Below are 70,503 nucleotides of genomic sequence, written 5' to 3' on the forward strand. Positions count from 1 at the left end.
AAAGAGTGGTCAGGACAGGCTTCTCCCAGGGAGGGGACATCTGAGCAGAGACACGAAGAAAGAGATGAAGCAAGCGGGCAGCTAGCTGGGGAGAGCAGGTTCTAGGCACAGGGAACAGCAAGTGCAAAGGCCCTGAGGTGGGCACCTGCTGGGCATATTCCTGGAATAGGGAGAAGATGAGTATGGCTGGAGTGGAGTGAGCTGGGGGAGGGGGTAGGCAAGGTCAGAAATGGGGAGTAGGTGAGATCATAGGGGGCCTTGTGGGTCACGTTGAGAACTTGGGGGTTTATTCCAAGAGATGAGAGGCAAGGCTGTTGGGGGTTTTGACTGAAAGAAGGAAGAGATGGGAAGTCCAGTGAGGAGACAGGAAACCAGTGAGGAGATGGAAGTGGGTGGGACCCGAGGGTGATACAGGTGGTAAGAAGTGGTCAGATTCTGGGTCTTTTTTGAAGGTAGAGCCAAGAGGATTGGCAGGCAGGACTGTGAGTGGGGTAGGGGAGAGAAAGAGAGGGTTCAAAGAAGACACGAAGGTTTCATCTAAGCAACTACAGGAATGGACAGACATGAAGACCGGACAGAGACAGGTGCCAAACGGGTTTCTCACTGCCATTTGAACTCTCCCCCTCTCTCTCTTTCTCTCTCTCCCTCCCTCACTCCCTTTATATCCATTAATCCTGCCCTCAACCTGTTTCCAGATGAGGAAATGGGGGTTGAGACCCACCCAAGATCACACAGCTAGTGAGGGGCAGGGCCTGGAGTTGAAAGCACGTCTCTCAGCCACTGAACTGTACTGTCCCATCACAACTGGAAAGAGTCAGACTCATCTGCTAATTCGTTATTTCACTCACCAGATACTTTTACACCTATAACACGTCAGCAGGCCAAGTACTCAGCACCACAGAGGGGCCTGGACATCAGCAAGCCCCTCGGTGGTGATGGAGACCCACGGGGTGTGCTGTGGGGCCTCCAGGCTCATAGCAAAGTAGAAGTCAGAATGTGCAGAGGTTAGGAGCAGGGGCTGGGGAATAAGAACTCCTGGATTTAAAGCCTAACTCTGCAACTCACAAGCTGCGCACTCTTGCAGAAGCCCCTTAACCACTCTGTGCCTCGATTATCTCATCTGTGAAATGGGGATAAGAATTGTGTCCATATAAGAGAGTCAGAGTGAGGAGCATGAAAGAATCCACTGAAATCCTTCAGGCTTGGGGCTTAGTAAGCAGTCTTACATTTTAGCTATGATTAGTATTATCATCAGGCAGAGTCAGCACTTGAACTCAGGTCCCCCAATGCACGCTGAGCCCATCAACTCTGTCCCGATGCCACCCTTGCATCTGTACCCTGCAGGGGACCCCCCACCCAGAGGCTCTGCACAGCTGGGCTCAGCTCCAGGCAGAGCCAGATCCCCAGAGCATGAGAACAGTGTTTAGAGCCTGACAGTGCGGTCCCACCCCTGACGAGCTCAGGCGAGCTGCCTGCTTGCCTGCCTGCCTGCCAAGTCGTTTAGTCGCTGACTTCCCCTGGAAAGCAGTAATTACAGCACGGCTCCCCCAGGCCCCGGCTCCGTGATCTTTCACAGCCCCAGAGCTCTGGGGCACTAGCTGCGGTCTCTGAACCAGTACTGTTTCCCCCTCTGCTTTCCCCTGGGCAGGAAGGACAGGAAACAGAGGGACAGACAGACTACAGAGCAGCCCACAGGAAAGCTGAGACTGGGCTCACGAAACAGGTCCACCCGTCCGTTCAGACCACTAGACCACCAGCAGTAGCAGCACCTGGGACTTTGTTAGAGCTGCAAATTCTCAGATCTTACCTGAGACCTACTGAATCAGAAACTCTGGGGTTAGGGCCCTGGGATCTGTGTTTTAACAATCCTTCCAGGTGAGGATGCTACCTGCTCAGGTCTGATTCCTGTGCCGCTGTGGTGGGAAGGTGGGGCTGTGGAGAGGTAACTGTAAAGTAGGGTGCATTGAAGCACAGGCTCAGAGAAACCCGCCTCCAAACCCAGACTCTGTGATGTCTTAGATGTCTTACCCAGTGATCTTGAGAGGGTCACTTTTGTAATTGAATAGATATTTGTTGATAACCTACTGTTCACTGTTAAGGCCCTGGGGCCGCAGTGCTGGGAGCAAACAATGGCAACAGCCAACATCTTTTCCCAGATTAACCCATTTCCCTTACAAGAGACCTTTTAGGTCTGGTTCCATCAATGCCTGAATCTGGGGTAAGTGAGGCACAGATGCGCAGAGTAACTTGCCCCAGGGCTGGTCTGAGGCAGCACTGGGGTCTGAGCTATAGGATGTGCTCTCAAGGCTGGGCACTGGACCCCGGGCAAGGCTGACCTGTGGCTAGTTAAGGAGATGGACAACATGTAGTGCAGGTGCACACTGCCAGCAGGTCGTGATGCACGTGATGAGGACAAAAGGAAGTAGGAAATGAGGGCAGAGGGAGGTGACTTTTAAAAGGATGGTCTGGCAAGGTGACCTGTGAGCAGAGACCCCTCTAAGGCAGCTTAGAGGAATTATTAATACCCGGGTATGGTTTGAATATGTCACAAAAACATGCCCGTAAAGCATCATAGATGCTGAACAAATGGGAACTGTTATTATTTGGAGAACTGAGTTCGAATCCTAACTGGCTCGGTCACTCACTAGCTGTGTGTCCCATGTCCCGAGCGAGTCACTCCATCCCTCTGAACTGCAGTTTCCGCAGCTGTAACATGGCTGCGTGACCCCTGGAAATGACCCACTTGCAGGTCAGAGAACAGAGCCGGGTGCGGTGAGGACACTCCCTCCTCCCGCCCCCACCGGCTTCTCTCCAAACCCTCAGCCGCTCCATTCTGGGGCGGTTGGTTCCCTGGTCCAGGCTGCCCAGGAGTCCTTGCTGTTTTTATTTTTATTGTTCTGGCTCCACAGCTGAGGCCTCTACTCCAAATGGCTCCTCTTGCCCAGAAAAATAGGTCGTTGGCAGCTCCGGCCTCCTGACAGTCCCCACACAAAGGCGGCTGGCGGGCCCGCCTGCTGACGCCAGCCCAGGGTGACGGGAAGCGGAGCCCGTCAAGGAGCAAAGCCCGCAGGGCTGGTGCCCGACAGAGCTCAGTCTCTGCAGGTTCCTGAGTGCCCTGGCAGGGTGACCCTGGTCCAGTCGCTTTCCATCCCTGGGCTTGTTTCCTCACTTCTGGGGACACAGTGGAGTTAATGAGGCTTCAGCAACATCAAAGGGCCTAGTACACATAGGATGCCAGCAACCCACCTGCGGAGGCAAACTCCAGATATGCTCCCACCACGGCTGCTTTCACATTTGTGCCACCATCGACCCCTTGATGAGGGGTAGACCTTGTTATTCCTATTTCACAGATGAAGAGACTGAGGCTCATAAAAAAATGTTCCCCCAAGTCCCATGAGTCAAATAGGCAGAGTCTTGGCGTGAAGCCCCTGACCCTCCCCTCCTCCCACTCATTCGAATCTTCTTGCCACTGATGCGGGACAACAGGGGAGGGACGTGGCCTGACCTCTGGATGCTGCGTGGGGAACAGACAATGGCGGGAAGAGGGATCCCAAGTGGGCGATGGTGGAGACTCAGGCCCGGGCTGTAGCAGGGAGGGGTGAGGAGTGCTTTGGTTCTGGACGTGGAGGAAAGGTCCAGCCAGGGGTTGTGCTGACACATTACACCAGGGAGGGACAGCGAGTCGGGGACCAATGCCCGGATGGAGCCGCCTCTGGCTCCAGCTCCCATTTTTCAGGTCTTTGCCCAGATATTAGCTCTTCTGAGGCCTCCCCTGATGCCCACCCCTCTCCTTAGCCCTGGGCCCCTCCCTGCTTTATTAACCCGTAGCCTATTCCCATCCCACAGACTCGCTGTTTTACAGGCTGACTTGCTTGCCCTCACCAGAATGTCAGTTCCTTGGGGTGGGGTTTTTGTCTGTTTTTCCCAGCTGCTCTGTGTCCAGCGCCCAGCCCAGTGCCTAGCACACAGCAGACCCTTAATAGACATAGGTGAGTGCGTAATGGGATCGGTGCAAAGGCAGTTTGATTTTAATGTGGGGCAGCCCAGCATGCCTCCTGTGGAGGGGGCCGACTCACCTCAATTATCTGCCATAATCTGTCTGTGTGACCTCAGGCAAATTGTCCCCCATCTCAGTACATCCAGCTGCTCATCGGTTTCAATGACCTCCTGCCTTTTATGTGGATGCTGGGTCAGGAGAACAAGGCCCAGGGCCCCCACCTGGGGCAGAGGTGAGGGTGTTGGGAAGCCCTGCGGGGTGTCCTGGCCGCAAGTGCTATATATAAAGAGCAGCTGGTTCCATTATTATCCTTCCCTAATCCGCAGTTTCCTAATCCTGGGCAGGTTTGTGTGTGTGTACGGTGAACAGCAGAGACTTCTGGAAGCCCAGGCCAGAAGCTGCCTCATCGCTGACCTTCAGCAGCAGCGCCTGCCCCCACTCCCACCCAGATGGATTCGGGTGATGGATCTTCCCAGGAGCCCCACTGGTCACCTTCGCGGGCTCAGTCAGATGTGGCCTTGAACAGCTGAAGGCTCCCTATGCCCACCTCAGATACTAGGAGGACCCCAGAACAACCTCCTCACAGGTGCCCTGATTCCATGCTCCCCTCCCTCCAGCCCACCTTCCACTTGTAGCCAGAGCGGCCTTTGAAACACAGAAATCAGACCATGGTACTCCCCTGCTTAACAGCCGCCAGCGATTTCTTTCCTGCAGAATAAATGCAGGCGCTTTACCAAGACCTGCAAGGCCACACATCTGGACCACTCTCCCCCATCCTTCACTCGTTCCCCTCCAGCCACGCTGGCCCCTGGGCCTTTATACGTGCTGATCCCTCTTCCTGGAACAGCAAATCCCCACATCCTCACCTTGCTGCCCCTCTTTGTGATTCAGCTCCCAGCTTCTCAGAAGGCCTTACCCTTATTTAAACGAGCGCACCCTTCTCACTGTGTAAGAAGTGACCTTCTGTTGTTCATTAATTATTTCTGCTTGTCTACCTATCTATCTCCTCACTAGAATGTAAATTCCTCGCAGACAGGCACATAGCAAGGGTCATTCCTGTACCAAAGAAAAGAAAATCCCCTTGCACTTCAAATACTGCCCGGAACCCTGTGTGTGGGTTCCCAAGGACTGCTGTCAAATGCCTGACTTATTTATCAAATGCTATGTGGCACCTGGTACATGCCAGGCACTTTTTAAAGTGTTGTAGTACAAATATTAATTCATCTAATCCTCACACCAGCCTTTTTAGGTTGATACTCCTGTTGGCCTCATCTCAGATAAGGAAACTGAGCCACCAAAATGACAAGGTATTTCCTCAAGTCTACACAGCTCACAAGAGGTGGCTGGCAGGATTTGAACCTAGGTAGCACACTGCCTGCCTCCTTGTCTTAGCACCATACCAGGATCAGGCATTTGACAGGGAGGTGGGGGGGGGGGGTTGGGACTGAGGGGGCAGTGTCACTATACAAGATCTTTAGCCTGGGAATCAGAAATTCAAGTCTTGATTCAACCCCAGGCCTTGCTGTGTGGCCTTGGGCAAGTCCCCTCCCTCTCTGGGCCTCAATTCCCACTCAGTTTATAGGACTGGCCCTTCTCCCACCTTGCTTCATATCGTCCTACTGGCTTTTTGAAGCCAAACTGGTTATTGCTTATTTACAATTAGCAGAGGGTCTTGGTCTCCTTTTCCCCCCACAGTCCGGATCCTTCTTTGCCTGGGTGACCAGGGCATTCTCACCCACTATCCCTGTCGTGGCTGCTACTGGGAACACAGCTTTCCCTCAAAGAAGGAGAGAGAGAGACTGAGAGAGGGAGAACGGTTGCTTTTTCTCACCAGTAGGTTCTGTCCTGCCTCCAGGTCTCCCGCCCCTGCTCTCCTTGCATTCCCTCATCTTCCTCACTGCCTTCCATCTTCCTGAAGCCCAGGCATTCAAATTCCCCCGGCCCCGCACCCCTGCCTGGGCCTTCAGCACTCCTGCATCAGCCATCCTTGACAGAGAGGCACCTGGCAGAGAGACCCCACCTCCCCAGGGAGGCCCGGACCCTTCCCCTCCGGTTTCCTGGCCACAGCCCCCCTGCTGCTCCCTCTCCTCCCCGCGCGCTTTTCCAGGCGGTACTGCAGTCCTTCCTACACACACGCTATTTTTGTACCATCACTCTCTCCTTCCTCCCCCCTTCCCCCTACCTTCACTTACTTCCTGCTTTTCCTTCACCTCGGCCCAGCTCTGAAAGAATCGGGGCCCCTCTGGCCCTCACACCCCGAGAGGGGCCTTCGGCTCTGGGGAACTGGGGCCGGGCCCCTGGGGAGGGGCGGGAGGCAGACTCCCCCCCCCCTCCGCTCCCCCGCTCCATCGCCGCCTCCAGCCTCCCGCGGCGAGAAGCGGGGACTGGCTCCGGCCAGAGTCCGGAGGCGAGGGGAGGCCGGCCGCAACTTCCCCAGTCCACCTTAAGAGGACGATGTAGCTGGCTCGCGGCGCTGACCTTAGAAAAACAAGTTTGCGCAAAGTGGAGCGAGGGGCCCGGCCTCTGGGCAGCCCCGGCGGCACTTCCACCGTCTGGCAGCCCTCGCCGGCCCGGCAGCGCAGGTCCGAGCCCGGCTGGCCTAAGGAGGGGGGCGAGGGGGAGGCGGTTCGGGGCCGGGGGCCGCGGCGCGCGGGCTGCTGAACGGGCACATTGTCGGAGCCCGGGCTCGTCCAGTCCCGAGCCGAGCGGGGCGCCGGCGGCGGGGGCGGCGGCCGGGGCCGGGCGGGGGTGCGGGGGTGCAGGGGTGCCGGGGCCGCGCGCGCCGCCCTCCCTCGCTCCTTCTCTCCCTCCCCCGGGGCGCGCGGCCGGCGGGCGCTCGGCGGAGGTGCCGGCGGGGCCCGAGCCCCGCAGCCTCACGCGCGGACGGCGGGGGGAGGGGGAGGAGGGGGGAGGAGGGCGGGGGCCGCGGCCGGGACTGCGGGCCGGAGGAGGCGAGCCGCGGCGCCGCGAGGAGCCCGGGCGGGGCAGGTGGGCAGCGGCGGGGGCGGCCGGGCCGCGCGGCCCCTCGCCCTGCCAGCGCGGTCCTCCCTCTCCCGCGCTGTCTGTCTGGATCTGCGCGCCGCCTCGCTCACTCCGCGCCCGCTCGCTCGCTCTCCTTCTCCCCCTCTTTCGCCTCTCTGTGTCTCTGGCTCTCTGCCTGGCTCCCTTTGGGTCTGTTTCCCTCTCCTGCCGCCTGTCTCGGGCCGTCCCTGGCTTCGTTTCTCGCGCGCTTGGGGTCTCTCCCCCTCCGCCTCTCGATCTCTCCGGAGGTGGGGGGGGGGAGGGGGGTTCTCCGAAAATCGCCGCGCTGACGGCGGCTCCTAAGCCTCTCCAGGCAACCGTTCCGCGGGGGGGGGGGGGGGGGGGAGCCCGGCCGGGGGGGGGGGGGCTTAGTCATTTCCCCGCTCCAGCCCGCGCCCGCCCGAGCGCGCACTCACGGCCGCTCTCCCTCCTCGCTCCGCAGCCGCGGCCCATGGAGCCCGCCCGCCCGGCCCCCGGCCGCCTCGGGCCGCTGCTCTGCCTGCTGCTCGCCGCGTCCAGCGCCTGGACAGGTAAGCACCCCCACCCGCCACCGCTGCCGTCCCCAGATTGCGGGCTCAGGCCTCTCGGACCTCCACTCGGAGCCAATCGGCTAATGTTGAGCAGTAATAGGGGGAGAGGTGCCTGTAACCAGGGTTACAGATGCGGAAACTAAAGCCCAGAGAGGGAGAGCGATTTGCCCAAGGTCACACAGCCAAGGATGGGACCCAGTCTCTCTTGACTGTGCGGCAGTATGCTGGGCACCCGGACAGACCCAGACGAGTTGGTCCACCTGCCCCTGCCCAAACTGTTGGTGGAGGCAGGCTGTCAGCGGCCTTCAGAGCAAGGCACCCCTGACTTCTCAAGAAGCTGTCTCCCTGGACTTATGTTTTCCATATGTTTGACTTCAGGGTCTGAGAGAAGGGAGTGAGGGCAGAGGTCCTTCCAGTACTGACGGGGATGGAACAGAAGCAGGCTGTTGCAATTAGGGAAGAGTGAGCTCTTCCTCTTGTGCGTAGAGTAAAACAGTGTTAGTATGGGGGAGAGAGGAAAGGAGGCCAGGGTAACCCTGGGGTGAGCTGCCGTGATCCACAGATCCTGATGTGAAGCACGGCTGATTGTCCCCGTGGTTGCCAAAGCCTTCTCCCACTGGATGGTCGTGCTCCCTGCTGCTCTCCGGCCCCCTCCTTCCTCCTGCCTTCCCCGGGCTTCCAGGCAGCTCCCTGCAGCTCAGGTGCTCTGTGGGGCTGTTACCTGTGGCTCTGAGCATGTCTTTTTGTTGGCCTACATCAAACACCTGGCTGTCTCCAGCAGGCGGGCTCTGAAGGCTACCATGTGTTCGTCAAGGGGTGAGGTCACCATTCAGGAGCCCTGCTTCTTAAAGGGGTTTTGCAGCACCCTGAGTCTCCTGGGAGGGTGTGGGGGGCAGAGAAACTGTGTTAAAGGAATTGTTGGGGGGAGAGTGGGGTTCTTGTTTTTTGGCTCCTTGAAGCTGTGTTGTCGGCAGAGGGGTCTCTGCACCTCCCTCCCTTGAGGAAGGAGGTAAAGATGAGCTCAGTATCCACCTCCTCCCCCCTTCTGCATTTGCCTAGAGACTGGTAACCATCTGATAGCAGTGAGAAAGGGAGAACTAGCAAAGAGTGGGTGGAGGCAGAAGTGGGGGTGGACAGCAGCTTCTTTCTTCCCCACAGTTTCGCCTGAGCCCCTTAAACCCATGCAGGCATCCCCCTATCTTTCAAATACAGTTGGGTCCTTGCTGGGCAGAAGGAAGCCCTGATAGATTTCATGTCTCTCTGGTGAGCCAGGTCTCCCATCTACTCCTTCCTGCCTGAGCCGGCCATTTACACCCAGCAAAAGTCCAAGACCCTGCCCTGCCCTGCCCTGCCTCCTGGCCTGGAAATGCACGAGGGTCTCTCACAAGTGGTCACTTTTCCCGAAGCAGGGAACTGGGCCCAAGTTAATTTCTAAATATCTATTCCAGACCCTTCTCTAACCAGGAGCCCGTGGTTCTGACCCTGGAAAAAGAGGGGTGACGCTAATAGGTAGCTGCCTTTCCCAGGGCTGCCTGGGAACACCAACACCCTTCTCGTGAGGAAATTCTCCCCCTTTTGCCTATAAAAACAATCTATAAAATGGTAAAGATTAGGTCGTAAAACTTCCGTTCCAATCCATTCAGCATCAATAGCCTGAAAAAGTGGGAGCAGCAGAGGGGCAAAGATTAACTTTGAAATAAATAAATCTTGGGAGGTAAGAATAAATTTCTTGGTTGAGGGTGGTGGGGAAGGGGTGTCACCGCCAGAGCTCAAGCATCCCAGTATCCTCCACTCGGTTTAATGCGGTCCTGGTCACCCTCGGCCGTGGCATGGAATTCACCTGGTTTGGCCGAAGGATGGAGCTTCAGACCCTTCTCTCGGGGCTCTGGGCACAGACGTTATGACATAGCAGAAGAGCGGCAGGACAGAAGAGCAGGAAGGTAGAAGGAGGCAGTTGTCCAATTTTCTAAGAAAATGGATTTGTTTGAGTGAGAAACTCAAATGTCAGGCTTAGGAAGGCAGCTTTGGATTGAATGACTACTAGTGTCTCCGGCAGAATTGCCAGCCTGGGGGGTGTCACATGATCGCTATGGCTTCACATGACCACTGTTTGGAGGGGGCTGGTCATGTGAATTATCTTGGTTGGGAGAGGCAGGGAAAGAAGTTTCTAAAGATTGCTTTCAGCACAAGTACTGCCAAAGGGAAACTCTGAAAAGAGGCTGGTGAAGTCACCAACCTGTGTTCTTGGAGCCAGCATGAGGCCTGTTTCCTCAAACAACTTCACCAAGGGAGATTCTGAGGCTGGGAGAAGGGCAGGGGGCCAGGGCTGGGGACACCTGGGCAGCCGGATTCTGCAGGAGCAGCAGCAGTGCCTGACACTGAGCCTGCAGCCTCCTCACTTGGCCCCACCTAGGTCTGGGGACCTCTGGCGCCCCTGCTGCGCAGACTTCAGATAAGCTCCCATTCACTACCGGCTCTGACCTGGAGAAGACCAGGCCAAAATGGGTCAGGCTTTGCAGGACAGCTGGGCCCTGTGCTGCACGTCTCACCCTTCGGAAGAGGGTAGCATGCTGGTGATTCCTCTGTACTTTCCTAAGTGGTGAAGTTCATCTCACTTCCTCTTTCACAAGAAGAGAAAGGGGGGGTGGGGTGCTTTGGCCAAGAAGAGATCAGTCTGTGGAAGGTCCTGTAAGGCCTTGGTGTTCTCTGGGTACTTTCTTGCCACTAATTATTCCTTTCCCAACCCCGTGGAGACTTGTGGTGTGATTCATTCCTTTACTTGCTATCATCCAGCACGAATGAATTCCTCACGGGAAGCATGTGTTGAGAGGAGGGAGGAGAACATTCCTTGAATTTTACCTGTATTCCACACTATGTGCCGAGTGCCTTATCGGTGTAACCCCATCAGTCAGTGAAGCAAAGCATGAGTTGCCTGTTATCCCCATTTTGCAGATGAGGAGAATAAAGTCAAGACTAGGGAAGTAACTTGCCAAGGAATAAGTGGTAGGGAGCCTCGATTTTGAATCTTCGCCTCATGACTGTAGCTTTTGAGGGAGACGTTCAGTGACTTAATCAGGGTTACGTCGTCCAAGTTGGAAGGAGTGAGAGCCCCCGCCCAGCCGCCCCCCAGCTCAGATGGAGGTTTGTGGAGGGGTTCCTTCTGGGGTAGAAGTTTTTAACTGAGCCACAGTCGTTTCTCTGAAAGCGCCCTGAGGATGGAAACACTGCAGCCCCTTGGCCCTCATAAATGACGGCTCCGGGAGCCGTGTGGCTCCCGTCAGAGCCCCCCATCTGGGCTGCTGAGCGCTGGAGCCCCCAGAGCTGGAATCTTCCTGCATCTTCCTGGTGCCCTTTGCGACAGATGGAGAGGGGGTGTGTGAGAGGAAGGCAGTCTAAAACTGTTGTGCGGATCCCACACACGCTCGCTCGCTGCTTCCAACGGCTCCGTGCGACAGATTATTTTCTTATTTGTAGTCCTGGACTGATGGAAGGTGCCCCCACCCCCCGCCTCTTTTTAATGCGCTCAGATTTCTGGCCTGTCAACACAGTTCTGATCATGTCACTCCCCTGCTCAAAACTGTTGAGTGGGTCCAAATTTTCTTTTTTTAAAAAAACAAACGTACAACAGGGCCTGGGCTCTCTCCCTGGCAGACCCTATTTCTCAGCCACATGTTTTCCAAAGAGCTGACCTGTTGAGTTGCTGCTAGATGACCAGGCTTCCTCCCTGCAGCCAAAGCTTTCCTGGCAGCTCCGGAAAGCATTGGCTCCTATGAGATCCTGAGAAGGCCTGCAGTTGTAGAAGCCCCAGTCGGACCCTGTTTACTCCAGGATTCCCCAAACATATGAACAAAAGGCACTGGGTTTGTTTAATGCCTGTTAATGTGCAATCTAACCCAGTTTGGTAAATGCCTTTGTACAAATCCATGCCCTCAGCTGAACTTTCTTATCTCTGTGCCTTCATTTATGCTGTTCCTGCCACCAGAGATGCCCTTCCGTGTATGTCTCTCTCGTCACATGTCCGAATCCTACTCAGCCTTCCATTTGTGCGGCCTTCTGTTCCATGGGCTCTCTTCCTCCTCTGAAGGCTCACCCCAGGTTTTATCTGAGGCTACTTATCACTTTCCCCTTGTTTTATCACATTTGAGTGCATGTTTAACTCTGGTTCACATAGTGATTCTGCATTGTAGCCTCTCCACATACAGACACAGCATACCTACTTGGACAGTTTATTGAGGTCTGTGTTTCAGGTTCTTCATCAGTAAAATGGAGATGACATCAACACCTGTATTTCAGGGGCCAAGTCAGCGAACCCACGTATAACGCTTGAAGCCGTGCCTGGCATGTAGTAAGCGCTCAGTACCAGCTTGCTGCGCATGACATTCAGCCAGTGTTGTAATCGTCGTCGTTTCCTTCTATTTCGGTTTCCTCAGCTGAGTGGGACTGATGTTGCTAAAGCACCCGGCACAGCTCCTTGCACACAGTGGGTGCTCACATAACAACAAGAGCTGTTGAGAGTGAACACGAGCTTGGTGTTTTTCGCTGTGGCTTTTGTGCCGTTGGGGAGGACGAGTTGAGCGGAGACTGGCTGGTGTGATTGAATAGTTACTGGAACTGAGTGCCCGCATGGGCACAGCCTGCCTCTAGGTGTCTCTGTCCGGATCCACAGGGCTGGAATCATGAATTCCCAGACCTGGAAAGCAGGAGGGGGCCTGAGAGAGCTGTCAGTCAGTGCCTCTTTGTGCAGCCTAGAGAACTGCAGCCCTGAGGGAGGACGGGATCGGCCAGGCTCACAGAGCAGAATCCTGGCAAAGCCTGGGGGGCACACCAAGCCCCCTGTCATCCAGGCCAAGTCTCTTTAAAACTGAGCTGTGCTGGAAGTTTCCATCGTTAAAGCTAGAACTCTGACAGGATCCCAAATTCCCTGGAAAATACCAAAGTAATAATAATGGGAAACATCGTTTCCGGCCACTTACTGGGCTCAGCACTTGGCACGTATGATCCCAGTGGTACTCACAGTTACCCTGGGTGATGTGCATGGTTACCATCCAAAGCATCTGACCAGTGAGGAAACTAGGCTCAGAGAGACAGAGCAACTTGCTCAAGGCCACACAGGAAGTGGCAGAGTCAGGATGACCACAGCACCCATGGTGTTTACTCACTAGGCATCACTTTGCCCTGACAGGCAGAGAAACTGAGGCCCAGGGGTACTGGCGTTCTGCCCTCTTGGTGCTCCTCGCATATTTCTGTCAATCCGTGTATCCTTCTGGGAGGCAGAGGCAGCAGGTGTTCCCAAGATGTGTTTCTGCCCCACACTGAAGAAGGAAGCATCTATTTTCACAGCTGAAACTGCTTTCCTGTTAATTTGGGTGTTCCTGGGATGGCTCTTCTGATGTAGTGGTCCCCAAGGTGGATTTTTCCCTGCCAGGTGTCCTGCCAGGCCGTCAGTCCAGAGAGATGCAAAACAGCCAAGGTGGAAGTCGGCGATTATACAGAACTGGTTCACTGTGTCTGTAAGGTTTCCTGGCGCATCTGTTTGGGGGTGCAGGGTGTGAGATGGCTGCAGATTAAGCCAGGAGCGGAGGGAGATCAGATGCGTGGATGGGGGGGAGATTGGCAGCCAGGAGTGAGGGACGAGCCTGCAGGCGGCAGGGCCAGAGCCAGAGTGTGTGGGTGACGATGCCAGGTGGGCTGTAGTGCCCCCATTCTTCAGAGCCCGCAGTGTCCTCCAGAAGTGGCAGTCCGTGTTGGAAGGGGTGCTAGGCACTAATTGAGCTGTCAGTCTGTGCTGCCTCTTCCTTATCTTTTTATTTTGGAAAACTTCAAACATTTGCGAGATGAGGAACCCCAGCTTCAACAGTCATCTGCCATTCGTGTTTCACCTGCCTCTCAGTTTTCTGGGGGTGGGGGGAGGGGGAGGATTGTAAAGCAAACACTAGACCCAGGCATGGTTTCATCCACTGATACTTGGATGTGTGCCATTGTATAATCCTTACACTGAGCCGAAAAGCATGGAGTCCTTCATCCCCATTTTACAGATAAGGAAGCCGAGGCTCCCAAAAGCTGAGTTGGGCTCCTCCCAAGGCCGCATAGCCAGTGAGAGTTAAATAAGGCTGGGTCCAAGCCTCAGTTTACCGTTAACCACTTTTCTGTCCTTATTATGGTCATTTTAATTATAAATATTCATTCAACAAATATTTTTGAGCATCTGTATGCCAGGGGTGGCTCTCGGTGCTAGGGATACATCCTCAGACAGACAAAAGCACCTGCTCCCGTGGAGCTGACATTCTAGTGAGGAAGGAAAAACAGACCCAGGTAAACATTATGTCAGGTGAAGACAAGTGCTGTGAAGAGAACTAGGGAATAGAAGGTTGAGTGGGGACAGAGGGAGGGCCTCTCTGAAGACCAGAGGCCTGGATAAAACTGAAGGAGCAACCATGAGAATGTCAGGGGAAGAGCAGACTGCACAAAAGGAGTAACCAGTGCAAAGGCCCTGAGACTGGGGTGGGTTAGCTGTGCTCAGGAACAGCCAGTCAGTCTGGACTTAAGGGAGACAGGCAGTGGAGGAGTTAGGAGAGGTCAGGGCCAGACCAAGTAGGAACTGGTTCACTGAGCACTTGACATTGAACATGTGAGGTCATGTGATAGGATGATTACTTTGTACATCATCTCATTTAATTCTCACCACAGTTATGTGAGATGGGAACTCTTATTATACCCATTGGACAGATAAAGAAACAGAGATTCAGAGAGGTGAAGTGACTTGCCTAAGATCACACAGCTTATAAGTACAGAGCTGGGATTTGAGCTCAGACCCCTAAATGCTGCAACGTCCTCATCACTCCTTTCCTGTTTCCACTCTTGCCGCCTCCAGTCTCTTTACCCATAGCACCTGGAGTGAATAAAATCCTCTCTGTCCTTCTCCACACTTTTCAGCGGTTCCCACTGCCCTTAAAACTAAATCAAACTCCTTACCATGATCCATGAGACGTGGCATTTTCTGGGCCACATCCATCCCTCCAGCCCCAACTAGTACCACACTTGCCTTCCTCCATGGGCTTCAGCCACAGCAATCTTCTTTCTGGCCCTCATATATACAGCTGCTTTCCTACCTCAGGGCCTTTGCACTTGCTATTCTCTGCTGCTAGATCGAATACCTTCCCTGGCCTTTGCTTCCTTCAGGTTTCAGCTGCAATCTCACCTTCTCAGAAATGCCTTTTCCAACTGCCCTATTCTGAAAATGGCTCTGCTTGTTATTCTCTATCGTGGCATCAAATTCATTTGCACTCCTAGCTGTTTCTATATTTGCGTCATTATTTCAGCCCTGTCTCTCCCACTAAAACATGAGCTACATGAGAGTAGGGACTATGTCTGTCGTATTCACTCCTGGGATCTTACACAGGGCCTGGTAATGGTAGGCAGATTAATACATATTGGTTGAATGAGGAAAGAGCTTCATTTTAAAAAGGGGGCTCAGAGCCATGAGGTCACACAGGCAGTAACCCTGGTTGGAAAGCAGACCTATGCCCTAACCACTACACAGTCCTACCTCTATAATGGGGGCCATGACCACACCACAAATCCCTGCCCATCGTGCAAAAACAGGTATCCCTAAAATATCAGGAAACACAAAATATCAGTGCCAGCTGGGGATGGAGGTAGAGGCCCAGAAACAGAATTAGTACGTAAATTCTGGCTTTGCAGAACAGCTTGCCCCAGTGTAGACACTGCGAACAAGCAGGCAAACCATGAAACATGATGCGATTCATGCTACACTCTCTTGGCTTTGATTCGGTTTGGAGGGCCTGACTCGGCACCAGCCTCCCCCAGAGGGTCCTTCATGGCACAAGGCCATGTGGTGCAATGGGTGAGGATGCGGGCGGAGTCAGACTTTGGCCAAGTGGCTGTACCTCCCTGAGCCTCAGTTGTGCCCTCTGTGGGGTGGGGGTGGTGACGGCCTGAGTTGGGAGTCCCTGCGGAGGTTGATGAGGCCTGTCATGCTCCTGGTAACACCCATGCTCGATGCTCATTAGCCATTGTTGCTACTACTGTTACCATCATGTGATCATCATTTTTTGGTTGGAGCTCTAAAGAGCAGGTGGAGGCCCTGCTCCATCACTTACCAGCCAGGACTTGAAACTCACTACACTGCCCCTCTGCACCTTAGTTTCCCCTTCTGTAAAGCAGAGGCTCAGCTTGGCTACTCTCCTGCTGGTTCCTTCCAGCTCGGATGCTCCAGTCAGGATACCTCTCTCACCCTTCATCTTGATGGTACCCCAGACCCCCTCTCTAGCAGGGGAGGCAGTGGAGAGGCACCCACTTTGGGACATGTTCCTGAGTGAATCCAGTACATGCTGCTTCTTGGCCATGTGCTCTGGTGTCTTTCCCTGCGCTGAGCCTCAGTTTCCTCATCTGTGAAATGGAAGCGCTACCACTCTTTCCTCCCACACAGAGACTGTTGAGGGTTAAGGGAATTAAGAGCTGTGGAAAGTGCTTTTGTGAACTGCAAAAAGCGCTATAAAAGGCATCAGCGAATAGTGTCAGCTTGGGGAAAATTCTCGTCCGGAGATTGTCTGCTGTCGGCAGCAGAGAGTGCTGAAACCTTCGCAAATATCATTTAATAAATGCGTATTGCTTTTAAGGGGGCCTTTATCTCAGCTGGGAAAATGCGTGTGCGTCCTTGGCAGCCTGAGAATCCAGAAGCCTGAGCTGGAGTGGACCTGGTGGCAGGGAGAAGAGATCCCACGTGACTGACATCTGTGTTTGGGTCCTGCCTCTGTCCCTTCCCTGCCTCTCAGGGTCTCAGCTTCCTCACCTGTAGGAAGAGGATAGTGACAACAGCACTTGCTTCACTAGGCTGTTGTGACAGTTAAAGAAATGAGGATTTCCTGTTATGTGACCTCATACCCATGAGAGCGTAGCCAGGCGGCACCAGGGCCTGTCCTAGAGGAACAGCTGGGCCTAGAGGTTGGAAGGACGCCACCTGGGTTCTCAGCCTCTCCAGGCATCACTTCCAGGCCTCAGTTTCTCCCTCTGCAAAATGGGGAGGTGGGAAGAAGTTCCTTAGGTTGTCAAGGAAGTGGATGGTGGGTGTTAGTGCCCCTGCATTCTCTCCCAGCCTCACCTGGCCCCCACCAGTCCTGGCAAATACAAAAGGTGCTTACAGCACACACAGAGTGATAGTTCTTTCCCTGCTGCTTTGCAAATGGGGCCACACTGTGAGCATTTCTTCATTACCTCCAGGTCCCGTCTAAACCCAGCAAATTCTCATCAGGGCCTCTGGCCCTCCCTGCCCCCTGGCCTCCCACCAACAGTGCACACAGCCTGCCCAGAGGTCCAGCTCCAAGTGGTCTTGTGCAGACGTTGAGGCAGAGCTGGTTCTGCCTCAGAGAGAATCCTTAGCTTCTCAGGCTTAACGCTGCGATCATCCGTCATCCTCTTCATCCTTAAATATCCACTGCGTGGTCACGCTGCCCTGCACTGAGCGCATCCTCTCTGCTAGGCGCGGCACTGAGTTCTGTACACACAGTAACCTGTTTCACCCTAGAATAACCCGAGTTTATCATCATCCTCGTCCTCGTCCTCATTCTACAGATGAGAAACCAGAGGTCCAAAAGGGTTGAGACACTTGCTGGGGTCTCATGTGTGGCAGAGTTAGAATCCAAACCAGGACATACGTTCAACAAATGCCAGGCACTGGTATAAACCTGGAGAATCCTGCAGGGAACAAAACTAAGTCCCTCTCAGAGGGCTTATAAGTAAGTCTAGGGTAGGGAGATAGATGCTAATGAAATTAACAAATGCTTATAATGCATTGGGTGGTGGGTAATATGCAGAAAAATAAAGCGGAGCAAGGGACATTGAGGAAAGTAGTGTTTTATACACAGTGCCAAGGAAAGCCTCTCAGGCCTGAAGGAGGTGAGGGACCCAACATGCAGATATATAGGGAGTGAGAGTGCCAGGCAGAGAGAATGGCAAGTGCTGAGGCCCTGACATGAGTAGAGAACCTGGCATGGTTGAGAGCACAGCTGCAGGGCCCTGGGGGCCACAGGAGGCTCCTGCGTCTCAGTCTGAGTGCAGTGAAGCCTGCAGGAGGGTTTTGCACAAAGGAAGGATGTTACCTTAGGTTTTAGAGGCTCCTCTGGCTGCAGGGGGGGTACATGTCACAGAGAGGTGAGGTGGAGCGGGAAGGCCGGTTTGGGAGCTGAGATAAGGATCTAGGTGAGGGACGGTGGTGCAGTAGAGGTGGGAAGAAGGGGTCAGAGTCTGGCCAGATCTTGGAAGTGAGCCAGCAAGCTCTGCTAATAGCTGGCTGTGGGACAGGAGAGAGAGAGGAGGCGAGGAAACGTACAGATCTCAGGCCAGCTCTTCTAACCACTGAACGTCTGGCTTTGCGGAGAGAGAGAGATGATGGTACCCCCTTGTTCACAGGTGAGAAAGTGGGAGTTTAGAAAAAAGTGACTGCCAGGTTACCCTGCTAGGGCTGAGATACACGGGTTTTCTGGCCCCAGAGCCCAAGCTATGGACCTTCTTGGCACCTTAGAAATTTACCTGCTATGTGGAGGGGGCTGCCAGGGTCTGCCCTTTCACTGCAAGGCTATGGACAGTGCTCAGTTCTCACAGTTGCCTGGAGTCGGGGTGGAGGAGAGAGTACCTCGGGCCCTCTGGGCCCTCCCCCACCTTATTCACAAGGCCTCGTGCATCCCCATTTGTGCTGGTTCCAGTGCAGGTGGTAGTTTCCACCGCAGCACCTGGGGCATCTCCACCCAGTGGGTTTATCCAGCGATACCAGTAGACTGCTCCCAGAGATGACCTGCTGTTCGGATGGCAACTGAAGCCACCTTTAGGGAGCTAGGCTAACCCAGTCCCAGGCTAGTCCTTCTCTATCTTGCTCACAGCCATTGAGCTTGTCCTAAGGACCCTGCCCTGGTCCTTGAATTGTGCCGAGCCCTTTTCTGTCCTCTGCACCTTTGTTCATGTGGTTCCCCCCTCTTGAATGGCTTCCCTCCTCCATAGCCTCTGTCAGCCTTCAAGACCCAGCTCAGGGACCACCACCTCCAGGATGTCTTCTCAGATCTTACACAAGACCCTGTCCCCAAGCCTCTTCCTGCTCACTGATCCACCTACACATGGTCATTGCCTGTGTCTGGAACTCTGCCGCACAGTTGCGGGGACCCATCTTACTTGGCTCTGTGACCTGTGGCATCTGGGACAGGGCCTGAGTGAGATTTGAAAGGGCATAAATGAATCAGTCTGACTCCAGAGGAAAATCAGCACCTAGCTGCAGCTGTCGGAGCCCTGATGCTCCTGCGTCAGAACCCCAAGGTCCCTGCTTGGGAACTGCAGAGTCTACACAGCCATCTGCCTGTGACCATGTGCCCCCCCACCCCGGGTCATGAGCTCCAGCAGAGCAGTTCCAGGGTGGCAGCTAGCACCCAGGAAGTAGGTGCTCAGGAGCAGTTTGAGCTTACCTTAAGGGTGGGACCCTGTGCCAGGGGCCGCGCAGGGCCTTGCCCACCAGGAGCCAGACTTGAGGGAAGCATCTCCCCCACCCTCCTTCCTCTCTCACCACCCTGTGTGTGCCAGGCGTGTTCACTGCTAAGCACACTCATGTACACGGTGCGTGGACACACACACAGTGTACACAGACAGCGGGCTCCACACACACTGTGGCCCCTGCTCCCCAGCACTTAGGTCAGCACACACACCCTCACGTTCACACTCGTGTGCACCATTCCCATCACACACGTGCCCTCCCCGCACACACCTTTACACACGTGCTCTCCCTACACACACACATGCACTCGTGCACACATCCATATGCACCCATGTGCTCACACCCCTCCCAGACATCTATCTCTTCACACCTCGGGTGCAGACACACCCTCTCATGCCACCGACAGTCTCACACCCATGTTCAGATACCCTCCTGTGCACAGTTCCCTCCCCACTCCTGCCCCTGGTCCCCTTCTGACACTCCTGAGCTGCACTGGGGCACACTCCTGCCCACACGCGCATATTGTGCACATGCCCCCGTGCGTATGCGCCCCGGGCCCATGTGTGTGAACGTTGGTGCGTGGCCCACTCGTGCACTTGTATGCACACTACCTCCTCTGCCCTCTTTCTCCTGCGTACATACCCTCATCCACACGCCCGCACTACACACTCTCATACTCAGACATCAAATCCTAACCCAGAAGATACCAAATGCAGCACCCAGGGAGGTGCTATTGTGTTGGGGGGTAGACCAGCATCCCCTCCAGGATGGCCAATAACGACCGAGGTCAGGGAAGGGGGATGCTGAGCTGCCCACCGTGGGGGCCGGGGTGGATGTCATCTTACGATGCTGAGCCCTGGGGAACTGCCAGAGCTCTGGCCACAGCCTTCCAGGCCCCAGGCCTCTTGAGTTTGTGGAAACCTGAAGGGTGGCCTCCAGCCTGTCCCTGAGGCCCCTGCTGTGGTGGCCCACTGCTTCCAGGAGCAGGCAGGCTCCCGTGCAAGTGGCAGTGAGAGCCCATCAGGAAAGGGCTGGCTCTTGGGAAATATTCGTTTCAGCTTTGTCTCTGTGTCCTGATGAGGCAGGAGGAATCACACCCAGAGATCACAGTGGCCCTGTTTCCCTCCTGGCAAGTTTCAGTTCTAAGTTGATTGGTTTTTTCCATTAGAAAAGCATCCATGCTTATTTTTTCACTTCTGATGAAATTGTTTTCATCTTAATCTCAAAAACTATACATGAATGTTGTAAAGAAAAAAAAAAGTCAGATATTTTTCCAAGTCCGATGGTCAGTTCTCAATCTCCATCTTATTTCATCTCTCACACCCTCTTTGGCCTATTCGTGGAAGACAAAGGAGACAGGAGGGGGAGGGGGAGCAGCAGGTCGTGGGGAGGGGGCAGGAGATGGGCTCAGAGATGCCAGCAGGAGTCCCTTGTGTAAAGGGTTGGGGGTCATTCCAAATGTAAGCATTGGAGTTGTTTCTTTAAAGTCTATCTTGTCTGCTTATGTACAAGCTCTGTGAGGCCAGGACACAGCCGTTCCGCAGCCCTGAGCTCAGGGCCTGGCGCACAGCAGATCCTGGTAATTCATCACTGTCCGCCCCTGTGCTGTGAGCTCCCCTGCTCAGTGTCCCTTTGGACAGAGTTCCTCTTGCAACAAGTACACAGAGCATTTCCACCCACTGTGCTGACTTCTTCCATTAGATAACTTACTCATGTGTTTTATTTCATTACTTAATATTTTTTCTTTTTTTATATAAATTTATTTATTTATTTATTTATTGGCTGTGTTGGGTCTTCATTGCTGCACACAGGCATTCTCTTGTTGCGGCAAGCGGGGGCTACTCTTCATGGTGGTACACGGGCTTCTCATTGTGGTGGCTTCTCTTATTGCAGAGCATGGGCTGTAGGTGCAAGGGCTTCAGTAGTTGCAGCACGTGAGCTCAGTAGCTGTGGCACGCAGGCTTAGTTGCTCCTCGGCATGTGGGATCTTCCCAGACCAGGGCTCGAACTTGTGTCCCCTGCATTAGCAGGTGGATTCTTTTTCTTTTTCTTTTTTTCTTTATAAATTTATTTATTTATTTATTGGATTTATTTATTTATTTTTTACTGGCTGTGTTGGGTCTTCATTGCTGCACACAGGCTTTCTCTAGTTGCTGAGAGCAGGGGCTACTCTTCATTGTGGTGCGTGCAGTCCTTATTGTGGTGGCTTCTCTTGTTGCAGAGCACGGGCTCTAGATGCATGGGCTTCAGTAGTTGTAGCACATGGGCTCAATAGTTGTGGCTCGCGAGCTCTAGAGCAAAGGCTCAATAGTTGTGGTGCACGGGCTTAGTTGCTCCGCGGCATATGGGATCTCCCTGGGGCAGGGCTCGAACCTGTGTCCCCTGCATTGGCAGGTGGATTCTTAACAACTGCACCACCAAGGAAGCCTCATTACTTAATGTTTTTTCAAAAGCAACATATCTTGCCTGCAAAAAAACAAGAGAGACTTCAACATATTATTTGCTATAAAATAGAAAACACGCCCATCCCCTGCCCACCCACTGCTGGTCCCATTTCCCAGCCGTTTAACTCACCTCAGCATCACGGTGTTTATCGTCCTAGGCCTTTTCTCTGGACAGTTTGATCAGTCAATCTGCAGATATTTATTGAGCATCTACTCTATGCCAAGCACTGTATCGGGAGTGGGGGAAAATAGCAGTGAACAAAACAGACAAAATTCTTAGCAGGGAGATTCATTCAAATGATAAACACCCATGTAACATACATATTACATGTATAGGTTTTTCTTATTACAAAATGGGTTCTGTAAATATTCTTTAATAGTCATCCAGTTTAGAAAATCTGAAAATGCCCAAAATAGAAGGAAGAGAAAAACCCATTAGATTCATGATCCAGAGAGCTGCATTTTATACCTTTGTATATAGTACCTTGCAGTTGTTTATTTATTTTAGTTTAGTTTCAGTTTATTTTACAAAGTCATGATCATACTGAAAGCAGTTTTCCTGTTTTTTTATTGCCCAAGTACTACAAACAGAAAACATAAAAGGAAAATCCCTTGGAAGTCACAGGTAATCACTCACAGGTAATCACTGCTAATCTTTAGTATCAGATACACATTTTTTTCAAAACTAGAAGTTTGGGATCACACTGAAAACGTCACTCAGTAACTGACTCTGATCTTGTAATCTATTTCTGTGTCCGTAATTATAATCCTTACATGTAGGCTTGGTCATCATGTGGTTCATCATCGTGGGACCAACAGTCTCCTTTCCTTGGAAATGAGAATATTTCCAATTGTTTGCTTTTATGAGAACACCGGAATGAATGGTGCAACATGTTTGCGCATATCCTTAGTAACCAGAGTATGATTTTACATTGTTTTTTATTCCCTCATTTTAACAACATCAAAATGTTGGTCACGGTTATCTTTGCTGGTATTCTATGAGATTATTTTTTTTTTTTATACTTTTTTGTTTTCTCTAAATGCTTTCCAATGAACAGGTTTTATTTACTAACCAAAATGTCATTTAAAAGTATGCCATGAACAAATTTCCAGATGACCACCGTTTCACAGTGATGGCTTTTTATAGCTGCCTATAATTCCATCTAGGGGACATGACACAGTCCACTTAACCATCCCCTGTCCTTGGCCTCTTGGGTGTTTTCCCAACTTTTTCAAGATCATCAAGTGGGAACCTCACTCATATTCGGGGCCACATCCTCGTGGAACAGCCCAGCCAAGGCTGGTGTCCAGCTTTCACGCCTGTGGCACCTACGGCCACACTGCTCTCCCGAAAGGATGTTCCACTCTGCGCTCCCACCAGCGTCACGTGAGGAGGCCCACCCAGCCGCCCGCCTCTCCTGGAGACGGTTCAGGCCACTGAACCATCGCTTTCTCTTGCCAGGAGGGCAGGAGAGAGCAGGAAATGGGCTTGTCAGCGATGCCAGCGTGATGACCCCAGGCCCAGAACCGCGGGAGTGATTTTTAACAAGCCCGGTTCCCAGAGCAGAACCTGCAGAGAAAAAAAAGCAAGCGAGCGAGGGAAAAGACTGCCGGGGGCAAAAAAAACATACACAGATTAAAATAATATTTGGCACTTACGTCGCACTTTTAAAATTCTTCAAACACTTTATAAACACTAGCTAATTAATTAAGACTCCTAAATCTGGCTGCGGTTGGTGGAGAGAGCTTGCGAGGAGCTTAGGAAAGGGGGAGGGGGGCCGCCCCACACAGCCCCAGGTTTTATTGCCGCCTCCCCGGGTGTGACTGCAGGCCTCCAGCTACAGCACAAGAATAGCCCTGCCCCAGCCGCACGCCTGACTCTGCGCCTCCTCTCCTGCTCACGGCTCCCTCACCAGCTGCTGACTCACAGCCCTGTGCGGTGGTATCAATAAGGATAATAATAACTGCCGTTTATGACGCGCATCTGTGGGCCTGGTGCTGTCCCGGGCTCCAGGCTCGCGCCATCTCCCAGACCTGCTTGTAGCAGCCCCTTTAGCAGATGAGGAAAGAGGCTTAGGGAGGGAATTTGCCCGGGAGCAAGGGAAATCCCTCCCTCCTTCACGAATACGTTCGTTCAGTGTGTATTATCGAGGGCTGGTGTGCGGCAGGCCGTGTTCTAGGCAGGGGGGTGGAAACACTTCCTTGTGGCTCCTGTGCCCTGCTTGAGGGGAACGTGGTCATTTAGAGAAAGTCAAGTAGATGATGTCTCTGTGATGATAATGGGAACAGAGACTGACGTTTAACCAGCACCTGTGCTGCAGGCACGTACAGCCGACTGTGTCCTCATGACTCTCCCGGGGGTGGGGGCCAGTAACCCCACTTTGTGGGTGATGCAGTGGAGGCCCGGGGAGGGCAGGTGCTGAGCTGGCTGAGGGAGGGCGGCGCTCTCGCCCAGGCTTGCTGGCCCTAGCGTCCGCCTGTGCTTCCTCCAAGTGGCATTTCCAGTTCGTTCAGTCTCCGGTGTGGAACGTGGACCCCATTGGACATGTTCCTGGCTGGATGCTGATGAGGCCTGGGATGTCTCGGGGGCGCCACCTGCCTCTGTGGGCCTCCTTCATGTGCTTCTCACACACCTGGCCACCAGCTCCACCCCAAGCCCCTGCACCAGATTTCTTCCCTGCACCATGAAGGTTGGGCCGTTTTGGGCTGCCCTCAGGCTGCCACTCTGCATCTCCGCTCACCTGCCACAAGAACCTGGCAATCCCTGCATGGAAGTCAGAGCTGGGATGATGGGTAGGGCAGTGAGAGGCCTGTCCTGAGGCCCTGGGCTTGCCTGCAGTGAAGGCAGACGGGAGTTTGTGGGCCTTCCCTCTCGGGCGCCCTGCCCCTGCCAGCTGGGTGGTTCCAGGCCACAGGCTGGTGGGCAAATTCACAAGGTCTCTTTTCTGCCAGTGGCGAGGGTGCTGCTCAGGGCATCAGCTGCAACCCTGTCTGATATATATACAAGGCAAAGGTGGCCTAGGTCAGGACAGGACAAGGTCACATTGAGGGTCAGTGGAGTGACCAGGCAGAGACCAGATGGCCTGTCAGCCTCTCCACTGGGCTCCCATCCTCTGTGTCTCTGTCTGTCTTATTCTTTTTCCTCCTCCATCTCAGTCTCTCACTCTGTCTGCCCCTCACTCTGCCTGTCTTTGTGGTTCTCTCTCCCTCTCCTTCTCTCCATCTCCATTTCTCCAGGGCCTCCATGATCTGCCCTTTCTGCCCACCCCTACCTTGTTCATAATCAAGGCCCAGCTGCACCTCACTCTGAGCATCCACGGCATTTTTCACAGCATCTTCACCTGGCCTGTCCATCGTCCCACTGTATCCTCCCCTCCCCGCCAACCTCCTCTACTGGGAGCCCCTGTTCATGAGCCCGAGTCCTCTCCAATTTGGAGCTGAGACCCCTCCTCTCCACTGACCTCTAGGACCCCTTCCAGTTGCCCAGCCCAGGAGCCTTTGAGATCTGGAGATCTGGGCCCCTGTGTGTCCCAGCATCCAGCATGGGCCTGGCCTGCAGGCGCATCAGCGAGGGCTGGTGGAGTGAAGGCTGAGCCGCACACCTTCCTCATTTATTCACTGTGTGATGAGAGTCGCTCCCCCTGCGCCCAGCTTGCTGCTAAGTGACCTCTGTGTGTGATCTAATTTTCTTTTCAGAACACGCAGAGAGCTGGGGGTGGTCTACCCATCCTGTAGATGAGGAAACTGAGACTCTGAGGCAATGGTTAAACTCTAGTCACATGAGAATAAAAGGTGAGCCAGGTCTCAAACCAGGTCGGATGACTCCAAAGACCAGACCCTTCTTTTTGACACTGTCCTGGCGTAGGCGTGTTTGTTCCCACCAGAGATCCATGGAGACGAGGCCATAGTAACTGACCGATGAGGAGACTGAGGCTCAGAGGGCAGTAAAGGGACCTGCCTAAGTTAAGGGCGGCACTCACACCATGCAGTGCCTGGCAGGACTTACACCCAAGTCCTCCTACTTCACTGTCCACAGCCTGGATGAGCCACAGCTGCTGAGTCCAGTGTCCCTGCCCAGGGCCTGCTTCCTGACCCAGACCTGACACAGAATCTACACTCCTAGCAGAGCCCCCCACATGCCGTGCTGCCACCCACATTTGCCCAGGCTGTTCCTTCTGTCAGAAACACTGTACCCTTACTGTCCGGTAACTTCAGAGTTGAATTCAGAGCCCAGCTCAGAGATGACACTTCCTGAAAGGGCTCAGGCACTCAAACCCTCTCCTGCTGTGTCGTTTAACCTCTCTGTGCCTCAGTTCCTCTCTGGTATTAGGGTCTCACATTACAGGCTTATTGTGCATGTTGCATGCAATGTACATGCAATGTGCTGAGTTCAAGGCTGGCTCACGGGCACTCAGTCAATGAAAGCTGTTGTTGATAAACACTTGAGAAAACCTACAGGATCACATAAGGATGAATGAATAACTGTTTTGTGTTTCCCTCCAGGAGTGGCAGGTGAGGACGAGCTTCAGGTGATTCAGCCTGAGAGGTCAGTGTCAGTTGCAGCAGGAGAGACGGCCACGCTGCGCTGCACCATTACCTCCCTGCTCCCCGTGGGGCCCGTCGCGTGGTTCAGGGGAACTGGGCCAGGACGGGAGTTAATCTACAATCAGAAAGGAGGCCCCTCCCCCCGAGCAGCAACTGTTTCAGATACTACAAGGAGAAACAACACAGACTTTTCCATCCGCATCAGTAACATCACCCCAGCAGACACTGGTGTCTACTACTGTGTGAAGTTCAAGAAAGGAGACCCTAACGACACGGAGGTTAAGTCTGGACCAGGCACTCACCTCACTGTGAGTGGTGAGTATGGCCTGTGTGTTCTTCGTCCCCTGGTCTCTGACAACAAGTCAACAAGAATGTCCTCTACTCTTTGAGCAAAAAAATAGCAATCAGGTGTAGCAGTGGGTGCTTATATCATGATGTGGACATGATCTGATATCACTCCCTTCTACAGATCAGGGAAATTGAGGCCTGTGGGGGTCATGCTATTTGCTCAAGGCCCCACAGCTGGTAAATGGTGGGGAAAGTCTAGAACTCCAGTCTGCCTGGCTCCTCATCCCTTGTCTTTTCAATCCTGTCCAGCCCTTTGGCTCCAGGGATGGGGGAGCTGAAAGTCTGAGTGCCTTGCCCTGTCACAGGCCAGACCTCACCTCCTGCTTCCAGATAGTGCTCTCCTCAATGTGGCTGGGACTTCTCTTTATTCAGCACCTACTGTATGCCAGGTCCTGCTCCAGATGCTGTGAAAGCAGCAGTGAACAAAGCAGACAAGGGCTTTTCCGCCACAAAGCTTATATTCTCGTCCCTTCCAAAGAGGAGAAGTCCATCCAGGCAGGGAGGGGAAAATGGGTTTCTTTATTTGCTCTTCAGAACCATTACACTGAGAAGAAATTCCTGGAGGCACAGGTTCAGCGTTTACTCTGATGGCCCTGGTTAGAAGAGATGCCCAGAGATTGGGTGTTTCCTAGGGGTCTGTCAGGAAAACTCTAGTATGATTCAGGGACCAACTCACACAATCACTGAAGGCTCCCAGCAGAGCTGGGGCATCTCAGAATGTCCCTCCCCAGGGAAGAGGTTCCCCATGTGGGCGACTTAGGGACGGCTCCATTGAGGTAGCAAAGGTGCTCATTTAGGGTTTTCTGCCAGAGACATGGGATCCTCTTTCTAACTCCTGAATCCTAAAATGTCAGCACAGGAAGGATTTTTAGACACCATCTAGCCCAACCCCCCGCGTATAGATGGGGGCCAGAGGCCAAGAGGTAACAGGGATCCACACCACAGTCACATGGTCAGTGAGGGGATCCTGCCAGAACCCAGTCTGATTCCAGGCCAGGCTCCTTCCTGCACCGGCACTGGAACTGGTTTCATGGAAGAACCTGGCACATAGAGGGCAGAAAATAAAAGCTCCTTGAATTGAACCATTGAACAGGAAGCCTTTTCGTAGATTTCCCAAAGGTTCAGAATTCCCCTTGCATTCAGGCCCTGAGGCCCAAGGTAACTAAGAACTTCTTCCTGCTTTTAGCCACAAATCCCTCATTCCAGATCAGCACCTGGAGCTGCCCAGTGTTTCAACAGCTGCAAAACACTCGGTGTATGGAGACAGCATCTATCCGTCTTTTGTTGATGAATATCGAGTTGTTCCCAAGCTTAGGCCATTGAAACAGCCAACCTTGTCCACACGTCACTGAACTCAAGTGGGAGATGCCCACTGGAAGTGACACTGCTAGGCCATAGAGTGTGTGTATTTTAATGTGTGTGGAAATTGCCAAATTTCCTTCCAAATGTGGTAGCAGTCGAATCTCCCCACAACCCCTGGTCGTAGGAAAGGAAGGTGGCTTTGTCCTGATTTTGCAGCTATTACTAAGCTTCCCAGATGGTGGGTCCCTTGCCCCGCCAATCACGGGTCGTAGGTGGCTCCCCCGCCACTCAGACCTGCTGCCTCCCTGGAGGCTGCTCACCCTCTTCCCCAGGCCGCCTGCCCTGATGATTCCCTGGAGGAGAAAGGAGGGAGGGGAGGGGCCAGGGAGCAGCAGCCTGTCGGATGCTGAATCTTCCTCATGGCGTTCACTCCTTATAACCAGGGCTCTGAGGGAGGGGATCCTCTGTTGCCTTTTTCAGATGAGGACACTGAGGCTCAGAGAGGGGGCCTGATTTGTGAGCAGGTAGGGGAGCCAAGATTTGAACCCCAAGCAGCCTGACTCACAGCGCTGCTCTCTGCACACCCTACTGTGCTTGTCAAAGTGTGGAGAAAACTCCAGCCCCCTCCTGTAAAATCCTGTATTGTTCTATTCTTAAGCAATAAGTATTAAAAAAGTCCTGTGTGAGAGGCAGGTCTACCTTTACAGCCAGTTCAGGCAGATACTACAGTGTCTCGTGATGTCCAGACGTGTTCCTGAAAGACACACGTAAAAGCACCAGGAATCTTTTCCCCCCATTGCTGTGATGTTGCTCCTTCACTGGGCCTCGCGTGGGAGCAGCTCCGGGAAGGGCAGTGCAGACAGAGCCAAGAGGGACTACTGCAATCCCAGCAGCACCGTGCACGCCCATCCCTGGCTCTGCAGACTGAGGATGAGGAGGGAGAGGTGTTCCCTAGAGCAGGGGTCCCCAACTCCTAGGCTGCGGACCGGTACCAGACCATGGCCTCTTAGAACCAGGCCGCCTAGCAGGAGGTGAGCGGCAGGCCAGCAAGCGAAGCCTCATCTGCCTCTCCCCATCACTCCCCATCACTCCCCATGGCTCCACCACCTGAACCACCCCTGCCACTCCCCATCTGTGGAAAATTGTCTTCCATGAAACCAGTCCCTGGTGCCAAAAATATTGGGGATCACTGCCCTAGAGGGTTCTGGGGCTATATGAGCAAGAGTTCATCTTCTAGGCTCAAGTGTCAGGAGCCCATGTCTTCCCCTTGTGGCTACAGCATCCCCAGGCCTGGGCACTCGGAGGCCGATCCTCCCTGTAGTTGCTTGAAGTCAAGAATCTCAGAGGTAAAAGGGGAGGGTGGTGGTCAGAGTAGGGGCTCCTGAAGGTGGGCACTTGCTCTGCTGATGGCCATGAAAGCTTGGAGATGACAGGAGGTACTGATGGGTGGGGGGTGAGGAGTCGGTCCCTTCACTTCTCTGAGCCTCAGTTTTTTCATCTGTAAAATGGTGTTAATCATGGTCTCCTTCCAGGAGACTTGGAAGGATTTGAGGCGCTCTGTCTAAATCACCAGCACAGAGTAGGGACCCCTAAATCTAGGTGTTATTTCAAGGCTGTGACCCAGTTCCCTGTGCTGGGCCCCATTTCCTCACCTGTAGGAAGTGGATAATCACACAGCCTTTGCAGGATGTCCTGAGGGTACAATGACCTGGTGACGGGACAGCCCTACAATGAGGGATGGTGCTGGCCTCCCGAGCTGTGTGGTCATGGGCACATCTCAGTTCCCTCTAGTCCTCCGTTTCCCCATCTGTGAAATGGTGGTAATCATGCTACCTTTCAGGGGTCTCTGATGACTGAAGAGGGTCTAGGAAGCCCTGGATGTGGTGGGTCAGGGTATCACTGAGCTCAGTGCGCAGCTGTTGACAGCCTGGGCCGAGCCCCCTACCTGGGCTCCCATCTCAGCTCTGCTGCGTCCCAGCTCTGGGACCTCTGAGGTGTCCCTCCCCACATTGGGGCTCAGAGTCCTCGTCCGTCAGTGACAGCACTGCCCTCACAGAGGAGCTGCAGGGACTGAATGAGGGACACACGTCAAGAGTTTAAAGCAGAGCCTGGCACGTGGTTCGTGTTCCACCAGCGTGAGCTCTGATGTGCCAGAGACAGAGGATGTCGGATGGGGTCACTCTTCCTCCAGGACGAAGTATAACTGGGGTTGGGGTGGAGCGGGGTGCCTTTCAACCTCAGCTGCTCATTGGAATCCCCTGGGAGATGGTGAAAAGCTCCCCAGACCCTGGTTCTACCCTAGAAATTCCAATTTAATTGGTCAGATGTGGGCCTGGGAAGCTGAGTGTTTTAACTCCTGCAGAGGGTGCTGGTGCCCAGCCAGGGCAGAGGAGCCCTGAACTATGTGTTCTCTGAGGTCACAGAGGGGTTTTTCCCTGACAAAGGTGGGTCCCCCGTGGTGCCTGCTTTGTAAGAACAGCTCCCCCAGGTGTGGGTGCTTCAGAATAGCCTGTGACAGTGACAGCTCTTCAGAGGCCCAAGAAAGTCACCTTGAGTGGAGTGCCAGGGAAACCCCTCGCCTGCCCACAGAGCTCACCTGGGCTGAGAGGGGCTTCCTCCCCAGTCAGACCACCCTGTTCAGACCTCAGCTTCATCGCTGGGGAAACCTTCCCATCTTCAAACACATGTGTGTGTGTAAATAGGCACTGGAATCCCTGCAAACATCCCTGGTCAGCCTGGAGCCCTGCTGCCTCAACAACTACAGTGACACTGACCAAATCTGTTCTCCCTCCTTTGAAAATGCATCCAGCTTTTGTAAAGAGCTGATCTCTGAAAACATGCCTGTGATCCCCTGTGTGTTTTGAAAGCCAGTTTCCCCAACTTTTTTCCTGAGGGGATTATTTTTTAAAAGAGGAAGAGAATCTTAATTTGGTTGTCTTCTACTTCTTTATTCATGTGGGTTTTTCATGGCAACTGCAGGGAACAAGTTTTGAGACTTTTCATGTTTCTTCCATGATATTTTTGTTTTGCCTTCTTACTGCCTAGAGAATAAATACGTAGTTTCAGACCTAGGAATGACCACATCTTTTGATAACAATCATGGGTGTTATTGATTAAGCACCTACTATATGCCAGGCTCTGTGTTTTACATACATCCTTACTCACCTTAACAGGTGGTACTTTGTCTAGAATCAGACACTGAGGCTTAAGAATAAAGATCAGAGACCTAAAATCAATCAGTTCTGTGTGCAGTGAGATGAGCTCTGACCTTTATTTGCTGGGTGTCCTTGGCCAGCTGCATCCTCCCTGAGCCTCATCCTGTAAATGGGGCCACTCTCCAGCCTCCCAAACAGGGCTGGTGGGGGGATTAAAGAGCTGAGGTTCCTAGAGGAATCAGTCCAGCGTCAGACTCCCGAGAAATTCTCAATAAGTAGTAACTAATGACAGTATCTCCTGCCTTTGGGGGCATCCAGGATGCTGGTGTTTTTATGACTTGACATATTCAAGTAACACCTCCGTACTGTGTCCCCAAAATGTTTGGTGAGTTTTAGGGAGCAGGTTAAGTATTTACAAATGCAAATATTTATAATAGTTGATGTCTGCCAACTTTTACAGTCATTGGAGATGCTGTAATAGGCAATAATGAACAATTTGGAGACACCCTACAGGACCCTCTGCAGGGAGAAACTGCCCTCGCTTTTGATTTGCTGATATGTGTTTGTTTTCAGGGCACAGGAGGTGCTTCTGCTGCTTCCTAGGACTGTGTCTGTGTCTCCTCTGATTTAATAACAATTAAGAAATTAACCAGCTTTGGTTTCTCAGCACTTACTGATCTTTGTTTTGACCCAAAACTGACCCAGGAGAAGAACCCAGATTCAGAAAAACATCTCTTTGCTCCCTTTCTTTCAAATTCAAGGATTGGCACACATTAGTCTTAGTGGAATATTTGTGGAAAGAATGAAAACTGTGGAGTAAATTCATAGGTACCTGAAGGGACAGCTCTGGATATAAATCCAGTCTGGGTTAAGGAGAGATCTGTGTTTGTTTAGTTTTGTGAAGCATCTGGTGTTTTACTCACAGCAAAAATGCTTCCACTGCCTGATTTAACCCTCACTGCAGCCCCGGGCAGGATAATGCCTCCTGTCCCCTTCACAGATGAGGAGCTGGGAGGGGCCACGGCCACACCTCTCATTGGCTGGCCAGCCTGGTTCAGCGTCCATGTGGTCCTGCTAAGCCCCTGCTTCCCCTGCATTCACCTCTGTGTGTTAACACTTTCTCTGAACTTACTTAAGTTTTCCCGAGGAGCCCACCTAGTAATAGTAGGAAGAGTGAGACGAGTCAGTACTTTTGTTCCTGTGTCCAGACTGGCGGGAAATCACCTGGCAGGTATAAGAAGGTGGACTTTGAACTCAGGCCTAGAATTCCATGTCAGCCCTGCCCCTTAGTCAGAGTCACCTCTGGGAACCTCTGTGTCTCCTCTGTAAGGTGAGGAGGATGACACTGCCCTCCCAGAACGATTTGAAGAATTAAAAAATAATACATGTGATAGTTCTTAACTGTGTCGTGTTTATCATCAGCGATGGTAATCACAGTGATTTTCAGTGTGTATAAATGTTCCTTTTGTAGCCAAGCCCTCTCCTCCTGTGGTTTCGGGCCCCGCCGTGAGGGCCTCACCTGAGCAGACAGTGAGCTTCAACTGCACATCCCACGGCTTCTCCCCCAGAAACATCTCCCTGAAATGGTTCAAAAATGGCAATGAGCTCTCCGCCTCCCAGACCAACGTGGACCCAGAGGGAGACAGCGTTTCCTACAGCATCTCCAGCACAACCAGGGTGCAGCTGGCCCCGGGGGATGTCCACTCCCAGGTCATCTGCGAGGTGGCCCACGTCACCCTGCAGGGGGGCCCTCCTCTCCGTGGGACTGCCAAGCTGTCTGAGACCATCCGAGGTAGATGCCCCTCACATCAGCCCAAGCCCACACTTGCCCCCAAGGCCCCAGCCTGCTCCTCCCCCCGGCTTTTGCTTCAGGCCTTTAATTGCCTGGAATCCTGGCAATACTTCCTGACAGTGCGGCCCAATCACCAGGCTCCTAGATGAGCTGCTCACTCACTACTGTTTTAATGGCAGCTTCCAGGTGGACCCCTGCCATGTGCCAAGCACTGTGCTGCGTAGTTTCCTTTACTTTACCAATAGCATCTCCAATTACTGAGCACCTACCGTAAGCCAGGCCCCTATGTGCCTGGGGATTTCATATATTTTTCTGCAGTTACTGCATTCCAACTACATGCCAGGGGCTGTGCTTGTAGATCACACACATTATTAACCTAATAGGAGCCCAGTCCTTGAGCACCTACTGTGTGCTTTGCAGTGTGCTTAGTGATTTCATTCATATGCAAAGAGTCCCTCAGTGTCTGAGCACCTGCTGCCTGCCTGGCTCTGTCCTGGGTGACTCCCTTGCTGTGCTGGGAGCTGTTATCCAGCCCATCCCCTGTGAGCTGTCTGTTCTATAAGGTCAGAGCTTCTGCCTGTGCTGTTTCAGTTCCACCCACCTTGGAGGTTACCCAGCAACCCACAGCAGGGAACCAAGTGAACATCACCTGCCACGTGAACAAGTTCTACCCTCAGCACCTACAGCTGACCTGGCTGGAGAATGGAAACTTGACCCGAACAGAAACAGCCTCGACCCTCATAGAGAACAAGGACGGGACCTTTAACCGGACGAGCTGGCTCCTGGTGAACTCATCTGCCCACAGGGAGGCCGTGCTGCTCACCTGCCAGGTGGAGCATGACGGGCAGCCGGCGGTCACCAAAAAGTATACCCTGGAGCCCGCTCCTCCCCAGAAGGAACAGGGCACCACCAATAAACCCCCTGGTGAGGCCTCCACTCCAACTCACACAGCTCTTTATCTTTTTTTTTTTAATATTAAAGGTAGTAATTCATACTTATTATAGAACAATCTAAAGGTCAATAGATATAAAATAGAACTTTAAAGTGAGTTCCCTCCCCCAAGTCCCACAGTTCCAAGAGTGACCACTGGCTAGGGTTTGGTATATTCTTTATACAAGGGTGAGTCAAAAATGATCCACACTCTGGCTGTAGAATTTATTTTAATTAACTTTTGGAAAAGACAAATACATCATTTTTTGATATAATCTCCTAGCTTTTCAATACACTTTGTCTGTCAACAGGTTTTCTTATTCCCTCATTAAATAATGTTTTAGGCTGAGCTGTGAGCCAGGAGTGCCCCGCTATCTTCACTTCTTCATCAGAAGTGAATCCAGCTCCTTCTTGATGCGTCACACTTATGCGACCTTCCTTGAGCTTCTCTATCCATTCATACACACTTCTTCACGGCAAAACGCTTTCTCCATGCTGCACACAAAGTCTTCGATAAATAACGGCACCAGGTACACCTTCAGACCACAAAAGATGAATCACTGCATGCTTCTCCTCTTTCATGCAAGTCACAAGTGGGGCATCCATTTTTGCTCGCACCGCAATTACAAATGAACTGATGTAACACGTTCACACCTGCACAGCAGTGACTGGGGAGACAGTAGCCTTGAACGGAAAGCGCTGATAAGACAGTGCGGCCAACAGAAGTTTTAATATAACCAGAGTGCGGGTAATTTTTGACTCACCCTCATAGATCTTTCGACATAAATATCCATGAAAGAAAGAAAGTAGGGAAGGAGGGAGATCGTCCTGTTCATAGCGTCCTGCTTCTTGCTTTCTTTTACTAACAGTTACCTCCCTCCGCCTTGCTCTTTCTTACCTGGGCCTCGTCCCCCTGGCTGCCTTTGCAAGGCTGCCCCACTGGGAGTGGGGTTGGGGGCTTCAGGGTGTCTGTGGCTTATCTCAAGTATGATCAGTGCTGCACTAAGTGTCCTTGCATGTATTCCATTACATGCGCAGCTATTTCCTTGGGACGACTCCCAGAGACCATTTCTAGGCCCACATGCATGCCTGTTTAAGCCGGTGGCGACACTGCCACCCTCCTGGGAGAGTGAAACGTGTCAGGGTGTCATTTTCTCAGCCCCCATCCAGCCTGTTGTGGATGTGTCTCCCTTCTTTCTTCAAAACGGCAGCGCCTAGTTTGCATTTTGGCGCCACCGTGGAATGTTCCATCACCTGTACACGTGTACGTAGCCGACCCTTCGAATGGATTAGAATAGAGGCTGTTTCCTTCCTTCATGAACCCTTCAAGGAAACAGCTCTAAAGAAGCCTCGGGGCCTGTCACGGTGCCCTTCGATGCCCCCATGGCTGGTTTTCACAGGACGAGCCCTGCCCAGGGAGACAGGATGTGTGGACCCACTCTGGCTGTCAGTCTTGCAGGGGCGCTTGGGCAAGTGGGTGCCTGTCTCTGGGCTGCTCCACCTGCTCCTGGCAGTGTTGAAGGAGGTGACCCTTGTGACCCCTGTGCTTTGAGTCTCAGCTGCTAGGACCATAGCTGTCTCAGCCATGGTATCTTCAGGGCTGGGCATGCAGTAGACACTCAAGAAATACTTTCAGAAAGGATGAAAGAGTGAGTTAGCTGGTTGATTGGCTAATTGGTGAGGTAATCCTCAGAGTTATCCAGTGAGGTAGAGAATACTACTGGCCTCTATAACATAAGAGGAAGCCAGTGTGTGAGGGGGTTTAAATGACCTGCTCAAGGTTACACGACGAGGGGCATTGATTTGAACCCACATTTCTGTGGCTCAGAGCCCTGCTCCTGACCGCATGTGGGATCCCCTGCCTGGGCCCGTTCCAGCCACCCCACGCACACACTGTCTGCATGTCAAGTGTCCTGGATTCAGTGCTCCGAGGCCCAGGCCCGGGGCATGGACCAGGGCACAGCCTCGGGGCTCTGCACGTCCAGCGCACTTCCACCACTCCTCGCCACCCCTTCCCCTGCGCTGTGTGATGCCCCAGCTATGATTAGGAGTTCTGGGGAGACCTGGGCCCCCCGGGTGGCCGCTCCGTGGCTCACTCGGATGAGGAGGAACACGTGTCTGTTCCTCCTGCAGCCGGGCGCCTCTGAGGCTGACAGCAGTGTTTCCCTCCTGGCACCTTGGCGTGGTTTTAGCACTGCCCGTGGGTGACCCACGAGGGAAACTGTGTGCAGATCCATGGACGGTGCCCACGTGGCCCGAAACATCTGAGCCAGATGCTCTCAGTTAATGATGCCTGCCTTGTGGTGGAAGAGGGGCAATGGGTTTTCCTTTTCTTTGTTATAAGTGTTCCCACATGAAGCCTCTGTTTTGTGTGGTCCTAGACACACCTGACAACTGGAACAGTATCTTCATCGCGGTGGGCGTGGTGTGTGCGGTGCTGGTGGCCCTGCTGATTGCTGCTCTCTACCTCCTCCGAATCAGACAGAAGAAAGGTGGGTGGATTCCCCACTTCCTCCCCAGGAGTTTGCCCCCGGGCTGTCCTTCCCAGAGGGGGAGGCCTCTGCTTTGGGCTAAACGTAGCTTAAGCCATAAGGACATCCAGTTACTCCCGGTAACAAGAAGTGCAGAGGTATCAGTGCCATGGCCGTACCACCCCTTCTCCCCCCACCCCACCCCACCCCACCCCCACAGCCATCACTGCTGCAGGCCTGGCATCCTCACGGACCACTACCAAGGTGGGAAGCAGGGAGATGCCAGGGTGACAAGACAGGCTCAGGGAAGAAATGGTATTTCCCAAGAGTCCACTGCAGACTTCTGCTCTCCCCTTACCTGTCCAGGTTACATGCCCAGCCCCCTGGCAGGAGGCCAGAAGGGAGTGGGGATAATACCACCACCTACCTCCAGGGCCGTTGGGAGGATTAGAGTGACTGTGGGTACAGTGTTAGGAAGGTGCCTGGCACAAGGCAGGTGCTGAACGAATGTTAACTCCTGTCGTCAGTATTGTACGTGAGCCTGGAGACAGGAGCCGCCTCCCTGGAAAGCTCCCCTCACGGTGGCTAGGTGTGTGGCCTTTGACCACAGCAGGAGGGTAGAAGTTCAGATCCAGGACATCGTCCCCCTGTCTGCACCCTCCTGCGTGCATGTGCACAAGCGTGTGTGTGTGTGTGTGTGTGTGTGTGTAGTTGCTGCTGTGGCCAGGCCTCTGACTCTGGAGTTAGACAAACCAAGCTTCCAGACCCTCGTGATATGCTCTACACAGTCACTTTGGCCTCCACGAGCCTCCGTTTCCTCACCTGTAAAACTAGCCTTGGAGGATAGTTATGAAACAAATCAGCTCATGTGAAGCAGCGGCTCCGACACATTCTCAGACCTAAAAAGTACGTCCTCTTTCCCACTCTTGAAGGAGGCTATATTAAGCCAGTGTTTCTGTAACTTTTTTGGCTGCATGTGATAGAAATATATTTCATGTCTCAACCCAATGCACACACACCCCATCTATAAAATTGGAACTCTGGTATTTTCCTTTTTGTCACATTTTGTACTACATTCTCTTAAAAATGCTGGTTGTGACCCACCGCGTGCCACAGCCTGCAAAGTGCCAAATGCCATCCTGAGCTGCGCTTCTGCACCCGGACCTCCAGGCAGCGCTCGACGGGCATATTGTGCGTCAGACAGGCACCCCTCCTGCACCCCCTCTCCTCTGCCCCCCAACTTCCCCTCCCCCCAGGCTGGCTGGAAGGACTCAGCTCTGAGACACTGCCTGAGCCTCAGGCTTACATCCAGAAGGACTGGCGTCACACACTGCATCTCTGGAATCTAGAAGAGGTTCTAACAGGTGATCTACAGATTCTACCAGGTGGTTTCCCTAACGTCCCTGGAGCCGCCACACAGGAAGGACTCCTCTTTGGATGGGGAAGCAGGATCTGTTGCCCATCCAGGGTGACAAGCCAGCCCTTGGATGAAGCATTTACCATGCCTGTTAGTGAAACCCCAGCCCCCTTTGCGGCCTCACCCCTGGCCACCATGTCAGGCATGGGCACATGCGAGCTCATTACCATGGGCCTGGGCATCAGCGACCCAGGTGGACCTGCTTGTGTGCAGACCACAGCTCTCAGACATGGGCTCTAGTGACAGTGACAACTGACCCTCAGTCAGCTCTTCTGATGTGCCAGGCACCATTCTCACCACAGGCCGAATCCCACTTTACAGATGAGGAAACTGAGGCATGAGAAAGTTATAAAACCCAATTGGGGTCTCACAACTGGGAAGTGCCAAGGCCAGGATTCACACCTGGACAGTGGGTCTCCAGGAACTACATTTCAAACCATGCTGCTCTTCACCTCCACCCTAATGGGACACCCCTTCTCCCTTTTTGTCCCTTGAGGTGTCTGCCACCCTCTACCTCATACTCACACTGAAATAACCTAATTTCAGTTCTACCACTTACCAGTTGTGTGACCTTAGGGAGTCATCCAATGTCCCGTCATTGGACTCCCTGAGATGACTCATGTCCCAGTACTTGGCAGCCCATCAGCCTCCATTCAAATGTTAGATGCTGAGCTGCAGCATCTAACTGGTACCACTCACCTAAAAATCCAATACCTGCCCAGGTACCAAGCATTAATCTGGCACTGAGAATTCTTGCATTGTGGCAGCCTCCAGCCTGTTAAAATGTGGCACAGATCACATTTGCCTGTGCGTGTTGCTTTTGCATTACAATTTTACAGCCAAATGAGAGTCAAGTGGTGACTGAACCCCAGTGGCTTCTCTGTGGGATGCCCCATATCACAGGCTTAAAATCTCTGAACCAGATGGACCCTTTCTTTCCTCCTAAGATCCTTTTTCGGAAAGTGGTGAGATGAAAATGAATGTCCAGCCCAACCCTGTGAATTAGAGCACTGAAATCCAAGCTCAGAGAGGGGAATACCCCCCTCAGGGTCACACAGCAAGTGAGTTGGTGGCAAAAGTGGGACTCACACTTGTTCCCCCACTTAGCAGCTCTGCTAGAACCTGTTCTCTAGCAGGGAAGGGCCCTGATGGGGACCCAGGCTTGCTGTAGGGTTTCAGGTAATGTGTGTGGTGCATGGAAGTGAGGCTCAGCCAGAGGTAAGGCACTTGCCCCTCCCAGGCTGAAGGCCACTTTGGGATCTGACCTTTGGCAGAGATGGGAAAGCAGGAAGGCCCAGCTCACTGGTCTTTTCCTCCATGGAAGATAATGGACCACCCACCCCACTGAGGTAGGCATGGGGTTTCCTGTGGTTTAGAGGTGATTTCAATAATTCCTCCCAGCGTCCCTGGAGGTAAACCTCTGTCTCCCCCTCTGCATACACACACACACGAAGTTACATGAGAAAGGTGTGTTTCTAGGTTAAGTAACTGGCTTTTGTTTCTTCTCTCTTTCAGCCAAGGGCTCCACTTCTTCTACAAGGTAAGTGCATCACTGGCTTAGGGTGCTTTTGCAGTTATTTGATTGTTTGCCCCCAAAACTGCGAAGCGTAACCTGCACCACTGACCCTCATTCCTGTGCCAGTCAACCTATTTCTTTCCTTTGTAAGCTCCTCTCACCAGGTCCATCTTTAATTACTGTCTCAAATGAGGGGATTTAAGGGATTTCTGCACACAGAGGCACTGGTTTCCATAGACAGTGAGACACTTATCAGTTCCCATCTGGCCTATGGCAGAAACCTCCTGCACACACCGGCCCCAAATCCAAATTGTATACTTTGCTCTTTCCTTCGTTCATTAAATATTTATTGAGCACTTTGGCACAGGCAGCCCTGGCAGTGCTGGTGTGGGTAGGATAGAAACATCTGTGCCCTCCTGAAGCCTACAGCCTGGTCGGAGGCTAAAGTGATGACATTACATCACAGACGGTACGTTAGTTTGTTGCTTCGTGTTTTCTGTGATTTTTGCTGAGTTCCTACTGTGCGCCAGCTCTGCTCTGAGCACTCAGGATACAGCAGTGAACAAGAGTCAGTCTGGGCCTTCAAGAGGCTCAGACGCCAGTGAGAGAAGCAGGCAGTAAGCGAGGAGGTGAAACAATATGTAATGTCCCGTCAGGTGGTGACAAATCAAAAACAGCAAGGGGATGGAGATGGGGGAGGAGGGCCAGGTGGGGGTGGGGGGGGCAGGGCAAGGGGGGCAGAGCCTCTGAAGAGGGGATATGAGCAGGGACCTGGAGCTGGGGAGCTGTAAGGGGGCACATGCTTGGCGAGAGAGCAGGCGAGGTGAAGGCTCGAGGTGGGCAGTGCCAGGCGGTCGGGGGAGGCCAGCAGTTGGGCAGAAGGAGCGAGGGGATGGGAAGGAATGAGGTGAGGAGGTGCAGGCCCACAGTCTCTTAGCTGAAGCCCATGCAGCAGATGGGTTACTAATCCAGACTTTGCAGCTTTGGGAGAGGCCCCCGATAATCACCCCAGCAGAGCAGAGGCAGCACCCCGTCTACTACATGAATGTACCTGTGTGGAAACATGAACATCCACACTAAGGATGATAAATACAGACTATAAATAGCTTCATGTTGATTCAGGACAGGTTTTGCCAGCAATGGGTTTTGCAAATCTTTTGATTTTTTTAGAGCCTTGTGGATTTCAGAATTGCAAAGCAGTACTAAGGATCTGGAGTGGAAGTCAATGGTCTAGGGCCTGTGGCTGTTAGAACTCGGGATTTTACTCCCAGTTGGATGAGGAGGCATAGGAGGGAGATGATCTGACTTTGTTTTAAAAGTATCACTCTGACCACCGTGTGGGGACCAAGCTAAAGGAGGTGAGGGTGGAGGCACAGAGGCCAGAGAGGAGGCTGCTGCAGTGGTCCAAGCAGATGGTGGTGGCCTGGACCAGGGTGATGGGATAGGCTTAGAAATGGTCAGAGTCTGGATATATTTTGGAGGTAGAGCCAAGAGGACTTGCTGATGGATTGTAGGGTCAAGGACAGTCCCAAGGTTGGGGGCATGAGGGTGCTGTGTCCTGTGTTGGGGGGCCCCAAATGATAGGTGTAGTGGGGAAATACTAGGCACTGCGGTTGCACACAGCAGGGGCATCTAACCTGTCTGAGGGGCCCTGGGAAGCACTGTGTGTCCCTCCTACCCCACAGTGGGAGTCCGTGGTACCCTTGGGAGAAAGCCTTGCTTTCTGTTCTGACCTCCACAGGTGGCTTCTGCTCTGAGCCCTGGCCAACCTCCCAGCCTCCCCATCCCTGAACACGCAGAGCCACCACTCCAGCAAAACCAGGCTTCTCACTGCTCCCAGGGAATCATGTTTCCTGTTGCCAGGCCTTCACCCATCACACTTCCCACACCAAGTACACTCTTTCTCAAGGACAAGGCTTGGCTGCCATCCTTCGCCTAAAACCCTTCAGTGGCTCCCTGTGGCCCTCAAGATAGCCCAGATGCCCTCCTGGGGCCCTCAAGCCCCTCGTGGTCCAGCCCTGCTGACGTGGACATTTTCACTTCCAGCCTGGCCTTGGACTCACATTCCGTGGCTGGGCCAGTGCTGCCCCCCTTCACCTCCTTTCTCATGGTGCATCCTCGCTCTCCTCGCCCTTGTACACTGGCCTCTCTCCCTGAGATGTGCTCTGCACCCCTGCTTCTGAACCACCCAGGGTCTGCACAACTCCAGGGGGTGGCAGTCATGGCAGGCTCTGAACAGCACCCCAGAACTGTGCGACATGGAAGCTAGCGTGGGCACCCCTCCTTTTACCTGGTTACCTCCTGCTCTTCCTTCTGGGCTCAGCAAGGGCATTACCTCCTCCCGGGACAGAGGCCCGTCCTGGGAGTTCTCCTGGTGCCCCTGCATTGACACCCCAGTGTGTTCAAGCTGTCTCTGCGCTGTTCCCTTAGTATAACCCATCCTTCTTGAAGGCAGGGACTACTTCCCTCACATTCACTGCTAATTGCTGCAGAACTTGGCACCAGGCCCAGAATGGACTAGGTGTTCAGTAAAGTTTTGTTGAATGAACAAATGAATGAATCATTAAATCAGTCAATCAATCAATCAATGCCATCCCAAACCACCACAGCAGTCCCCTATCTCTAACTTCCTGAATCCCTAAAACTCTCCCTGTCAGTGGCTTCACAGCCCCAAATATGGAAGGATTTCTCTTTTTTTTGTTGTTCTATTTTTATTGTTGTCATTTATTTTTTACGTGTCTCATCTCCCCAATTAGACAGTACATTTCTGGAAGAAAAGGGCTGTGCCAATAACAGTAATGACAGCAGCATCAGCGGCTAACATTTACTGAGCGCTCACTGTGTTCCAGGCACAGATCTGATTTTACCTGCATTAGTCTATGGGTGATTTAATTATCATAAAAGTCCAGTGATTTACTATTAGCCCAGTTTCATTCAACAGAGGTTCTCAAACTTGAATGTGTATCAGAATCCCCTGAAGGGCCTGTTAAAGTGCAGTTTACTGGCCTCACCCCCTGAGTTTCCTGTTGTGGAATTTGTATTTCTATCAAGTTTTCAGGTGCTGCTGATGCTGCTGTTTCTGAGCCAGGCTTTGAGAGCGAGCCCCTGCTCTAGAAGCTTATTATCGTCCCTATGCATGGTTGAGGAAGCTGAGGCTCAGAGACGTCGTGTGACCTTCCCAAGGTCCCGCAGCCAGCAAGTGCTGAACCGCGCGTCAACCCAGATTTCCCTGACACTGAAGCTGAAGCTCTTCGTCACTGTTCCAGTGCCTCTTGCTGCCTGTTTCTTCTTCCCCAGAGAAGCCAACCATTTTCTGCCTGTTTTTTATTTTTCTAGCATCAGCCTACCGAGGGAGCCGTGAGAGCACTTGCGCCCTTTCATCTCTCTAAACCAAAGCGATAGCTAGCGAGCGGTAATGGTGCTTTCCCGTGAAGCTGCCAGCTTCAGCTAGGCTGGCTGGGATCAGACGCTTTCCAGAGGACGCTGGCATGGATAACAACCCAGCAGCCTGGGAAGAGGCGGGGGCAGGGGGGTGCCACCACTTTGAGCTCAAAGGGCCCATCAGGTTGCAGGGCCAGTGGGGGGATTGGCTATTTCTAACTCCCTGGGTTAGGGACGTCCAGGAGAACATTGTAATCTTCCCCAGCTCAGAGGAGAGAAAAATGTGGCTCTGCTCCCTTAATTGGGCACTGGGGTTCATTCGGTCAGCCATTTGTTCACTTGTCAGACATTCACTGCGTTTATTCTTGGAATATTTAAGGCTTCCCTGACTCTTTCATTTATTCATCTGGATTGAGCACCAGGCCTTAAGCTGGGGTGTTGCAAAGAGGAGCAAAAAAGATGCTAGCCCTGGTGTCGTGGCACTTTTGATCCGACGGGAGAGGTGTTCATTCATTCATTCATTCAGTGAGCAAATGTCTCTGGTGGGCTAATGATATACCAACCCATTACTAGGTGTCAGGGCTCTGGTGGTGAACGACATGGGCCTAGTCCCTGCCCACGTGGAGCTTGTGGTCCACAGGGTGGCACATTGCCAAACAAGCTAGGAGGTTAATACACGATATGCTGCAGGCACTGACTAAATAACACTAAGTAAGTACAGAGCAGAGGTGGGGGGTGGGGGAAGTGTGGTGGGCTGTCAGGGAAGACCACCTAAGGAAGAGACATTTAGAAGACAGCTGAGGGGCGAGAAGGCTCTAGCCATGGGAACATCGGGGGCGAGAGTGGACCAGGCAGAGGGAATGGCCAGTGCCAAGATGCTGAGGCAGCAGCAGCTAGATGTGTTCATGGACCGCAGAGGCGGCGAGGGCACCAGAAAGTGAGCGATGGGGAGATGGAGGACTAGAACATTTGGCGGGGGCACATCATGCGGGCCAGGCAGCCAGGATGCAGAGATGAATTTCACTGTGTGGTAGGAAGGAGTTGAGGGTTTTAAGCAGAAAAATGATATGACATCACTTATGTATTTTACATGTGGAGAGTGGAGTGCAGGGGCGGAGTGGGGCAGGAATAGAGCAGAGACTCCAAGGAGGAAGCTCCTCAGGAACTTAAAACTTGGCTGGTGGATGGTGGAGGGTTTGTAATGTGTTTTGGAGGCAGAGTCGACAAGTCTTGCGTGGATTAGACAGGCTTGTAAAGCAGGAGGGAGGAGAATTGGGGGTGATTCCCTTAGCCGAGCACAGGGTTGAGTAACAGCAGTGCCGTTCACTGAGATAGAAGAGACCAGAGGAGAGACAGACATGAAAAAAATGGATAACTGCTTCCAGTCTGTAATAATTGCTCTGAGAGAGGAGCCCATTGTTCTTAGAATGGAGTTTGGGATTCAGTGCAGGTTTCCCTGAGAAAGGACTATTTGAAACAGCTCTGCGGGAAGAGAAGGAGTGAATCAGATGAGGAGGCAAGGACGCATGAGTGTGCAAAGGCCCTGGGGCAGTCTGATTGGCATTCATTCCAAGTCACTTTTGAGCACCCATACCCATGTGGTGAGGAAGTATGACAGGCAGACAGACACACAAACCAGATGGGAAGCTATGCAAGGAGTTTGAAATTGTCACAGAGGGGCAGCCCAGCCAGCCCAGCACTGTCAGAAGCCTCCCCCAGGAGGTGTCAACATCGTTGAGTCTTGGAGGATAAACAAAGGTTAACCAAGAGGAAAAGTGGTTGAGGGGGTCCTTCAAGACTGTTGTTGACCTTAAATTGTGTCTCACCGAGTAGCCCTTGAGAAATATTGGGTGGGTAGATAAGTGGGTGAATGAGGGTGAGGGAGTGAATGAGCTCTGGGGTGGGGTGGGGTCAGCCAGGGCCAGACTGCACAGGGCTTACGAGCAGGGCGAGGTGTTGGACTTGAACCAGAGGCAGCCAGGAGCCGGACTGGTTGGAAGCAGGAGGTGTATGGAGCCGAGTGAATGACCTTCCTCTCCAGACAGTGTCCCTGCTCCTGGAGGGCCATTGCTGTGGCCACATGGGGCCCATCCTGCCCCAGAACTGCTGTCCGAGCCAAGCGCTCCTGCCAAATCCATTAATAACCCCACTGCCAAGCCCCATTGCTCATTTCTGACATGATCCAGGCTAACATCCCCAGAGTGGCCAGCCTGAGAATTCACACAACTCCTGCAGGACCAGTGGCTCTGGTTTGCTCACCACCTTGACTGTGACCTGCAGTGAGCCAAGCCACAGCCTCCGATTACAGAATCAAGTGCATGAACGGCTTCTTTGATTAACCAGAACACTTGGTCCTTCTCTTTTCCTTTCTTAATGGTGAGGCTTAGATGTGTATGCTACAGAACATTTGGAAAACACGGAAAACTAAAAAGAAGAAAAAATACCACCCAAAGACCACCCCTGTTAGCATTTTACTATGTTTCCTTCCAGAGTTATCAATACATTTTTCATAATTGAGATCATTCCACAGAGAATTTTGCTTTTATACTTATCATTTTAATGTAATCATTTGTAATTAAAAAAAAAAAACCTCCTCATAAATCTTTTAAGTCTTTATCTACAAATCTATCCTAATTTCCTTAACCAGTTCCAGTTGGTGGAGCTGTGAGGTGTAAACCTCCCTCCCCCATCTCATTCTGTGGTAAATGCCTCTGCGCATAAAACTTTTTCTATATTTTGAATTCCACCCCCCCCCCCCAAATGTGCAATTATGAGTCAAAAGATGAGGACACCTTCCAAGCTCTTGACTTTGCCCAGCTGCTTCCAGAAAGCGTTGTGCCGGTCGGCCCCTCCCACCAGCAGTATGTGAACCTGCCAGTTTCACCACACCTTCCCTAGCACCGAGTATTATAATTTTTAAAGATCATTGATGATAAAGTAGGTTAAACAAACAAACAAACAAAAGGTAGTGCATTGCTGAAAAGCCCTTTGGTCCAAACATGTGGTAAGCTGTTGTGTTTCTGCAGGGAATCACTCATCCATGTCCTCCACCCACATAGGAAGTGGAACCTAATTGTTATTCTTATCCATTTGCATGAGCACTGGAGATAGTGAGGGTATTTTTATCTGTGCATCTCTTTCCTTTTTAGGTTGCATGAGCCTGAGAAGAACACCAGAGAAGCAACCCAGGTACAGTCCTTGGTGAGGTGCCCTCCCTGGGAAACTCGGTGGTGTGGTTTCCTTGCATCAACAGGAGCTGCAGATCTTATTCTAAATTAAGACTCCTTCGCTAGGGAGGGTGGGTGCCAGGGGTGGAGTACCCTTACATTCCTGGGTGCCCCCCTTCCTCTACTCCAGCCTGGAGAGTCAGTCCCAGCCTCTCTGACTCAGTGCCAATCACTGCACAGCTTGGAAGGGCACCGTTCACCATGTGTTCCGTGTAAACGGTGCCTCTGGAGTCGGGCTTCGCGTTCATCCCACTGTCCAGCCTCCGTGCGTGTGCCCAGCCAGTCCTTCCCCCGGGAGCACCCCTGTAGCCCTGTGCCTCTCACACGGGGTAACACACAGCGCTGCACTGCCTTTGCCGACGGGAAGACCCTGTGTCATTGCAAGGGCAAGGGCACACTCCCTCGAGCGGGTGATTTCACCCCAGCGTCACGCAGGAGATTTCGCAGGCACCATGGTTGGCCTGTTTCCAAGAACTCTGGCCCTGTCAGCACCGGCTGATGCTCTCAGATCTTGGAGGCAGAGGGCTCCTCTGCGCCTTGTAAGGAGACAGGCCCTGCCCTGAACCCAGAATGAGAACATGCCAGCTGTCCTTGACATTTCCCTGGCAGTTGTCATCGTTGTAGCTGTAATCTGTTGAAGAGAGTCAAGGCTGATAAGAGGCACAGTGTTTCTAAGCCAGAACTCTGTGCCCAATCACAAATCACCCCCCGCCCCCACCTCCAGTGGCCCTGGGCATGAGCTCAGGTGGTGATTAGAGATATAAGACAATTTCCAATCATGAAACAGGAAGGCCTTCTCCCCAGTCATTTTACTTTCAAAGTCAAAGTTCTTTCTGGAACTTTCCAGGGAAAGAATGATGGCAAAAAGAGCTGGTCACTGAAACCTGTACAGAATTCACGGTTCTTCGGGACTTACTGAGCACCTGCTATGTGCCAGGCCCTGGGCAGTGAGCAAGGCTCTTGTGGAGCTTGCAGCCCTGTGACTAAGGACTCCCAGTGCCGGGGCCAGCCATTGCTGTTGGTGTGGGTTTCCCAGAGAGCAGTGAGCGTGCAGCGTTCAGGACAGGGGCCACGTGGTCAAACCACAGCTTTAGAGACCAGCAGACCTTGGCTCTTTTCTAGCTGTGTGACTTTGACCCAGTTATTTAACTTCCCTGGCTCTCAGATTCTTCACCGTAAAATAGAGTAAATAATTCCTACCAAGCAGGGCTGTGATAGGGCCTAAATTGGGTGATCCGCGTGGGAGCAGGGCACCTGTCAGTCGTCGGCGACTGAGGTTATTATCGTGCATCAGGTGGGATCATGGGTGTTGGTAGCTCCCCTCCACTCCTACAGCACAGCTGCCAGGCACAGAGGGAGCAAAGTGTGTCATTCATGATGGGTCACTTCAAGGCGGCGGTTGTGGGTAATAAGACAAGCACATGGGAGGAGCTCAGGTTTGCCAGGTGGTAGATGATGGCTGACACGTGCTAAACACACGTGCACTTGGCATAAGCCAGATTCCATGCTAAGCTTTACCTGGACCATCTCATCGGATCCTGTCGGTGACCCTGGCAATAGATATTATTATTAGACCCACTTTACAGTTGGGGAAACCAAGGCCCAGAGAGGCTAAATGAACTGCCCAGTCCCTCAGCCAGAGAGAGCAGAACCAGGATTCACGCTCCGACTTCTGCCTACAGAACCTTTACCTCCTGTTACCTGCTGGCCTCATTCTCACACACCCCTGTCTTCTGTCCCCCAGTCCCCAGCTTCACCCTAAGTGGGGCTGAGGTTGTTGCCATCCGTTTATCCACCCACCACTCATTCCTTCATTCATTTAACCTCGATTGGGCTGCTTCTGTGCCAGCCTTGGTTTCTGCATCTTAACAAATGCCTAGTGAATACTTGGTGAATAAATGAGTAAATAAATGAATGTCCGCATCCCCTGGGGGATCAAAATCTACTCAGACCCCCAAACAGGCACAGTCCCAGGTGGCAGGTGCTGTGATGGAGGAGCACAGAGACAGAGCCCTGGACCCAGCTGTGAGTAGGGTCCTAGGATGAAATTGACAGGGGGGGATTGGGTTTCATTTCAAGGAGAAGGAGGGCCACTCAAGGCAGAGGAAAGAGCATCAGGAAAGGCAGGCAGGAGCTGCAGGAGGGGGTGATATTGAAGCAGGGCCATGACGTGACTACACTGGCTTTTAGGGAGAGCCTTCAGGCCATGTGAGGAGGAGGCTGATTGGAAGGGCCAGGCTGGAGACAGGTGACCTCAGCCGGAGAATAGGGGGCATGAATTAGGGCTGAGCCAGCGGAGGCCCAGAGAAGACAGAAGCATCCAGACTTGGTACCAATGGTGAGTGAATGGCTGGAGCCTCCAGAATGACCTTCTCCGTCTCGTTTAGATCCAGGACAACAACGACATCACGTACGCAGACCTGAACCTGCCCAAGGGAAAGAAGTCCACCCCCAAGGCCAACGAGCCCAACAACCACACAGAGTATGCCAGCATTCAGGCCCGCCCACCACCTGTGTCCGAGGACACCCTCACCTACGCCGACCTGGACATGGTCCACCTCAACCGGACCCCCAAGCAGCCAGCCCCCAAGCCTGAGCCATCCTACTCAGAGTATGCCAGTGTCCAGGTCCAGAGGAAGTGAACAGGGTTGTGGCCGTCTCTAGGGTCTGCCCCCATGAGCCTTCCTGTCCCACGTGGGGCAGCTGTGATGAGAACAGCCAGCCCAGTTCCTGGAGGGCCGGGGTGGAACGGGACCCAAGAGTGAGGGTAGCTCTTCTCTCCCCAGCCCAGCTGGCTCTCCAGCATTCCCAGGGTGGCCGTGGGCCCTCCACATGGCCGCACATGGAGGCTTGTGTTGCCAGACCAGGAAGGGAGCTGACCTGGGAACTGGTCAGAGCCACCGGGGGTGCAAGAACTCTCACACCTCTGTCCATCAACTGCGGGCCTTGGTCATGGTCTTAGAGACCCCTGACTGCCTCCTTGATGCTCTGCAGCCTGATCTTCCAGAGTGAGGAGGGAGAAAACTCACCTCCTCCTCCCAGCACCACCTACCTGGGGCTTTGGGGAAAGTTTTCCCTTTAGATCATACTGCCCATCTGTGGAGGAGCTGGACCCGCATCCCGAGACTTGGTGCGGTAGCTGCCAGCAGTCCTGACTCCCCTCCCTGCACTGACCAGCCACAAACCCCGGGGAGGAGAGGACCCTCTGAGGAACTCCTCCACCACCAAGGACCGAGGGACCAAACGCCCCTCCTCCTCACGGCCCTAGAGACCTGGAGGACCTGTCATCCCAGCTGTGACACTCCACGTGACCCCATCTCTCCTTTCCAGACCTGAGCTCGCTTCTTCCAGCAAGCACTAACTCACAACATCTCGCTGTGGACGCCTGTAAATTATTGAGAAATGTGAAATGTGCAATCTTGAAACTGAGGTGTTAGAAAATTTGATCTGTGGTGTTTTGTTCTGTTTTTTTTTCTTAAAACAACAGCAGCGTTATCCTGGCTCTTTGTCATGTGTTGAAGTGCGTGGTTGGGTCTTGCGCAGTCTAAGGTTGAATGGTCAGTTGTCCCGGAGGGATTCTTTTATAGCGGAAACAGTTCCTCCCAGTCCCAGAGCCCTGAGGGTGGGGAAGAAGGTTCCAGATTGGCTGCTCAATGGAGACACTTAGCCTTCTCTCCACGAGGATGGTACTTCTGCCCTCCAAGCCCCCAGCGTGCTAAGTCTGAACCTGCCCGTGCTTCTCTAGTCTGCCTCCTTCTCCATGCGGTCTGGCCAAGAGCTAATGCCTCAGTTTGCTCACCTGTAAAGAGGGGAGAGGAAAGATGCCATCCCTCCCCTCAATCTCTCACAAGCACTTTAGGGCCATGCAGGGTAGGAAGCTGTGCCTGGCATTTTTCCCCATTCCAGTTCTCTGAGCTGATCTCTGAAGCTGGAATCTTCCATTTCTGCTCCCAAACCCTTTCGGGATCAAACTGGAATAAATCAAAGACAGCCAGAAGGACTGGGCATCTGTGAAGCCAGGAATGACCCACCTTCTGTCTCAGGAGGTTGGGCAGAGGCCGTGACCCCGTTACCCTCAGACCCCCCCACCCTTCCAATTCAGTGTGGAGGCCTGGGTGGGCCCACGGCAAGCAGATGTTGCAAGCCCTGTTTATTCGGTCTTCACATGGAACTGATCAGCTCTCAGAGCTGAGTTGCTAATCTCCACTGCCCCCTGGGTCCAGCCATTTGATGCCGAAGGGATTCCTGGCTCAGGCTGTCAGAGCCACAATCTCAGCCATCCTGCCCATCAGCAGGTCCTCCAGGTGGAACTCTGGGAGCCCAGTGCAGACCCAGCTCTCTGGGGACAGTGATTTGTTTTACCTGATGGCTTCCAGGAACTGGCAGAGCCAACAGGCCATGTGGGCAGCTTTGGCCCCACGAGCCAGAGTTTCTCTGTGGCATCTGGGAGCACAGTGGCCCAGCCGCCTGGCTCGAGCTGTTTCCAAATTCCAAAAGGTTGGCTTGTAAACTTCGGTCTCTCCCTCTTCTGCCCAGAGAGAGCACACGTGTGTGAGCACTTGCACGCACACGCACAGAATTTTAAAATAATGTTTTATTGGTGCCATTTTAATTTTATTTTATTTCGAATTTTGGAAGGGGAGTAAGGAATGAGGCCAAGGAAGTCACGTAGTTTAGCTTCAGCCCAGCAGCCTGGAGAGTCCCATACCTTGTGTATCGAACCCCAGGAAAAGGAAGCAGTCGAAACAACAATACGGAAGGAGCATGGTTTTGGGAGTTTATTTTCAGACTGCGGGGAAGGAAACAGGCCCCATTTTGTATATAGTTGCAACTTAAACTTTTTGGCTTGCAAAATATTTTTGTAATAAAGATTTCTGGGTAACAACGGCCCCTCTGGGTGTTGCGTGTCCTTGTGTCTGTGAGTTTTTCCCCTCCCCCGCGAGCCTGGGAGAAGATCACGTGCGCCCCAGGGCTTGGAAGCGACCTTGGCGTCTGGTCCTCTTTCTTGGGTTTTATAGACACAAATACTTTGTGGGAGTCAGGGTAAGGCAGCCCAAAACACCTGCTTGAGCAGAATTCCGACAGAAAAGCCAGTTTGAATCCCAGCTCTGCCACTTTGTAGTTGCAGGAACAAACCCTTCACCTTTTGGAGGCACAGGCTGGCCATCGGCACAGTGGGGACAGTAATACCCCCTCTAGGGTTAGTGCAGGGATTAGAGGGGTCAGAGTTGCCAAGCCCCATGCTCAGCACTTGGCAGGCCTTCACTAAGCATTGGGTCTTTCCTTCCCGCCCTAAACATTGCACAGTGGGGTCTGGTCACCCCTCACCACCTATGGGATCTTGGGGCCCCACTTTCCACCTCTACCAAATGTGGAAGCTAATGCTTGTCCTATAATAGCCGTGCCAGATGATTCATATCTCGTGCTAGTGTATAATAGGTGCTCAATAAATGTTAGTTTCTTTATGTCCCCTCCATAAGAATATTAATATCAATGACAATTATATAATGATGTCAACATAACATGCATAGTCAGTGCTTACTGTGTGTTGGCACTTTACATTAATTAACCCCTTTATAACCTCACAGCTCCAGGTACTGACCTTATTTTGTAGACAAGGTGCAGAGAGGTGGTGTAACTTACATGAGGTCACACAGCTAATGAGTGATGCTGCTGAGCCTCCAGCTTCAGAGCCCAGCTTCTAGCCACTAAGTTAATATCCACACATTACATATTGGCACTGATTATGCAAAATTATTAGCAGTAATAATAGCTAATGCCCGCTATGGTAATATGCTAAGTGCTTTATAGTTATTAACTCATTTAATCCCCCACCACCATGTGAGGTAGGAACTCTTATTATCCCTATTTTACAGATGAGTAAACCAAGACACAGAGAAGTTAAGTCATTTCCCCAGTGCTCCATGGCAGAGCCCAAGGAGTTCTGGCTCTTGCTCATCATGTTTAATTCTCCTAACTGTCCAGTAGCAGTGGTGGTTGTACCCATTTTGCAGAGGAAGAAAGTTGAGGCTCAGAAGTGCACACGACCTGGCCAATCTCAAACAATTTTGTTAAGTGGGGACTTGTGCTTGGATCTGCAAGCCTACCCGGGATCAGCCCTGAGCCCTTGGCCTGGCGCCTGTGATCACAGGAGGCAAGGAGCTTCCTGCCGGGATCAGAGAGGTCACCTGCCCCACAGGCCAGGACTTTGGCTGTGACAGAGAACTCAGCTCTCCTCCCTTGGCCCCAACCTGTGAAATATGTATGCTGCTTTGCAGAATGAGGTGTTCCAGGCCTGAATCCAGGCCGAGTGGGCAGGGAAATGCCTTCCTTCTCTGGGAAGGTGGAGGTGGAGGATGGCCAGTCCAGGCAAGGAGACCTGGGCATGTAATTCATGCAGCACCTGGGCTCCACACTTCTCCACAGCCCGGATCTCCAGGACTGAGGTTGGCAGGCAAAATCGAAGTTGATGGGAGCCGAGTGATCCTCTCCCTCCTGCCAGGAAATCAGTTAAGCACTGGGCACTTGTCGGGCACCTCCTCTGCTTTTCCTGTGCAAAGGAGAGCGATAGGACCCCCCACTGGCCCCCATCCATGGGGACCCAGGCTCTCACCTTCTGCAGCCCCTGCCCACTTTATAATCAGGAAAATTTCTGCTCGCTCTTAAGATTCTAATGCCCAACTGTAAAAGTGCCTGTGTCTTCCAGCATATTCCCACCAGCCAAGATTCAATCCGTTTGTTTATTTTATTTAGTTTTAACATAAGCCCTTACTGCATATCAGAAAGTCTCCTAAACTCTGTACAAATATTAACCTATTTAATATCAGTTCACTCCATCCTCTTAACAAGCCTATAAGGTAGGTCCTATGATTATCCCCCGTTTAACAGAGAAATCGAAGCCGGAGAGATTACATGTCTTCTTCAAGGGCCACTGTCTGTCTGGGCAGTGGTGCTGCTAATGGATGTGGGTGGCACCAGATGGGTGTGATGGGGGGGTAGGGGTTGCTGGAGAGATGGCGGGGGCCACATACAGGGTTGGGGTGCACTAGGCTCTATTGGGAGCCAAAAAACACCATGTGGTCTCACCCCAAAGCGTCAGGGTGGTCTTGCTCTCTAGTCAGCCGATGTACCCTTGGACCTCCCCAGGATTCAGCCTGCCACCACTGGGGTCCCCTCTGTCCACCCCCCCAACCATGGCACTGTGTTTGACTGTGGTCTGGGTTTGTTTTCTGAATACAGGATTATGCAATTTAAAATGCTTTCCAAAAAGACATGGGCCCCAGATGTTCAAAGGCAAAAGCTTGTTGACAGAGGCCAGAGCGGGGCTATCCTCGGAGGGCTCAGTGAAGGAGAGGAGGCCGAGGGGCCTTCTGGGGCGATGGGATGCTCTGTTTCCCCACCCGAATGGTGGTTTCACGGGGACTTGTGTTAAAAAATCCATCAAGTACACACTCAATGTCTGCATTTCTCTGGGTACAAGTTATACATCAGAGTTTTAAAAAAGACTGGTGCCCTGGCCCCCTGGGGATTCAACCCCACGCCCAACTTTGATGCCTGCCCCAACTTGACACTTTCCTAAGATGGTGTCAGTGCCTTATCTTTGGTCCAGGAGCTCAGCCCAGGGCCTGGCCCAGGTGAGGGCTTAGGGAACACTGCTTAATTCCTTTGAAAGATAATATCCATGAAATTCCTGAGCTAAGCCCTAAAGGATGAATAAGAATGAGCCAGAGGAAGAGGGTGTGGAGGCCCTGGTACAGGCTCTGCCTTCCCCATGTGGGCTGGCCCTGTGTTACTCTCCCCATCACTCCCTGCACTGGCAACACCAGCCTCCCAACAGTTCCTGGCAGGAACCACAGGGCCTTTGCACATGCTGTTCGCCCTGCTAGGAACACTTGCTTGATATTTCCTGCTTGTCCTCTGAATCAAAGATGGACTGAGTTCCTTTGTTGAACACCATGGTAACAACCCTGTTCAGAACTTCTCCTCTGCGGCCCTGGTCACTATTTGGAAGTATACATGGGCCTTGTGATGACTTAACACCTCTTCTCCACTGCTCTCGGAGCTGTCTCAGGGCAAGGGGGTGTCAGCTTTGCTTACCAATGTAACTCCTGTGCTCAGCCCACCGGGTGCCTCCAATAAGTATTTGTTGGATGGACGGAAGGAGGGAATGGAAGAATGGGGGGGGATGGAGGGAAGATGAGTGGATGGATGGATAGATGCATGGGAGGAGGGAGGCCTGGATAGGGAGGAAGGAAGGGACACAGGGAGGGAAGAAAGATGGGGAAAGAAGAGCGTACACAAAGGCCCAGAAGTTGGAGACTGCACGGCATCTTAGAAGAACTAAAAGTGCCTCAGCTGGCAGGTTTGGAACTAGGACTCCCAGTCCACCTGACTTTCCCTACTGAGACACTCTGCCTTTCATCGTGATCCTGGGTTCAGAGCAATCACTTTTTTAAAAATTGGTGCACGTTCCCCAACAGGCAAGGAGCCAGTGACCCTTGTCTGAGCCTTTGATGTCTCATCTGGGGAAACTGGGACTGCACTTAGAAAACAGAATGAGAGATTGCAAGATCTTCCTCTACCCTGAAATTGCACAACCCAGGCATAGCTGGCAAACGCCCCAACTTGGTGAGCTGGCCGGGCTCGGCCACTCAGCAGACGTGTCCTCCTGGCCCCACTTCAAGGACAACAGGCCAAACCCTCGGGGTGGAAGGGGCTGTTCCCAGGCGCCGAGGCCTTCTGCCCCCACAGGCCAGCTCCGGGCAGGGTCAGCTGGTGCAACAGCCGGCCACGTGGATCTGGGCCACAGACCTGTCTCCAGAGTGAGGCCGGGTGAGAGTTTAATGGTGAGAAGGAGGTGGCCTGACTGAGGCTGTCAGCTCTGTTCTGCCCTGGCTTCTTCTGTGCCAGTAAATGGACCCCGTGCATGTGCAGATGAAGGCATTACCGCTAATGTTACGTGTGCGATGCAAAGGCGCTTGGGCGGCCAGGCCGGGAGCTGCCATTACCACAAGACCTTTCACTGGAAATTTTTTCTTGGGGCAATTAAATCTTCAGCTGTCTCCTCGCAGGGAGTGCCAGCTTGCATTTTAATTATCCTTAAAAGGGAGAAGTAGGGGAAAGGACACGAGGCGAAGAATTAAAAAATAACAATCTGCTTTATAAACACGGCCATCATTTCACGGCTGTGCATCTATTCCAAGGGTCCTCCCCTATCAACCCAGCAAAGCCCTTGACCCTTTGGGCTCCAGGCTCCCTGTAACGTTGGAAGGGCCCCTCTCTGGGGATTGGGGGAGGTGGTGGGAGAGCATGGTTTGAGTGCAGGATGCAAGATCCTCTGTATGGAGATCAGTGATGGGGTTGCACTGCTCAGAGTCCTGTTTCTCCTTCACCGCTTTCTGTGAGGTGGAAATTATTAACCTCATTTCACAGAAGAGGAAACTGAGACTGAGAAAATCGCTGGTAATAACAGGAGTTACAACAATAACAAACTACCAATACACACAACAACGTGGACGAAAACATGTTGAGGAAAAGGAGCCAGAGGCTGGAGCACACGCTGTAAGACTCCATGTATATAAAGTTCCAGAGCCATCGAAAGAGAGCTATGAAGACAGAGAGCAGAGGGGAGGGGGCTGACTGAGGGGCAGAGGGAATATTTGCAGAGACAGGACTGTCCCTTAATTGAGGTGATGCTTCCATGGGCATATATATCTATCAAAACTCATCGAACTGTATTCTTAAAATGAGTGCATTTTATTGTTTGTAAGTTACACCTTGATAAATAATAATAATTTAATAATAATGATTTAATAATAATAATAAAATAATACGAGTTAATATTTATCTAGACCTTGTGCCTGGCTTTATTGTAAGCACTTGCCACGAGCTGAGCCATTTGTCCTTCACACCTGTCTGTGATGTAGGCACAGCCAGGGCCCCATTTCCCAGGTGAGGAAACCAAGGCACAGAGAAGTTTAGAAACTTTCCTAAGTTGACGTGGCTGGTAAAAGACAGAGCCTGGGTTCAAACCCAGACAGGCTGCCACCGGAGCCTTATCGCCTTGAAAGCAAAGTTCAAAGTTTCCCATCTAGTCCTAGAAGTAGGATTAAATCTCAGGGCCTTTCCAACGTTACGAAACTTGGCCGAAGGGGGCAATCCATTGATTCGAGAAATATTTGCTCAGCACCGACTGCAGGTTGTACCGCGGACACAGAGGGCGAGTGACAAACAAGGTCCCAGGCTTTGGGGGAAGGGGAGGAGGCAGGGGAAATCACCAAATAATCACAAAAGTAGATGTGAATTTGCAGCTCAGAGGGGAGGTGCGAGAACCCAAATGCACAATCCAGACTGGGAGCTGCCCGGAAGCACCCCCTCCCCCATTTGTGCAGAAGCAGCGCTGCCAAAGGCCGGAGACACCAGCTCCTAACTTGACTGCCATTCCCGGCTGCGTGTTCCCCGGAGGCAGGACGAGTTTTAGAGTCTCATCTTTCAAGAGTTGCGGCAAAGGCCCTTTGAAGTGGCCTGCCCTGATCTTAGTACCTTGTGCCCAGGGCTCAGCTATGTCAAGAATGGCCCCTATGCATTCCCCTGGCAGGGCCGCCCAGGGAGTCGCATTCCAGCACAGTGGGAGCAGCTCCATGGGCAACAGCTGGGCACCCTGGGCCCCCACAGGACAGTGGCCTTGAACCAAGCACCCGGGCCCTGGGGGGATGCCCGTGTGGCCTTGGCTCCAGGAAACGGAACGAGGCTTTCAGGCAGCCAAGGTCAGTTCTGCTTCCCCAAAGGTTCACAGCCTTTGCTGGTAGCTATCATGTGTTGAGGCCCAAGCTGTGCACTCAGGCTACGTTATGCAATTTATTCTTCTCAGTAGCTCTGGCCCTCAACCCTGAGTTCCCATGTGAGCACCAAGTCAGGAACTGACTTGCCTGAGATCACACAGTGCTCCAAGAATAGCACTGGCATCCGGACCCCTCCCCTGACATCCCAGGGCCTCCTGAACCTCAACTCACCCCTCTCCACCCCCTGAGATCATCACTTAGACACCCATTTAGTGAATATATTTTTGGAAGTCAGACTCAGGATTCATTTTCTGGCTCTCGACTTTCCAGCTGTGTGACCTTGGGCAAGTTTCTTAACCTCTCTGTGCCAGTTTCCTCCTCTGTAGAAAAGTGCCTAAAACTGTGCCTATGCCAAAGTGTTGCTGTGAAGATCAAATGAGACAAGACAATCAATGTCAAAGTGGTTACAGGAACTTCCTAGGTGGTACAGTGGTTAAGAATCCACCTGCCAATGCAGGGGACATAGGTTCGATCACTGCTCCAGGATGATCCCACATGCCGTGGAGCAACTAAGCCCGTGTGCCACAACTATTGAGCCTGTGCTCTAGAACCTGTGAGCCACAATTATTGAGCCTGTGAGCTGCAACTACAGAAGCCCATGCTCCTAGAGCCTGTGCTCCACAACAAGAGAAGCCACCGCAATGAGGAGCCCGCACACCACAACAAAGAGTAGCCCCCACTCACCGCAACTACAGAAAGCCCATATGCAGCAATGAAGACCCAATGCAGCCAATAAATAGATAAATTAATTTTTTTAAAAAAGTGGTTATAACTGGGCCCGGATGATCATTAGCCTTCAAAACCTGGGCACTCTTCTTAGGTACAGGCTATTTTGTTTTGTTTTGTTTTGTTTTTTTACATAAATGGGTTCATATCCAACTACTTTATACATGTGGGGCAGGCACCTATCCAAGTAACACATAGAGATCACTTCCTTCTTTTAAAAAGCTTCATAGTGCTCTTACATTCATACATTTGTTTGTTCATTCATTCACTTGCCGAACATGCGTATGGCGGCAGCCTCTATGCACCAGGCGAGGGCACACAACACATGAAGTCCTTGCTCGCAGTTCTGGTGGGAGTGACAGTTAACAAGCATGCGAATAACTAATCGAGACCATTTCACCTTATGCTGAGTGATGGGACAAAGTGATGGAGAGACACTGGATGAGGGATGGAAAACTAGACACGGTGCTAACTCCCTAAGGATATGATATTTATACTGCCACCCGCAGAAAAAGACGGGAGAAAGGGAAGAATCCAGGCTAAAGTACTCCAGGCAGAGGGATCAGCAAGGGCAGAGGCAGTGAGGCTGGACTGAGCCCAGTGTGGTCTGGCTGGAGAAAAGGAGCATTTTTGAAATGATGGTGGAAAAGAAGGCTGGGACCCAGGAAGTGGGGCCTATGGGCCCTGGTGGGGAGCGAGGGCTTTATCCTGAGGGAAGTAGGAAGCAGAGCAGAGGGGCAGCCTGCTCTCATATGCGTTTTTACAAATACCCTGGCTGCTGGAAAGGAGTCGGAGGGGCACTAATGGAGGAAGGAGAAAGGTCACAAATTCCCCACAGATGGAGGCTTGGGCTCTTTCTATTTTTTTTCCTACTAGCAAACAATTTTGCAATAAACGTCTTTGCACAGAAATTCCTAGAAGCTGGATGCCTGAATTTAACACATGGACATTTGTTATATCCAGATTGCAACATCGCCCTCCATTTCACTCCCTTTAGACACGTAGGAGTCCCAGTTTCCACCGAAAACTTTCTCCACCTGTTTTGCCTCTGGGAACACTTCCCCCAACCTCTCCAGCCCTGGCACAAACCCACCAGTCTCAGATGCATTTATATTTCTTGTTGCAATCTGGAATTACAAGTTCCTAAGAAGAAAATCTCAGAATCAGGCTAAGTGGCTAAAAAGACTGCCCAGGGGGGCTGCCTTTTCCAGTGGGAAACAGAGAGAGGTCTTTACACCCTAAAGAGAACCAATTTGCCCCTATTCTTTCAACCACAGAGAATTTGCCTTTTTTTTTCTGCTCAGCTGTGAAAATAAGGCACGGCACCGAGATAACAGTGGAAGCAGGCCCTGAGGTTACAAACGATGAAGGGCCAGCTGGAAAACCTTTCTCCCTACCATTCTCTGGGCACCAAGAATGGAGAGAGCTGCTATCCTCTGAGCCCTCTGCCTCCTATCCTCCCAGGCCCCACCCAGCCTTCCCCGGCTCACACCTCACCCGTGTCCCCTGGTGGTGGCCACCGCCTGCTGGATGGACTCCTGATTTCCATTCCACGCCGGCTCCACTCCCAAACTTTCCTTTTCATAAGTGGCCTGTTTAAAGAAAGTGTTTTCTTTTCATAAGCAGTCACAGCATCTGCAGCAGTGTTGAAGCATGATTTTACTCTCTTCTTGTCACTTAGGGCTTATTTGTGTTGTTTATTTGGGGGAAGGGGAAGGGCTGCTAAGATCTCAAAGATTCATAACTGGTGCGCATGCGGTGTGATTTTAACCTTGACATTTGGAGATGCTTTTGAAGATGGTTTATGTTATCTTTCCAAGGCTGACCTAGTAAGTTACTTAATTAAGAGAGGATTTTGCAACAGAATGTATCAATATTTTAAGACAAGTGATTTTTTTTCATAGCAAAATAGACAGCAAACTCTTTGACACAAGCAGTCATCATTTACTAACTTATTAGGTGTCAGCTGTCAGATTGGACTCATTGTCTCACTTTATTTTCTCAGCAGCTCTATAAGGGAGGTAAGAGTTTTGTATACATTTTACAGGTGAGGAAACTGAGGCATCAAGAAGTTAACTCACCCAAGGTTACAGAGCTAGTCAAAGCAGAACTGGGATGCAAACCCAGTACTCCCTTCCTTTGCAATCATGGCTTTCACCGGCCCTGGCCTTGAACTGTGTCATCCTAACAAAGTTGGACCTGTGTGTCCCAGAATTCCCCTCCCCTATGGTTCTGGGTTGACACTGGCCACAGTCAATATTCTGTTCAAAGGCACAGGTGAAGAAGCCACCATCATATGACATTCTGGTTTCGGTGCATGGTGCCAGGCAGAGTGGCCACCCCACATGTTGTTGCTGACCTGATGCTCGACTTTTGGTGTAGGGAGGTCAGGGGCAGTGCTAAGACCTGCAGACCCTGCAGCTCCCACCAGACCTCACTGAGTGTCTGGAGCCCTGGGTGCGGTGTGCGTGCAGCCCCGTGGGCAAGGGTACCGCGTTCTGCAGGTCACTGCGGCATCAAGGTTGGGGGTGGGGACAGACAGATGTGGGTTCAGTTTGTTCCCGCTCTTCTCTCCACCGCAGCTCTCCTTCCTGACTTCTGGTCCATAGAAACTTCAGCTCCCACTAGATGCTGAGGCAGCAGCCTGCACGGACACCCTGCCAGCTCCCACACTGCATGAGGTCACAGCCCTACGATGGACCCCTCCTTCTGGATCACTTGTAAAGGCTCTTCTTCTCTGATGAGACCCTGACTGATGTACGGGGGTTTAATTTTATTTGGAAAGTGGCTTGCTCCCCCCTCCTTAATTTGACAAATTTAGCAAATAAAAATACAGGATGCCCAATTAAATTTGAATTTCACACACAAAAATGAATACTTTTTTAGTATAATTATATCTCATGCAAAATTTGGGACATGCTTTTACTAAAACCTTATTTGTTGTTTATCTGAAATTTAAATTTAACTGGGCATGGGTGTCCGGTATATTATCTGGCCACCCTATCTTCATCCCCCAGTAGGTGCCCTTCCAGGGATACGCACATAACTGAGCCTCTTGCACTTGCCAGACACAACGAGAAGAACATTCGAGTAAGTGCTTGATCAGCATGTGAGAGCCCTGGAGGATGGAGTAGAGCAGGCTGAGGTTGGTCCTCACAGGGCTCAGTTTCCCCCTCTTATGCTACAGTGTGAAGCTGGGAAGTCCCCACGGAACCTCGAGTCCGCGCATTGGTCATCACTGCCTATAGGATAAAGTCCCAGTACCTTGATGGTGTATCCAAGGGCCTGGCCTGTCACCCCACCTCACCTCCTACCCAGCTCACACAATGATATTCCCCAAAGACGGTCTCTCCTCACCTGTCCGGCTTTACCTCTACTCTTCTTCTTGCTTGGAATGCCTCTCCCTTCTTTGAATGCCATTTAAACTCCTATTGGCCCTTTACCACCTCCTCCTATAAGCCTTCCTTGATCACTGCACTTCACTTCTCTGTCCCTTTCGGCTTCTTTCACACCTTGATTACACTGTAATCACTACTTACGCATGTCTAATATGCTCTTCAGACAAATGAGAAGAGAAAGACGAATAATTAAATAAGGCAGCAGTGGCCCAGTGGGCATATGTGTGTCCGGAGTGGATGGGAGATTCAGGTGGGACGCTGCTCGCTGGGACTCAGTCCCTCGGGGCCTCTCATCCTACAACTATCTGAGGATAAGTTTAGACTTTGAAGATAAGTGTGCTTTGTTTCTTTTTAAACTAGCCATGTAGAATGAGGAATCTGGCAGATCAAACTTGCCGAAATTCAGACTCCAACTCCGCCGCTTGCGGACCTTGAGCAAGTTGCTGGCCCCCTCTTGTGCGTCAGGCTCCTCGTCTATAAAATGGGCATAAGAAGAGCACCAACTTCACATCGTTGAGAGAAGGAAACGCGTTTACAGCACGTGACGTGCTCACAGCGTCACAACCTCACGTTACACCAGGCCCGTGAGCTCCAGGGAAGGAAGAGCAACCCCTCTGGGGCTGTGGAAAAACCCAGCCGTGCTGGAGTCGCTGGGGGATGACAGGTGGGGCCCCAGCCTGGTATCTCCCAAGGCCGTGTCCACTGTCACGTTTATGAAGCTTGATCTTTGCTTTCCAAGCTGCCTCCTCTGAAGAGCACCCTCAGAGGAGTGTAACCAGCGGATAGTCCTGGGCTAGAATCCCCCCCTGCCTTGAACAAGTCACGTCAGCCTTGCTCATTTCACCTGTCAGCAGACGCTGATGCCCACCTTGCAGGGCGGTGAGGAGTCAACACCTAGGCTAATACATTAAATACCCGGCTGCTTTGTTGTTTTACGATGAGTCGTAAACAGCTGTTATGACACAGGGTTGCATTTTCAGTCTACATGTGGTTCCCCACCTGCCCCCACCACCACCCCTGACAACCTGGGAGCCCTTCGGGGACGAGCGTTCGTTCCAATTAGCCCAGGTTTCCAGGGTCAAGTCTGTACTCAGAATCAAGGAGGCATCCACGTATGCGGAAGGAAAGAGGGAAGGAAGGAAAGAAGGGAGGGAGGGAGGGAAGAAAGATGGACCCCTTTCTCCTTCGGCCCCAGGCTTCTCTGACGAGGTTCTGATCAGAGGAAAGGATCAACAGGCCCTGTTCATCCTCATATCTCTTTCTGGAATCACAACTTAGGTTCGTATCTGTCTAATGTATTATTATATGGTGCAGTGCAGTGTAATTATACGCTGTGGTATAATTTGTTATAACTTGGGCTGAGGCCTATAACTGTATAATTTATTATTATACAGTACAGTGCTGAATAATACGAAGAGTATATAATTTATTTCAGGCTCACGAGCCTAACCTGTAATCCAAATGCAGCACACAGCCTCTGTGGATGAGTTAATGTTTCTACAGAAACCTCAACTTAGAGATTTCTTCATTGCTAACTGCTTTCCTTGGCTTCTCAGAACTACTCCTGGCCATGAGTTGTCAAGTTCCTGGGACTCTCTGTTTTGAGTGAGGCTGAAATCTCATGTAGCCCCAGGCCAGGCTGAATGGGATTTACGCATCAGGTCATAGAGAAGGAGGCCCAGGGCTGTCACCCTGCCTGGTGAACACTGGGAGGCCACAGCTTGCCCAGGAGGGTGCCAGCAAGCAGGCACAGAACCACGGTCAAAACCCAGTTTCCTGGGTCCCCAGGAGGACCCTTGGGCTTGCAATTTCTCTATGCATTTATTTGGTAACGACTCTTTGTTCTGTTCTCAGCACTGGGAATACATCATCGACCAGAAAAGGCTTCTCCTCACAGAGCTTGCATTCTGGGAGCTGAGAGCTTACACCTCAAAGTTTCTCAAAGTGTGGTCTCTGGATCTGCATCATCTGGGAGCTGGTTGGAAATCCGGAACCTCAGCCACCTTGGCCTGCTGAATCAGAGTCTGCATTTTAACAAGACCCGCTGGTAAGTCATACACACTCAACCAGCACTGCTTGAGTTTCTACACGATTCAGGAAAACTATTTCCTTCTGTGCATCCCCCTACCCTGTGAATATATACCCATTCAGTGAGCTTTAAAAGAGAGTTCCGTCTCCCCGGGGGCATTTTTTCTTTCTTTCTTTCTTTTTCTTTCTTTCTTTCTTTTTCTTTTTTTTTTTTTTTTTAAGAACACCTTTTTTTCCTGATCACAAATAATCATTGTGAAACTTTTGGAAATAACAAACAAAAAACTCACAAAGAAGAAAATCAAAATCACCCAGAATGCCACCATCTAGAGATGACATTCTTGATATTTTAGTGACTAATTCATTGGACATTTTTTTTCCATCCACATACATTTTTAAAATCCAAACTGCAAGAAAAAGTGGAATAGGGTAGAACCTGGAAGGCTTGCTGAAACACACATTGCTGGGCCCCACCCCCAGAGCATCTAATCAGAAAGCCTGAGAATTCGCATTTCTAACAATTTCCAGGTGATACGGAGCTCCTGGCCCAAGGACCACATTTTGGAAATTGAACCTGGCATCTGGTGTCAGGGGTTGGACTCCTTCACCGGCCATCTGCCTGTGGGGAAATCAGTCAGCCTCGCCAAGCTCCAGCTTCTACCATCCACAAGGACATCGCCTGCCTCAGAAGATTATTGTAAGGACTAAATGGGTTAATTAAATAAGTAAAACACATGGGAAGAATTAATTATGATTAATATGCGCATACTGTTATAATTGAGTTTCCTTAGCTCAGCAATTGTTCATAAACATTTTTCAAGTCATTCTTCTTCGGCATGTTTGTTTTTAAAGGCTGTAGGGTTGTCTTTTGAATGGATACATTTATCAAATCCCCAGTTTTCAACTAATATAATATAAACAGTGCTTCAATGAGCATTCTCCTGGATAAATCATGGCACACCTCTCCGATTATCTCCTTAGGATAGAATGTTCTAGCTGTGAAATTGCTGAGTCAAATGGGATGAACATATTTAAGGCGTTTGATAAGCTTTGCTAAATGGCCTTCCAGAAAAATAGTACTGATTTATAATAGTAGCAGCATATGAGAGCATCGTTTCCTTACGCTTTCATCAGTGCCTGTGTTGTTTTTTTTTAGTTATGTTTATTAATTTGAATTTTTTTGATGACTACTGAAGTTGAATAGCCCCTCTCCAGTATCCTAGGGCGTAAAACAATGTTTTTAATCCCTCAAAGATTGTGTTTACATGATGTCAACCAGCCCTTTTCCCCTCTAATGAACCAATTCCATCTTGGCATCACTCCACACTCCTCACCCCTGTGCTAGCAGAGGCTTCATCTCACAGTTAACAGCTGCCTGATTTAAATCCCACCTGAGCTGCCGGCAACATACCTCCCACTTAATAGACAGATGGGAACTAGAGAAGGCATGAAACGTTAAGAAGGCAAACAGAAGGAGAAAAGTCATTTGTTCCACAAAAATCTCCTCACCCTCCTCCATAGGTCAGGCCCTCTGCTAAACATGAAGGGGTGAGGATGAAAAGACAGGAGTTTCAAAGTCAGAGAGGGAAGGGAAGAAGCATACGGGAAATACACAGAAAGCACCACAAAATGTACCAGTGAAGATAGGGACAAAAGGGTAGGAATTTCACGTAAGAAATACCACTGGCTCTGAAGTCAGAGAGGTCCTAGGTTCAAATTCTGTTTCTTCCAACCCCTCATTTTTGGCAGGTTGCCTGACCTCTCTGGGTCGTAATTTCTGCACCTGTAAAATGTGAAGACTCTTTTGAAGCTTAAATTAGTTAAGTAAAGGATCTGGAAACAGATAGGTTATGAGTCTCAGAATGGGGACCCAAGGGCCAAATATAGCTTGTGGAATGTCTTGTTTGCTCCATCTAGCGTTGTTTTTTGTTTGTTTGTTTGTTTTTTTCGGGGTACACCAGGTTCAATCATCTGTTTTTATACACATATCTCCGTATTCCCTACCTTCCTTGACTCCCCCCCCTCGAGTGCCCCCCACCCTCCCTGCCCCAGTCCTCTAAGGCATCTTCCATCCTCGAGTTGGACTCCCTTTGTTATACAACAACTTCCCACTGACCATTTTACAGTTGGTAGTATATATATGTCTGTGCTACTCTCTCGCTTCGTCTCAGTTTCCCCTTCACCCCCCGCCCCCTCCCATACCTCGAGTTCTCCAGTCCATTCTCTGTATCTGTGTCCTTGTTCTTGTCACTGAGTTCATCAGTACCATTTTTAGATTCCGTATATGTGAGTTAGCATACAATATTTGTCCTTCTCTTTCTGACTTACTTCACTCTGTATGACAGATTGTAGTTCTATCCACCTCATTACATATAGCTCCATCTCATCCCTTTTTATAGCTGAGTAATATTCCATTGTATATATATGCCACATCTCCTGTATCCATTCATTTGTTGATGGGCATTTAGGTTGCTTCCGTGTCCTGGCTATTGTAAAGAGTGCTGCAATAAACATTATGGTACAAGTTTCTTTTGGGATTATGGTTTTCTTTGGGTATATGCCCAGGAGTGGGATTACTGGATCATATGGTAGTTCTATTTGTAGTTTTTTAAGGAACCTCCAAATTGTTTTCCATAGTGGCTGTACCAACTTACAGTCCCACCAACAGTGCAGGAGAGTTCCCTTTTCTCCACACCCTCTCCAACATTTGTTGTTTCCAGATTTTGTGATGATGGCCATTCTGATTGGTGTGAGGTGATACCTCATTGTGGCTTTGACTTGCATTTCTCTGATGATGAGTGAGGCTGAGCATCTTTTCATGTGTTTGTTGGCCATCTGTATGTCTTCTTTGGAGAAATGTCTATTTAGGTCTTCTGCCCATTTGTGGATTGGGTTATTTGCTTTTTTGGTATTAAGCTGCATGAGCTTCTTGTATATTTTGGAGGTTAATCCTTTGTCCGTTGTTTCATAGGCAATTATTTTTTCCCATTCTGAGGGTTGCCTTTTAGTCTTGTTTATGGTTTCTTTTGCTGTGCAAAAGCTTTTAAGTCTCATGAGGTCCCATTTGTTTATTCTTGATTTTATTTCCATGATTCTAGAAGGTGGGTCAAAAAGGATGTTGCTTTGATGGATGTCATAGAGTGTTCTGCCTATGTTTTCCTCCAGGAGTTTGATAGTGTCTGGCCTTACATGTAGGTCTTTCATCCATTTGGAATTTATTTTTGTGTATGGTGTTAGGAAGTGTTCTAATTTCATTCTTTGACATGTTGCTGTCCAATTTTCCCAGCACCACGTATTGAAGAGGCTGTCTTTTTTCCACTGTATACTCATGCCTCCTTTGTCAAAGATCAGGTGCCCATATGTGTTTGGGCTGACTTCTGAGTTCTCTATTCTATTCCATTGATCGTCTTTTATACTTTTGTGCCAGTACCATACTGTCTTGATCACTATGGCCTTGTAGTATAGTTTGAAGTCAGGAAGCCTGATTCCACCAACTCCATTTTTCCTTCTCAAGATTGCTTTGGCTATTCAGGGTCTTTTGCGTTTCCATACAAATCGTAAGATTTCTTGCTCTAGTTCTGTGAAAAATGCCATTGGTAATTTGATAGGGATTGCATTGAATCTGTAAATTGCTTTGGGTAGTACAGTCATTTTCACGATGTTGATTCTTCCAATCCAGGAACATGGTATGTCCCTCCATCTGTTTGTGTCATCTTTGATTTCTTTCATCAATGTCTTAAAGTTTTCTGCATACAGATCTTTTGCCTCCTTAGGCAGGTTTATTCCTAGGTATTTTATTCTTTTGGTTGCAGTGGTGAATGGGAGAGTTTCCTTAATTTCTCTTTCTGCTCTTCCATTGTTAGTGTATAGGAATGCAAGAGATTTCTGTGCATTAATTTTGTATCCTGCTACTTTACTAAACTCCTCAATTAGTGCTAGCAGTTTTCTGGTAGAATCTTTAGGGTTTTCTATATATAATATCATGTCATCTGCAAAGAGTGACACTTTTACTTCTTCTTTTCCAATTTGGATTCCTTTAATTTCTTTTTCTTCTCTGATTGCTGTGGCTAAAACTTCCAAAACTATGTTGAATAATAGTGGTGAGAGTGGACACCCTTGTCTTGTTCCTGTTCTTAGAGGGAATTCTTCCAGTTTTTCCCCATTGAGAACAAAGTTGGCTTTTGGTTTTTCATATATGGCTTTTATTATGTTGAGGTAATTTCCTTCTGTGCCCATTTTCTGGAGAGCTTTTATCATAAATGGGTGTTGAACTTTGTCAAAAGCTTTTTCTGCATCTATTGAAATGATCATATGGTTTTTATCCTTCAATTTGTTGATATGATGTATCACATTGATTGATTTGCGTATATTGAAGAATCCTTGCATCCCAGGGATAAACCCCACTTGATCATGGTGTATGATTTTTTTAATGTGCTGTTGCACTCTGTTAGCTAGTACTTTGTTGAGGATTTTTGCATCTGTATTCATCAGTGATATTGGTCTGTAGTTTTCTTTTTTTGTGACAGCTTTGCCTGGTTTTGGTATCAGGGTGATGGTGGCCTCGTAGAATGAGTTTGGGAGTGCTCCGCCTTCTGCAATATTTTGGAAGAGTTTGAGAAGGATAGGTGTTAACTCTTCTTGAAATGTTTGATAGAATTCACCTGTGAACCCATCTGGTCCTGGGCTTTTGTGTGTTGGGAGATTTTTAATCACTGCCTCAATTTCCATACTTGTGATTGGTCTGTTCATGGTTTCTATTTCTTCCTGGTTCAGTCTTGGAAGATTGTATTTTTCTAAGAATGTATCCATTTCTTCCAGGTTATCCAATTGATGGGCATATAGTTGCTTGTAGTCGTCTCTCATGATGTTTTGTATTTCTGAGGTGTCCGTTGTTACTTCTCCTTTTTCATTTCTAATTCTGTTGATTTGCATCTTCTCCCTTTTTTTCTTGATGAGTCTGGCTAATGGTTTATCAATTTTGTTAATCTTCTCAAAGAACCAGCTTTTAGTTTTATTTATTTTTCTTATGGTTTCTTTCCTTTCTTTTTCATTTATTTCTGCTCTGATCTTTATGATTTCTTTCCTTCTGCTCACTTTGGGGTTTCTTTGTTCTTCTTCCTCTAGTTGTTTTAGGTGTAAGGTTAGGTTGTTTATTCGATAATTTTCTTGTTTCTTAAGGTAGGATTGTATTGCTATAAACTTCCCTCTTAGAACTGCTTTTGCTGCATCCCATAGGTTTTGGGTTGTTGTGTTTTCGTTGTCATTTGTTTCTAGATATTTTTTGATTTCCTCTTTGATTTCTTTAGTGATTCCTTGGTTGTTTAAGAGTGAATTGTTTAGCATCCATGTGTTTGTATTTTTTGCAGTTTTTTTCCTGTAATTGATATCTAGTCTCATGGCGTTGTGGTCTGAGAAGATGCTTGATATGATTTCAATTTTCTTGAATTTGCTGAGGTTTGATTTGTGACCCAAGATGTGATCTATCCTGGAAAATGTTCCGTGTGCACTTGAGAAGAAAGTGTAGTCTGTCGTTTTTGGATGGAATGTCCTATAAATATCAATTAAGTCGAGATGGTCTAATGTGTCATTTGAAGCTTGTGTGTCTTTATTGATTTTCTGTTTGGATGATCTGTCCATTGATGTAAGTGGGGTGTTCAAGTCTCCCACTATTATTGTGTTCCTGTCGATGTCCCCTTTTATAGCTGTTAGCATTTGCCTTATGTATTGAGGTGCTCCTATATTGGGGGCATAGATATTTACCATTGTGATATGTTCTTCTTGAATGGATCCCTTGATCATTATGTAGTGTCCTTCCTTGTCTCTTTTAATAGTCTTTACTTTCAAGTCTAATTTGTCTGATATGAGTATTGCTACTCCAGCTTTCTTTTGACTTCCATTTGCATGGAATATCTTTTTCCATCCCTTTACTTTCAGTCTATATGTATCCCTTGGTCTGAAGTGGGTTTCTTGTAGGCAGCATATAGAAGGGTCTTGTTTTTGTATCCATTCAGCCAGTCTGTGTCTTTTGGTTGGAGCATTTAATCCATTGACATTTAAGGTGATTATTGACATGTGTGTTCCAATTACCATTTTCTTAGTTGTTTTGGGTTTGTATTTGTAGGTGTTTTCCTTTTCTTGTGTTTCCTACTTAGAGAAGTTCCTTTAGCACTTGTTGTAAGGCTGGTTTGGTGGTGCTGAATTCTCTTAACTTTTGCTTGTCTGGAAAGCTTTTGATTTCTCCCTCAAATCTGAATGAGATTCTTGCTGGGTAGAGTATTCTTGGCTGTAGGTTTCTCTCTTTCAGGACTTTCAGGATATCCTGCCATTCCCTTCTGGCCTGCAGAGTTTCTGTAGAAAGGTCAGCTGTTATCCTGATGGGTTTTCCCTTATATGTTGTTTGTTGCTTTTCTCTTGCTGCTTTTAATATTTTTTCTTTGTGTTTAATTGTCGTTAGTTTGATTAATATGTGTCTTGGTGTATTTCTCCTTGGGTTTATTCTGTATGGGCCTCTCTGTGCTTCTTGGACTTGGTGAATTATTTCCTTTCCCATGTTGGGGAAGTTTTCCACTATAACCTCTTCAAATATTTTCTCAGACCCTTTCTTGTTTTCTTCTTCTTCTGGGATGCCTATAATTCGAATGTTGGTACATTTAAGGTTATCACTGAGGTCTCTGAGACTGTCTTCTAATCTTTTTATTCTTTTTCTTTTTCCTGCTCTGTGGCGTTTATTTCCCCCATTCTATCTTCCAACTCACTTATTCGTTCTTCTGCCTCAGTCATTCTGCTGGTTATAGCATCTAGAGTATTTTTAATTTCAGTTATTTTGTTATCCATTGCTGTTTGTTTTGCTGAGTTCTTATGAACTGTTTCTTGTACTTTCTCTATTTTGGTATCGAGATTTTGTATCATTTTTACTATCATTACTCTGAATTCTTTTTCAGGCATTTTTCCTATTTCCTCCTCATTTATTTGGTCTTGTGGGTTTTTTTCCTGCTCCTTTGCCTGCATGGTGTTCCTTTGTTTCCTCATGGTTGTCCAAACTTTTGGGGTTGCTTGTCCTGGCGATAGAGGTGTTTATAGAAGACTGTCCAAGCCTCAGACTAATGTCCAAGTATTGGATTAAATGAATATTAAGTCTAGGAAACACATACATGTATAAGACACACAATTACTGAATCCGTTAGGACATAAGGCTCTAGAAAGACCTGACAGAACCCCAGTGTGCTATCAGATATTCAAAGAGAAACCCAGCAGAAATTGATGACTGAAACAGAACAAATCAGAGACAAAAGCAAAAGCAAACAAACAACAAATAACACCCTACACATACAAACATCAATCCAGGGAGATTTTGTAAGCTAGGATCAAATATAGAAAAGAGCTGGAGTACCACCACAGAGAATGGAGATTCTCAGAATGTATTTAGACAACTGTGCTAAGAACTAAGATAAAGAGAAAAGCCTAATATTAAATACCAGGGCAGTGCATCATCTGGAGAATAGAGCAAGGAGTCTGAGCAGACCGATAGTGTTGCGTATACATATGTTAAGATAAAATAAACTTAAAATGGCTGGAAGAAAGGGGAACAGAAGAGCGTAATGTGGTTGGAAATATGCAAATAAAAAGAAAGGAACAGAAATGTATAAAAGATAGGGATGAAAGGAAAGTATGAGAGATATTTTGTCCGTACTACCAAAAACTTAGCTAGATATAGAAGTATATAAAAAGGCAAAAAAAAAAAAAAGAATAAAAAATATCATTAAAAAATTATGTTATAAAACTTGTAGATCCCTTAGGGCTAAGATTGTATTTAATAAATCAAAAAAAAAAAAAAAAGAGAGAAAGAAAGAAAAAAAAAATCCAGAACTGATCCCAGAATGGACCAGTTCAATAGGTATTGATATTACTATTTCTGTTTCCTTAGCGTCTCAGCTGTAAGT

The 70,503-nt window shown here is 50.7% G+C and overlaps 1 protein-coding gene across 4 annotated transcripts; it reads left to right on the forward strand.

The window, feature by feature from the left end:
* Window positions 1-6,195: 6,195 nt before the first annotated feature.
* LOC130833060 (tyrosine-protein phosphatase non-receptor type substrate 1-like) lies at window positions 6,196-50,460 on the forward strand. 4 transcript variants are annotated; one of them, XM_057702261.1, is made up of 10 exons: window positions 6,196-6,579; window positions 7,461-7,548; window positions 25,183-25,278; window positions 25,990-26,346; window positions 32,308-32,628; window positions 33,220-33,552; window positions 35,940-36,050; window positions 38,962-38,986; window positions 45,493-45,532; window positions 47,958-50,460. In XM_057702261.1, exons 2-10 carry the CDS (start codon window positions 7,470-7,472, stop codon window positions 48,210-48,212), a joined length of 1,617 nt encoding a protein of 538 aa, XP_057558244.1. In that variant the 5' UTR covers window positions 6,196-6,579; window positions 7,461-7,469; the 3' UTR covers window positions 48,213-50,460. The 4 variants fall into 4 exon arrangements, with proteins under 4 accessions (XP_057558244.1, XP_057558246.1, XP_057558243.1 ...); XM_057702260.1 differs by lacking the exon at window positions 6,196-6,579 and adding an exon at window positions 6,758-6,985; XM_057702263.1 differs by lacking the exon at window positions 25,183-25,278 and having other exon boundaries at window positions 6,197-6,579.
* Window positions 50,461-70,503: the final 20,043 nt, after the last annotated feature.

Source organism: Hippopotamus amphibius, chromosome 12 (genome assembly GCF_030028045.1).
Source record: "Hippopotamus amphibius kiboko isolate mHipAmp2 chromosome 12, mHipAmp2.hap2, whole genome shotgun sequence".
Classification (NCBI taxonomy): domain Eukaryota; kingdom Metazoa; phylum Chordata; class Mammalia; order Artiodactyla; family Hippopotamidae; genus Hippopotamus; species Hippopotamus amphibius.

Bases quoted from the DNA above. Each gene is read 5' to 3' on its own strand.
- LOC130833060 (XM_057702261.1), top strand. From the start codon at position 7,470: ATGGAGCCCGCCCGCCCGGCCCCCGGCCGCCTCGGGCCGCTGCTCTGC. The intron at 32,629-33,219 runs GTAGATGCCCCT...GTGCTGTTTCAG, and splicing joins GCTGTCTGAGACCATCCGAG to TTCCACCCACCTTGGAGGTT. The intron at 33,553-35,939 runs GTGAGGCCTCCA...GTGTGGTCCTAG, and splicing joins CACCACCAATAAACCCCCTG to ACACACCTGACAACTGGAAC.